The sequence below is a fragment of the Trichomycterus rosablanca genome, chromosome 4 (assembly GCF_030014385.1).
Source record: "Trichomycterus rosablanca isolate fTriRos1 chromosome 4, fTriRos1.hap1, whole genome shotgun sequence".
In the NCBI taxonomy this organism is placed as follows: domain Eukaryota; kingdom Metazoa; phylum Chordata; class Actinopteri; order Siluriformes; family Trichomycteridae; genus Trichomycterus; species Trichomycterus rosablanca.
This window is the reverse complement of record NC_085991.1, coordinates 52,319,025-52,390,516: the sequence shown is the minus strand read 5'-3', so window position 1 is coordinate 52,390,516 and position 71,492 is coordinate 52,319,025. Positions and strand designations below refer to the sequence as shown.

Below are 71,492 nucleotides of genomic sequence, written 5' to 3'. Positions count from 1 at the left end.
GGAAAAATAATTTTGACACTTATCTAATCTTCTTCTTGCATTCATTCTCCATTCATCTGACAGCGCAGCCCCTACATCGCAGTAGATTAGATGGGTTCTACCATCTGAGGGAATTCTTTCCTCCCAAATGTTTAAGTTAGTTGGGCCCACGAGGCGTCTTTTCTGGACCCCAGTTGCAGCCGGTAAAGAGAGATATGGAAATAATTTTGTATTGTCACTGTAAGGCTATTGCGCAACATTTGCAATGTCAACTTAGCGTAGTTTATTTTGTAGAACCCAGTACACATCATTAATCACAAATATCCAGTTTCAAGCTGAAAATAATAAACATAATTTGAAGTGTAATATATTAAATAGCCTAACTCATTATTGTAATGTTTTTGTTCCGACGCTACTGTACTGATGATCCCGAGGAGGCCATGACTACTGAAGGGACAGGTAGAGGATAGTCTAACAGAGTTATTTAAACTAAGATTGTTATTTGTAATGTAAAATATAACGTAGACAATATACATGATATATGTTATATTGTTCAGACATTCAGAAAGATGTCAGCACGATAGCTTAATTTATTTTAACAAATGGAGACAAATAGCCTAAATCACTATCAATTTTACACCGTCATAATATAAGCTAAATTGTTAAAAAAAAACAAAAAAAACAACTTCAAGCATGTTATGTTATTCAGCAAAATAGGCTGACCCTTAATGAAATGTTTTTTTTAGCCTCAGAGCAGCAGATAAGCCATGTCTCATGTCTATAGACAATAACACCGTTATTAATAAAGTTGCAGAAACCAGTGCACTGCTTAGGAGGCTTTTGATGCTGTAGGTAGCCTACTAAATATGTGTGTAGTGAAGCTACTTAAGAGTTTAGTGTAAACCTAACAATAGATCACCTCTCTGTTGGGAAGACAAATGCAATTTTAATTTCAAATTATTTTTATTTCAACTTATTGCTCCTGTACAAATGTAAATACGTTTTCATCTTTATCAAATTTTTTTTACCTTTTAAATCTTTATTTGATTTAAATTTGAAATAAACATGTTTAAGTGAAGTGTTTTCTGTTAACTAACCAACATACAGGTGCTGGTCATAAAATTAAAATATGATAAAAAAGTTGATTTATTTCAGTAATTCCATTCAAAAAGTGAAACTTGTATATTATATTCATTCATTACACACAGACTGATATATTTCAAATGTTTATTTCTTTTAATGTTGATGATTATAACTGACAACTAATGAAAACCCCAAATTCAGTATCTCAGAAAATTAGAATATTACTTAAGACCAATACAAAAAAAGGATTTTTAGAAATGTTGGCCAACTGAAAAGTATGAAGATGAAAAGTATGAGCATGTACAGAACTCAATACTTAGTTGGGGCTCCTTTTGCCTGGATTACTGCAGCAATGCCGCGTGGCATGGAGTACACCAGTCTGTGGCACTGCTCAGGTGTTATGAGAGCCCAGGTTGCTCTGATAGTGGCCTTCAGCTCCTCTGAATTGTTGGGTCTGGCGTATCACATCTTCCTCTTCACAATACCCCATAGATTTTCTATGGGGTTAAGGTCAGGCAAGTTTGCTGGCCAATTAAGAACAGGGATACCATGGTCCTTAAACCAGGTACTGGTAGCTTTGGCACTGTGTGCAGGTGCCAAGTCCTGTTGGAAAATGAAATCTGCATTTCTATAAAGTTGGTCAGCAGCAGGAAGCATGAAGTGCTCTAAAACTTCCTGGTAGACGGCGGCGTTGACCTCGGACCTCAGAAAACACAGTGGACCAACACCAGCAGATGACATGGCACTCCAAACCATCACTGACTGTGGAAACTTTACACTGGACCTCAAGCAACGTGGAATCTGTGCCTCTCCTCTCTTCCTCCAGACTCTGGGACCTTGATTTCCAAAGGTAATGCAAAATTTACTTTCATCAGAGAACATAACTTTGGACCACTCAGCAGTCCTTTTTGTCTTTAGCTCAGGCAAGGCGCTTCTGACGCTGTCTCTTGTTCAAGAGTGGCTTGACACAAGGAATGCGACAGCTGAAACCCATGTCTTGCATACGTCTGTGCGTGGTGGTTCTTGAAGCACTGACTCCAGCTGCAGTCAACTCTTTGTGAATCTCCCCCACATTTTTGAATGGGTTTTGTTTCACAATCCTCTCCAGGGTGTGGTTATCCCTATTGCTTGTACACTTTTTTCTACCACATCTTTTCCTTCCCTTCGCCTCTCTATTAATGTGCTTGGACACAGAGCTCTGTGAACAGCCAGCCTCTTTAGCAATGACCTTTTGTGTCTTGCCCTCCTTGTGCAAGGTGTCAATGGTCGTCTTTTGGACAACTGTCAAGTCAGCAGTCTTGCCCATAATTGTGTAGCCTACAGAACTAGACTGAGAGACCATTTAAAGGCCTTTGCAGGTGTTTTAAGTTAATTAGCTGATTAGAGTGTGGCACCAGGTGTCTTCAATATTGTACCTTGTCACAATATTCTAATTTTCTGAGATACTGAATTTGGGGTTTTCATTAGTTGTCAGTTATAATCATCAACATTAAAAGAAATAAACATTTGAAATATATCAGTCTGTGTGTAATGAATATAATATACAAGTTTCACTTTTTTAATGGAATTACTGAAATAAATCAACTTTTTCATGATATTCTAATTTTATGACCAGCACCTGTATACCTGAACTTATACCCAATAAAAAGGCATTGTAAGAGCTAGCAGCTGTTTCATTTATTCAAATTCCTCCTCCATGGAAAAAGTGGGCCGGGTTTGGGCATGAAACTCCCGAGCTGAAAAAGGGGCCCACTCCGGCCCTGCTTGAGGCTGAGCGGCTATATGAACAACAATTGGCCTGTTGTTCAGTCGGGGGGCGGGACAAAGAGCCGGATGTGGCTCTCTCTGTCAGAAGGGTGCAATTACGACCTCTGCTGGCTGATTAGAGGCACCCACACAGAGATGAGGAAGGAGTGCTCTTAGGGTGTGTCTCTCCACATGCAGTGCTAGGTGGCACAACACTTGTCAGTGTGTGGGTGGCAAAAATGCATCCGGCTTGCTGCTCATATGTGGGTTAGCTTCGATCTCCTCGGTCAGGCCAGGGTTCGGCATGGGCAGAGAGGATGCACGATGCAAATTGGACAATTGGACGCACTAAAGGGGGAGAAAAAGGGGGAGAAAATGCAAAAAAAAAAAAAAAACGTTACACGTGTTTTATTTTGTCTCCATCTCCCGTTTGTGATTGGTTCCTAATTATTGTATACACCTGTTTTTTATATTGTTCTCTTGATTAGTTTGTGTAATAATATTCTTGGTTTGCTGTTGTCCTGGGTGACATAATGTGACCTATGCTGTAAACCATGTCAATGTTTTCTGCATTTGCTCATTTAAAACTTTGCTGATTATGCAAATGTATTTTTCCTCCTCCTGCATGTCCCACAGGACACGACAGAGTTGTTCTAAAACTGGGGATCAAGACTTTACATGGAGTCACCTGAGATTTTTAGGAATTGCTAACAAAAAGGTCTAAGTAAAAAAATATAACTTATGACATTTGATAATAATTATTTACATTTTTGATGACATAATTTGGAACTTTTATCTTGTTCATGATAAATTCAGCTATGTAAAGTGCATCAGGATAACGATACGTGTCCACTTGTGGCTGATGCTGCTGGTCGTGTTTGTGAGGTTTGGCTGGGTTTTGTCATGACGAATGAAAAGTTCCTTTTGTAAAACCCTTGCTATAATTAAATGTGTTGAAGAACCCCTGTGTACTCTTTTTCTTTTTCATGTGAGTTTGTCATGTGAGTATGAATATGATATGTTAATAACAGTAATGAAATACATTTGTAAAAAATATTAATACCAAAAAAAAGAAAATAATTTAGCTAGCATTCTGCTGAATTTGCCCTTCTTTACAATAATGCACTAAAATAAAAAAGCCCACATGGTGCTGAGTGTGGTATTGGTAGTTTAGCAGAAAGTTTGAGCCCTTAACATGTGGTCACTGGCCAAATATTTTAAGGACCTCTAAAATATTGTCTGAAATAATTATTCTTCTTGTCTCTCTCTTCAGTTATGGCTTTCTCCAGTAGTTTCTTGTCTGAAAATCAGCTCCAGTGCTCCATCTGTCTGGATGTGTTCACTGACCCAGTCTCTACTCCATGTGGACACAACTTCTGCATGATCTGTCTCAAAAAATACTGGGACACTAGTTTAATCTGCCAGTCTCCAGTTTGTCAAAAGGAATTCCCTAAAAGACCTGAACTTAATGTAAATACTTTCATCTCTGGTCTGGCTGCTGAGTTTAAGAAATCAGTTCAGGTGAAATCCATTAGCGCTGCAGAACAACTTCCCTCCAAACCTACAAATGTGCTGTGTGATTACTGCACTGAGGAGAAGCTGGAGGCTGTAAAGTCCTGTCTGGATTGTGGAGTTTCTTACTGTAACACTCATCTGATGCTTCATAAAACTACAGCTAAACTGAAGAAGCACAAACTGATCGATCCTGTGCAGAACCTGGAGGATTACAACTGCCAGAAACATGAGAAACCTCTGGAGATGTTCTGTAGAGATGACCAGATGTGTGTATGTCAGTTCTGCATGGAGCGGGACCACAAGAACCACAGAACTGTTCCTATAGAGGAGGAGAGTGGAGTGAAGAAGGTGAGGAGCATTGTGACACAGTGAGTGGAAACAGCTGCTGTTTTAAAGCATCATTGAACTAGATGATTAAATCATTACTGGCCGATTCTGATTATAGATAGATTGAAGTTTGAATGGTAATTGTACATAGTACACCAAAAGTAAGTAGGTCATTTTTTATTTCTGCAATTGTTTGTTTTTTGTTGTTTGAACAAATGTCTTTGTTCAAACAACATTTTCCTTAAATTCAATTCTTTAAAAGTTTATTGTGCAGTTTCAGCTGGGTCATGATTAAACACACAGCAACTTGGTTTTATACTGTCTTTGGTGATTATGATTGGCTGCAGCTGGTGACTACTCTGTGCCCATATCTATAAGGCTAAGTTGACCGCACCCATTAGACTGGGCCACCAGCATTACAATTGACAGGTTTAGTAGGCTCAGTCTTGTAAGTCTGCCACTTGAAGCCATTTAATGCAAATTTAGGTCCCCAAATCATCTCTCCCCTTATGCTGAGAGAAACTTATGCATTCAGATGTATTACAAGAACCATCAAGAAACAGGTCTACCACAAACTACAAGCTGGTTGAATACTAGTGATCTTTTTTGTAATTTCACAGGCATTATTTACATATTAAAATATTAATTATTATTATTATTTCTTATTGTATTTTTCCCATTTGGGTGTTTTATTTTCTCTTTCTGTGATAGAACCAGCTTGGTGAGACTCAAGCAGAAGTTCAGCAGATGATTCAGGAACGACTGAAGAAGATCGATGAAATCAAAACCTCTGTAGAACTCAATAAAGTGAGTCATAATTTAGTCTATAATGTTGAGTAAAATTTTTAACTTAAATAAAAATATATAATTTAATTTCTCTCCTTTTAGAAAAACACAGAGAAGGACAAAGCCGACAGTATGAAGGTGTTCAGATCTCTGATGAGCTGCATTGAGAGAAACCAGGCTGAGCTTATTAAAGTGATGGAAGAGAAGCAGAGAGCAGCAGAGCGTCAGGCTGAAGAGTTCATTAAAGATCTGGAGCAGGAAATCACTGAACTAAAGAGGAGAAACACTGAGCTGGAACAGATCTCCAACATTGAGGATCATCTCCACTTTCTAAAGGTCAGGGTCCATCTGTTCCTCAGAAGTAGTGAAAACTTTACCAGAGAGGTCAGTGGATAAAATATAAATTAAAGTTTTAATGCTAAACAAGGTGGTTCTCTCTTAAAAAAACAGTCCTTTCCTTCAATAAAATGATCCTGTTGCTTTGTAACCAGCAGGCTTGTCATCCTGTGGATAAATCTTGTAGATGTTTTAATTAGGGATCTTTTGACATAATGGTGTTTCATTAATTCAGTCCAGAGACGGGCAGCTTGTGGTGTCGCTACATCTTCATAAGACACTTTATGTTGTACACTTTAGTAATACAGAACCCACCACTCTGGTCTTTAACATTTGCTGCTCATAGGCATTATTAAGCAGTTATAAACATTGATTTAAATCCTCTATTTAAAAAAAATATATTATGAACAATAACAAATAAAGTAAAAAAAAAAAAAAACTGTTGAGGAGAAAAAAACGGTGATTGGCTGCTCAGCAACTTACAGGATCCTATAAAAAAACACCCATTAGCAGCTGCCAGAAAGGGCAAGATATGCTTATAAAATCATTCTATGTAAAAAACCTACCTGTTTGTTAGTGAAGATAATTGAAGCTCAAGCCCACCGTAAACCAAAACATAAATACACACCATTAGGCTATGCATCACTCACAGAGAACAAAATAAGCACAACAGTCTCCTAAAATGGCTGCTGATTGCAACATTCACATCTGTGGCTCTGGCTCTGAAAAGTAGCTGCATTCAGACACTAAAAAAGCATAGTGGCTCGAGATTTTTTTACTTCTAAAACTAAAGCAATTCATTTTTCACACACAGGAGACATATTTGATTAGTCTTGCTGACCACACACACGTGCACATTTAATGTTATCCACTTTAGTCTGAAAAAAACCCTTAAAAATAGTGCCGATCAGTGAATATAAATGACAAAAACAATGACTGCTGTTATAGGACGTGTGTATCTACAAGAGAAGTGTATAGTATAGTATGACAAGTAACACAAGTAAGTCATGAGTTGATTCATTTGAAGCGAATCATAAGTTTCTATTCACAGTTATCTCTCCGTGTTTACTGTAATCAATGAATGTTGCGGTTTTAAATAAACACCAGATACTACAGAACATTCTGTGTGACTCTGTGTGATTCTGCTTACCTAAAAAGCTCAGGCTTGATTAAACTGGCTGTTACCACACTCATTCTGCCTGTGGAGCTAAAAGTTTTCTGTCAGTCAGAGCAGATGATCCTGAACTAGCAAACTTAGTGATTGATGCACTTTTGCCTCTGCTTGGCTCTGTGAAGTAACGTTTTCTGCTCTTATGAAAAGCAAGAACCACTTACGATTTACGAAAGTGAATCACGAATTTATAATGTTTATAAATAATAAATTTATAATGTGCTGATAGAATCGGCTCAGATGAGATCGGACTGTATTATCTTTTTGAAGTAAATATTTAAATAAGCAAAATTGCATTGTATGTATGATGTGCGCAAGTTCGAGTAAGTCAAGTCTGAAGTCTAAGTGTATGCATTGTATGCAACTCGAGGCACCAACTTGAGTGCACATTTCTGCCTCCAGGGGCCAGTGATAGCTCAGTGGTTAAGGTACTGGACTAGTAAACAGAAGGTTGCCGGTTCAAGCCCCGCCACCACCAAGTTGCCACTGTTGGGTCCCTGAGCAAGGCCCTTAACCCTCAATTGCTCATTGTGTAAGTCGCTTTGGATAAAAGCGTCTGCTAAATGCTGAAAATGTAAATGTAAATGCCTCCACGTTTATAGAACTCTCCACATATTAGTACAGTTAAATCTCTGATCATTCTGATCCTCCTCTGTCCTGCTGTACTGTAGATTTACCCGTCCATGTGCAGTCCTCCACCCACCAAGAACTTGACTGATACCAAGATTAACCCTCATCTGAATGTGGAGACTCTGAGGAGAACTTTGTCTCAGCTTCAGGAATCTCTCAACATGGAAATGGAGAAGATTGTTGAGATCGGTAAGTACTGGGAACTACTTGATCTGCAAGAATTTGTGATGAGGTTAAACAGAGGAACTGAACAATATCCTGATACTAGAAATGTATTATTGATGTCTGGTGTCTTAGATGCTTTGTAAAATGTAAAAGAATTATATTGTTCATTATTCTTTTTCTAAACAGAACTGAAGAGAATTCAACAACATGCAGGTATGTGAACACTCATTGATCACATGACTAAATCTAAACACATTCACCATTATTCACTGTTCTCTGTTCAAATGGGTTTAAATTGTGTTTCTTTTTCTCAGTGGACGTGACTCTGGATCCTGATACAGCTCATCATTACCTCATCCTGTCTGATGATGGAAAACAAGTGAAGCATGGAAAGAAACGACAGAATCTCCCTGATAATCCAGAGAGGTTTGATTATTGTGTCTGTGTGCTGGGAAAGCAGGGATTCTCTTCAGGAAGATTTTACTATGAGGTGCAGGTCAGCGGAAAGACAGACTGGGATTTAGGAGTGGCCAAAGAGTCCATTAACAGGAAGGGGAAGATTAAACTCACTCCTGAGAATGGATACTGGTGTATGTGGTTAAGGAATAAAACTGAATATGAGGTTGGTGAACAGGCTTCCCCTGTTGTCCTCACACTGAAACAGGCTCCTCAGAAGGTGGGGGTGTTTGTGGATTATGAGGAGGGTTTGGTCTCCTTCTATGATGTAGATGCCAGCTCTCATATCCACTTTTACATTGGTCAGTCTTTTACTGAGAAACTCTATCCGTACTTCAGTCCCTTTCTTAATAATGAAGGTAAAAATTCAGCACCACTGATCATCAAACCTGTTAAACAATCTGATTGAGATTTATTTTCTACAAAATTTTATAAATTAATAAAAAATTTATAATTTAACACTCTCTGATAATAAAGAACTGGAATTAAGATTAAAGATACAGTGTATATGGTGTAAAAATATATTTTAAAATATCCGTAATTTAGTGTTTCTTAACTGTAATAATTGAATGTTGTCACGTGGGAAGAAAGGACGCAAATGCAGAAGTAAAATAATAACAAAATATTTTATTTATTTATTAAGGATAACAGAAAGATAAACAGCTAACAAAAAACAGAACACAAAAACCCGATCGGAAACTCCGACGGAGCTGCTGACGCAACTAAATGAAAAATAGTCAAAAGAAAACCGAATGAAGAGAGCGGGACGCGAACCCCGATCAGCCGCGTGACAGCCGGGAGCGTTACCACCGCGCTGAAGCGGTGCTGGGAAACGGGAGCGCGAGAACCCCTAAAACGTTTAGGAGCGAGGGGAGAGGAGGGGAACTCCGAGGAGCGCTAGACCCACCACCGCGATTAGCTATAGCAGTGAACGGTCGGCGCGCTCTGGGTCGCGGAGCTGACACACACCGATCTGAAACAAGAAAGAAACAAATAGGCAAAGATAGACTGCGGATTCGAACCGGGGATATCTGGCACTACAACCGCTTGCTCAACGGAGTCGCCACCCAGCGGTTGGAGAATCCAATGTTCAAATTAACTAAAGGCACTGGTGCCAAAATTACCATCAGCGCTAAAACTGCGCTGAGTGAAAACCGCTAATGCTAATGCTAGCGCAAAATGAACTGCAGTACGAGGACTGCGCGGCGTCGCACCACACTATATCTAAGAGACCAAAAGAACATACCAATTACCTCAAACCTTGCGGTTTTACTTACCCGAATGGCATACGCCACCAGGGCTACCAGCTAAGGCTACGAACGTGTGGACGAGCTGCCACCACGGACCGAAAACAAACAAAGGTGCGACACCCGCTGCTGTGTGGAGCTGGCTTAAATAGTCAGCCCCACAGCTGCGGGTGATCAGCACTAATTGGGAGGCCTGGTATAAGAGGCCTTTGTTTTCTGAGCTCTGTAATGTCTGCTTCGCTGGGAACCCGGGGCACGTTCACCAGCTACCACAGACCTCGTTATAAATGTAATAATTTTTATATTTTATATGTCAAATTTCTTGTCGGTTGTTTGGTGTGTGAATAAAATCTATGAATTATTAATAATAAAGCACGGTAAGTCTTACAATGGTAATAAATCATTTATATGAAGGAAATTACATGCTTCTATTTTTGCAGCAGTTCTTTTCTTTTGACTGAATGGGCACAGATTCCCACAGACATGAGTCAAAAACTTGTGAGAAGCTTCTCAGATGAGTAGCTGTTTTTCTAGCTAAAAAGATCACAAATCATTTCACATTTAATATGATTTGGTTTTGAACAGGATTTCCAACAAGCTCATGGTCAGGTGTCTAAATACTTTTGGGCATATAGTGTAGCAACATTAGCTTTGAAAAGTTTTGGATAACTGATGAAGAACAAACTGTGTAAAATACATTTTGGCTGAACTGTTGCTTTAATCATCCATTACCAGGCACCGTTTAGCTCGGGAGAGGAGATGTCGCAGGGAATGCAGGAAGGACTCGTCCAGCTTGTTCTCACTCAGGTCCAGCTCTGTGAGGGAGCGCTATATGGAATTGTCCCACTTTGCACCTATAACAGCCTCCACTCTTTAAAAAGAGCTTTTACAATGTGTCTGTGATAATCTGTGCTCATTCCTCAAAGACGTCCTGTCTCAAAATCAACATTCTAGTTCATCCCAAAGGTGTTTAACAGTGTTAAAGTCAGGGTTAGGGTGCAGGCTTCAAGTTCCTTCACACCACACTTACCAAACCAGGTCTTTATGGAACTGAGACACATTCATGCTAGAACAAAAAAGGCCTTCATCAAACAGTTGTGTCAAAGAGAATGTATATAATTAACTCCACATAGTTCTAGTACACAACAAGTGCAAATGAACCACCTGAAGTCAAGAGTTAGGAAAGATGGTTATGGTACTGTACTAGTAATCAGAAGGTCTCCAGTTCAAACCCCATAACTGCTAAGTTGCCACTGTTGGGTGCCTGAGCAAGGCCCTTAACCCTTGTTTAAATTGTATTCAGATATAATTATCAGTCAATTTTAATAAGATCATTTGCTAAATTCCTCAAATGTAAATGTGTCCACATGGTTTTGATCACAAGATGTGTAACCTTTGGTGCAAATGTGAGAAATGGTTTTTAATGGGCTGGTGCTCATTTCCAGTGTTCTCAACCGGATTCACTTTTCTGAGTGTGGAGGGTATCAGTGTCAGTGTGTTTAAAACTTCATGCATTCATTCATTCTCACTAACTGCTTCATTTTGGTCAGGGTGGTGGTGGGTTTGGAGCCATCAGGAAACAACGGACGCACAAGACACCCAATACAGGTCTCCATTACAGAGCAACACACATTCACTCACTCACTCATTCATTCATTAAGAAACAGAGAAACAGATTGTCAGATAAAAACATTGTCAGACATTGTCAGATAAAACAGAAACAAAAATCTTTGGCATCATAGGATTCCGAGAACACCAAGCTCACTGTGAAATATGGTGGTGGAAGCACTGTACTGGAACATACTTAAATATAAATAGAGTGAATGTACCAGTACATAATGGAGTAATAGTAAGGTATACACTTTCTATTACACACTGCAGGGCAGCAACTACTCACTCACTCACTCACATACAGACAGTGACTTAACAACAGTTTGGGGAAGATTCTTTACTGATTTGACAGGTTTGGTGTGGAGGAACTCCAAATACTTGTACAGAGCTCTGACCTAAACCCCATTATACAGCTTTGGGATGAATTGGAACATGTACCGCAAGCCAGGTATTCTCACACAGCACTCAGTATCAGTGCCTGACCTCACAGATGCTCTTTTTATTAAACAAGCACAAATTCCCACAGATAGTTGAAGTTGTTGTGGCTGTTTAGCTTTACAGCTGTTACACTATACCCCCAGAAGTATGTGGACACCCCTTCTAATAATTAAGTTCAGGCATTTCAGCCACACTGCCTGTAAATAGGCATATAAAAATTACTTAAGATTTTATGCTTTCAGCTTTGTGGCAACAGTTTGAGGAAGGTCCTTTCCTGCTCTAGTTTGACTCAAAGCAAGGTTAATAAGGACCTGGTTTAACAAGTTTGGTATGACGGAACTGATGCTGACCTCAGTGCTAATGAGCACTCTAGGTTAAAATGGGAACATGAATGTTCTGATTTCACAGATGCCAGAACATTGGTACATGGGCACAAATTCCTACAGACACACTTCAAAATGTTGTGGAAAGCCTTTGCAGAATAGAGGCCAACACTGTACTTATACCCATGGTTTTGGAATGGGATGTTCAACAAGGTCATTATTATGTGTCCACATACTTTTGGCCATATAGTGTATATAAGAAATATATTGTGATATGAGTTTTTGCTACATCACACAGTTCTACATTATACTGCACTTGAGCAAATGTCGATATTCTTGAAAATAATGCACTAAGATCTTAATAAAAATCACATTATAAATCTATGTACATTACTACAGAGTCACCAACAATCCCTCCTCTCACTTATAATAATAATAATAATACATTTTATTTATATAGCGCTTTTCAGGACACTCAAAGACACTTTGCAGCTATAACAGTCTTCACTCTTCTGGAAAAGTTGTTTCCACAAGATTTTGAGTGTGTCTGTGGGAAGTTGTGCCCATTGCTTGATGTTAAGGGCTGAATCACAGTTGATGTTTGAATTCATTCCTACTGTGGTCAGTGGGGTTGAGGTCAGGGCTCTGTGCAGGACACCAGAGTTTCTTGTCAAATCATCTTCGTCTTTATGGACCTTGTTTTGTGCACAGGGGTTATAGTCATGCTGGAACAGGAACTGACCTTCCCTAAACTGTTACCACAAGGCTATAAGCATATTAATTAATATAATTGGTTTTATACACCTCTTAGCAACATGTTTGGTTAAAACACATGAACATAATAATTAGGACGGGTGTCCACATATATTTGGTCATATAGTGTATAGTGTATCTTAATCATTTATTTCTTCATACTTTATGAATGATGGGTGTTTTGTGTTGATCATATGGAGAGGTGCATTGTGGTCCATGCTGTAATTTCAGATGGTGAAGGCGCCACCTGGTGACCAAAACCAAGAGAACAAAAATCACCGTTTCGTGACGTCACTCAGCAGAAGCGAAAGTTAAACACGTCACTGTTACACAGACGAAGTTCATTTTCTTTCAGCAGCACATAAAGTTCAAAATCCACCTTGAAGGAAGTAAAATTACTTCAGATAAACTGTACAGCAGCAGAAATAAAGCAGCTCGGAGAGGAAATTTATTCAGCTTTATTACTGAAAGTGTTTGTGGTGAGAGAGCTTCCTGTTTTACACCATTTCTACACCCTGGTAAAGTTACTTATTATTATTGAACTTTCACCTGACCTTCATTATCCTTTAAAATAATCATTTAACATTATTAACTGTACATTTTAAATTTTAATATAATAAATGTTGTAGTAGTTACATAATAGGTTGTACTGCTTACTACAACTAAATTACAGAATAAAAGTCCTACAGTAATTTTGATATAATAAAGGTGGTAGGAGTTGCATAGTGACACCACATACTACACCTAAAGTACAGAATACAAGTCTTACATGATGAGTTATTTATTTATTAGGATTTTAACATCATGTTTTACACTCTTTGGTTACATTTATGACAGACACACGGTAGTTTATCTTCACACAAGGTTTATCACTTCACAAGGTTATGTCGAACACAGTCATGGACAATTTTGTGTCTCCAATTCACCTCACTTGCATGTCTTTGGACTGTGGGAGGAAACCGGAGCACCCGGAGTAAACCCACGCAGGCACGGGGAGAACATGCAAACTCCACACAGAAAGGACCCGGACCGCCCCACCTGGGGATCGAACCCAGGACCTTCTTGCTGTGAGGTGACAGTGCTACCCACCGAGCCACGTGATGAGTACAGCAGCAAATCATACAATGTAAAAATTACTAAAACTTATTACATGTATGTTTTGATATAATGAAGGTTGTAGTAGTTATGTAATGACAGAAGCATTTTACTACACCTGCACTTCAAAATAAAAAATACAGTATGGATACGGTTATAAATCATGTAATGTAAAAGAATTAGTAACAATTCTTGAATGTGAATTTTAATATAATCAGGGTTGTAGTAGTTATCTAGCAACATGCATTATTTACTACATCTGTATTACAAAATAAAGGTGTAGTACTACTGTATAGTAATAAATTATACAGTAATTAATCATAAACTGTAAGTAAAGATTTTAAAAAGCTATCTTGTGGTTTAGACTACTTACTCTGCCTTTATTACAAAATAAAAGTTTTACAGTATGGGTAAAATTATGAATTTTATAATGTGTAAAAGAATAAAATATATTTTAATATAATAAAGCTTATAGTAGTTACCTAGTGATGTGCACTTCTTACTACGCCTTTAATGCTGACAAATGTAGCATGGGTGTAATAAGATGTGTTTTATGGAGAGTTTTTTTCACCACAAAAAGTTGCTAATTCCAAGTTTTAATGAAATAAGTAAAACTTTATAAATATAAAAATAATGATATCTCCTCTATCAGTCATGGCTTCCTCCAGCAGTTTCCTGTCTGAAGATCAGCTCCAGTGCTCCATCTGTCTGGATGTGTTCACTGATCCAGTCTCTACTTCATGTGGACACAACTTCTGCATGATCTGTCTCAAAAAATGCTGGGACACCAGTTCAGTCTGCCAGTGTCCAGTTTGTAAAGAGAATTTTGTAAGGAGGCCTGAGCTTCGTGTAAATACTTTCATCTCTGGTCTGGCTGCTGAGTTTAAGAAATCAGTTCAGGTGAAATCCAGCAGCGCTGCAGAACAACTTCCCTCTAAACCTAAAAGTGTGCTGTGTGATTACTGCACTGAGGAGAAGCTGGAGGCTGTAAAGTCCTGTCTGGATTGTGGAGTTTCTTACTGTAACACTCATCTGATGCTTCACAAAACTGCAGCTAAACTCAAGAAGCACAAACTGATCGATCCTGTGAAGAACCTGGAGGATTACATCTGCCAGAAACATGAGAAACCTCTGGAGATGTTCTGTAAAAACGATCAGACATATGTATGTCAGTTCTGCATGGAGGGGGACCACAAGAACCACAGAACTCTTCCTATAGAGGAGGAGAGTGGAGTGAAGAAGGTGAGGAGCATTGAGACGCAATAAGAGGAAACAGCTGCTGTTTTAAAAGCACTTGTTATTTTTCTGTGGCGATTGGAGCAAATGTCTTTGTTTAAACAATATTTTCTTAAATTTTAATTCTTTATAAAGTTTATTGTAAAGTTTCAGCTGGGTCATGATTAAACACACAGCAACTTGGTTCTATAATGTCATTAGTAATTATGTTTGGTCCAGCTGGTGACCAGTGCTTGGTTGACCACACCTATTAGACTGGGCCACAATAATTACAATGGGCAGGTTTAGTAAGCTCTGTACAAGACTGGACTGTCAGTTGAAGTCATTGTAAAGCTGAAGTTTTGCTTTTGGAATGGCTTTCTCAATACCCTTACCTTAAAATGAGTGGACTAAACTAAAACAACACAAGTAAACTATCTAGTTGTAGAATTATTATAAAACAAAGTCTGCATTCACTCACAAGTGTTTATAAACTTTTGGCTTTAACTCTATACATGCTGCAATGTATAATGAGAGTAAAGGTGTATGTTTGTTCCTAGATTTATTATTTCATTTTCATATTTACCACTGCTTTATCCTGGCTAGATTCACTTGGCTAATTTTATTAAAGGGAGGGACTTCCTATAATAGAACCTCCTTGTTTAGCTTTAATACTCCAATTACTATTTTATCCAGTGACCGCTTTCCCTGGCATCATTGGGCACAACACAGTAACCCCTGAAAAGACACCAATCCATCGCAGGGCATCCCCACTCCATAAATATATCTAATAATGTCTGCATGTAAACTAACACCTCTTGGGAATAAAACCCTGGATCCCAACAGTAGTGGGCTAGCATAATTTATCGCTGCACCACCCGAGCGCCCACCTGTTCCTAATTATTTATTATTATACGTATAATAAATTTTACACCTGAGTGTTTTATTTTTTCTTCCTGTGACAGAATCAGCTTGGTGAGACTCAAACAGAAGTTCAAAAGTTGATCCAGGAACGACTGAGGAAGATTGAGGAAATCAAAACCTCTGTAGAACTTAATAAAGTGAGTCATAATTTGTTCTATAATGGTGAGGACAATTTAAAATTTAAATAAAAATATATAATTTAATTTCTTACTTGTTAGAAAAACACAGAGAAGGAGAAAGCCGACAGTATGAAGGTGTTCAGATCTCTGATGAGCTGCATTGAGAGAAACCAGGCTGAGCTGATTAAAGTGATGGAAGAGAAGCAGAGAGCAGCAGAGCGTCAGGCTGAAGAGTTCATTAAAGATCTGGAGCAGGAAATCACTGAACTAAAGAGGAGAAACACTGAGCTGGAGCAGATCTCCAACACTGAGGATCATCTCCACCTCTTACAGGTCAGGATCCATCTGTTTCTTAGTAGTAGCAGAAACGTTGTCAGAGACACTGATACAGTATAAATTAGAGTTTTAATGATAAACAAGGTGGTTCTATTATAAAAAAGTTGTATTGCTTTGTAACCAGTATAAAACCAGGCTTGATATCATATGGAAAAATCTTGTGGACATGGGCGGTTTGTTCCTTAGGGCGATCGGGTGACGCACCACCAAAGGGCAAAAGAGAAGAAATTAGAGTTGTGTTCTGTACAGTATACCGCCCCTTTTGATTTCAGTCTGATTGAAAATTGCTTGGATTGCTCTCATAGACTCTCATGTTAAGGCACTTTTTTTCGGACTGTAGGCGCTGCAATACAATCTTTATGGGTTCCGGGAGGGCTCACGCTGACGTGCTTGCATCACACGTAACCTGGTGTAGCGATAATTGAAGCAGCTAGCGATCTCGTCAACATGACTACCATTACCTCAGTTCGGAGCAACTCCATCGTGTCATTAAGGGAAATGCCATTCAGTCATTGTAGTAATCAGGATAAATGATTAAAAATCATATAAGTTACAAGTAAATTACAAGTAAGTAATGTACATTTTAAATTGTGAATTGTGATTGCACTTACTTACTGTTTAATTGTACTTCTTTATTCATTGCACATCAGCCCCGATGTTACTCTTCATTCTGGATCTGCTGCACCTAAAATAAAATGCTCTCTGATGAAGACTGAATTAAATTGTTCGTGTGAAGCTTTACTTCATTTTATGATTGATGGTAAAGCTGGTCTCTCTCCATGTTTAAAGTTATTTGTGAGGGCAAACTGACTGATGACTTAAGATGTTTATTATTTAAGCTTTGATTTACTCATTGAACGGGTCACCTTGGCCATTATCGCAACAATTGCCCTCCCTGAGAGATTTGGCAGGAGCCGCCACTGCTTCTGGACATTTTAATTAGGGATATTTTGACACAATGGTGTTCCGTACATTCAGTCCAGAGACGTTTCTGGCAGCTTGTGGTGTTGCTATGTCTAAATAAGACACTTAATGTTGTATTTTTCTTTTATTTTGTCCCTTTTTGTTTTATTTTTGTGTGATTAACTTGTTTTATTTGAGCAAATAGTCACAAAATCCAAAGTCTTTTGTATGAAAAATACAATTTTGTATGAAAAATACAATTAATTGGAATCGCATTTTTGTTTTGTAAAGAAAAAAAACAGATGGCAGTAAGGGGTGTCTGATTACTTTGAACCTGCAGATAAACATGTTAGAGTATAGTAGAGTAGTTAGAATATAGTAACTTTGTCAAACCAGGGTACATTTAGGGTTAGAATTGTATTTTATAGAGCGGAAATGATGGTTAAATAGCTAGCATAAACTAAACAAACCTATCCAGGTGTGTTTTTAGATGCGTTATGAAGTTTGATGTGGTTGATCCAGAGTATTTAGGTTTATAGAACTCTCCACATATTAGTACAGTTAAATCTCTGATCATTCTGATCCTCCTCTGTCCTGCTGTACTGTAGGTTTACCCGTCCCTGTGCAGTCCTCCACCCACCAAGAACTGGACTGATACCAAGATTAACCCTCATCTGAATGTGGAGACTCTGAGGAGAACTCTGTCTCAGCTTCAGGAATCTCTCAACATGGAAATGGAGAAGATTGGTGAGATCAGTAAGTACTGGGAACTACTTGATCTGTAAGAATTTGTGATGAGGTTAAACAGAGGAACTGAACAACATCCTCATACTAGAAATGTTTTCTTGATATTTTAACAAAAATTAAACAAATGTAAAATGTAATAAAACTAGGGCTGTCAAACGATTAAAATTTTTAATCGCGATTAATCTCAGAATTTTATATAGTTAATCGCTAATAATCGCATTTTTAAAAACAAATCTGTAAATGTTATAGAAAATAAAGATTTTTAAGTGAAATGTTACAATTAAAATGGTGAACACATTTTATGCTAAATGTACTTATGTTAAAAACTGCTGGGACAAGAGAAAACTGTGAGGGAGTTTTATTCACTCACATACTAGGCAGTAATACTGAACCTACACAACACAAAATTGGATTTGTAATAGATTAGGGAGCTGTAGTCTCAAATATAAGACATGTAGTCACATACTACTGTGTCTCAGTTCAGATATGTGTAACAAAAGAAAATAAAAACTAAATAAAACTTCAATTGTGCTGGAGTTGTATTCAGTCACAGCCTATAGGACTTCACAGTACTGCGCAAACAAAAATAAATTATGCAAAGTTGAGCCATCTGGCAAACTTTTGAAATGAAACTTCCCATTTAATAAAGCAATAAGCCACGAGAGACGTGCGTTACTGTGATTTTAGCACGGGGAATGACGGAGTGCCTAAAACTTCTTTCCCGTGCTAAAATCATAGCAGTAATGCACGGTCTCGAGTGGCTTATTGCTTTTATAAAACGACGGTCAACATAAAATACAATAAATACAACAATGTTTAATTCATAAATGTATTTATTGTGTATAAACTTACAATAAAGCATTCTTCCGCAACGCAAGGTAGTTCGATTAACAGTGTCACGGCAGGGTATTCCAGACTGGACATAGGGACACCCCTTCCTCCCGCCCCGCCTCCAGAAAAAAAAATGTAAGAAAAAACACGCCAAGAAACAACAATATTTCAAGCCTTAATTCTTTTATTTTCTTAAAAGCAGAAAATGCAGTTCGAGGGTAAGTTAAACCCCAAGAAAAACAACAAACAAAATATTGCTAACTGATATAGAAAACTAAACTACCAAACAAAACAAAATAAAAGACAATGTTTCCCTGTCTCCCTCTCTATACCATAAACAGGAGAAAACATGAAAACAAAATAACAGGGCCTTACCCCCTTACTCTGCTTTTAGGCTTGATGATCTGAATATAAAATGTACATTAATAACTTAACTTTCAATTACACAAAAAAATATACAACATAACAACAACTTTGGCGTTTAATCTGGTTGGCGGCGCAGGAGGGAAAAAGATGCCCCCTGTTCAGGCGCAACAAAGAGTTTTTATAGTGGTGCTTGTTTATCACTCCACCAATCACATGGAGCCACGTCACAACAACAGGTGAATCCTCTTGTCTCTATTATCCAGGCCATCTGCGTTAGCACAGAAGAAGAAGAAAAAGAAAGGAAAGAGCAACACCATACACAATAAAAAATATATTTGTGTCCGTAACAACAGTGTTGCTAGGCAACATGAGGGTGAACATAAAATTCACTTTTACTTTTCAGTGGCGTATTAATATGGACTGATGTGAGGTGGTCATAGGTGTGCGTTTATTGGGGATTTTACAACGGCTCCGAACACGGCTCAGCCAATCAGATTTTAGGACCGGAACTATCCGTTTTATAACGGACCTTTCTCCATCACTTACTTACCCCTCTACTCTTAATGAGAGATGCCGTGCACGGTCAAGTCTCAACATAATCTACGGATGACTCACAGGGCCAAATAGAATTTGCGTTAACGGCACTATTTTTTAAAATCGCGTTAAACTGAGATCGCGTTAATGCGTTATTATCGCGTTAACTTCGACAGCCCTAAATAAAACATAATTTTGTTCATCTTTCTTTTTCTAAACAGAACTGAAGAGAATTCAACAATATGCAGGTATGTGAACTCTCATTGATCACATGACTAAATCTAAACACATTCACCATTATTCACTGTTCTCTGTTTAAATTGGTTTAAATTGTGTTTCTTTCCCTCAGTGGACGTGACTCTGGATCCTGATACAGCTCATCTGTACCTGATCCTGTCTGATGATGGAAAACAAGTGAAGCACGTAAACAAACGACAGAATCTCCCTGATAATCCAGAGAGGTTTGATTATTGTGTTAATGTGCTGGGAAAGCAGGGATTCTCTTCAGGAAGATTTTACTATGAGGTGCAGGTCAGTGGAAAGACAGACTGGGATTTTGGAGTGGCCAGAGAGTCCATTAACAGGAAGGGGAAGATCACACTCAGTCCTCAGAATGGATACTGGTGTATGTGGTTAAGGAATAAAACTGAATATAAGGCTTGTAAATCTTCCCCTCTAACCCTCACACTGAAACAGGCTCCTCAGAAGGTGGGGGTGTTTGTGGATTATGGGGAGGGTTTGGTCTCCTTCTATGATGTAGATGCCAGCTCTCATATCTACACTTTCACTGGTCAGTCTTTCACTGAGAAACTCTATCCGTACTTCAGTCCCTTTCTTAATAATAAAGGTAAAAATTCAGCACCACTGATCATCAAACCTGTTAAACAATCTGATTGAGATTTATTTTCTACAGAATCCAACATTATTGTTTATAAATTAAAACACTTATAATAAAGAACTGGAATTAAGATTAAATATACAGTTTATATGGTGTAAAAATATATTTTAAAATATCCGTAATTCAGTGTTTCTTAGAACTGTAATAATTAAATTTAATAATTTTTAAATTTTATTGTTCAATTTCTTTGTTGGTTGTTTGGTGTGTAAATAAAATCTATGAATGATTAATAATAAAGCACAGTAACTCTTACAGTGGTAATAAATCATTTATATAAAGGAAATTACATGCTTCTGTTTTTGCAGCAGTTCTTTTCTTTTGACTGAATGGGCACAGATTCCCACAGACATGAGTCAAAGTCTTGTGAGAAGCTTCTCAGATGAGTAGCTGTTTTTCTAGCTAAAAAGATCACAAATCATTTTACATTTAATATGATTTGTTTTTGAATGGAATGTCCAACAAGCCCATGGTCAGGTGTCTAATTACTTTTGGGCATATAGTGTAGCAACATTAGCTTTGTAAAGTCTTGGATAAATGATGAAGAACAAACTGTGTAAAATACATTTTGGCTGAACTGTTGCTTTAATCATCCATTACCAGGCACCGTTTAGCTCGGGAGAGGAGATGTCGCAGGGAATGCAGGAAGGACTCGTCCAGCTTGTTCTCACTCAGGTCCAGCTCTGTAAGGAAGCTTTATATGGAATTGCCCCACTTTGCACCTATAACAGGCTCCACTCTTTAAAAAGAGCTTTTACAATGTGTCTGTGATAATCTGTGCTCATTCCTCAAAGACGTCCTGTCTCAAAATCAACATTCTAGTTCATCCCAAAGGTGTTTAACAGTGTTAAAGTCAGGGTTAGGGTGCAGGCTTCAAGTTCCTTCACACCACACTCACCAAACCAGGTCTTTATGGAACTGAGACACATTCATGCTAGAACAAAAAAGAGAATGTATATAATTAACTCCACATACAGTATCTTGTGATTTAGACTACTTACTCTGCCTTTATTACAAAATAAAAGTTTTACTGTATGGGTAAAATTTAAAATTTTATAATGTGTAAAAGAATAAAATATATTTTAATATAATGAAGCTTATACGCCTTTAATGCTGACAAATGTAGCATGGGTGTAATAAGATGTGTTTTATGGAGAGTTTTTTTCACCACAAACAAGTTGCTAATTCCAAGTTTTAATGAAATAAGTAAAACTTTATAAATATAAAAATAATGATTTTTCTTGTCTCTGTCTTCATCTCCTCTATCAGTCATGGCTTCCTCCAGTAGTTTCCTGTCTGAAGATCAGCTCCAGTGCTCCATCTGTCTGGATGTGTTCACCGATCCAGTCTCTACTTCATGTGGACACAACTTCTGCATAATCTGTCTCAAAAAATGCTGGGACACCAGTTCAGTCTGCCAGTGTCCAGTTTGTAAAGAGAATTTTGTAAGGAGGCCTGAGCTTCGTGTAAATACTTTCATCTCTGGTCTGGCAGCTGAGTTTAAGAAATCAGTTCAGGTTAAATCCAGCAGCGCTGCAGAACAACTTCCCTCCAAACCTAAAAATGTGCTGTGTGATTACTGCACTGAGGAGAAGCTGGAGGCTGTAAAGTCCTGTCTGGATTGTGGAGTTTCTTAGATGTTCTGTAGAGACGATCAGACGTATGTATGTCAGTTCTGCATGGAGGGGGACCACAAGAACCACAGAACTGTTTCTATAGAGGAGGAGAGTGGAGTGAAGAAGGTGAGGAGCATTATGACACAGTGAGAGGAAACAGCTGCTGTTTTAAAGGCACTTGTTCTTTTTCTGTGGCGATTAGACCAAATGTCTTTGTTTAAAAATATTTTCTTACATTTTAACTTTTTTTTAAAGTTTATTGTAAAGTTTCAGCTGGATAATGATTAAACACACAGCAACTTGGTTCTATAATTAGTAGTCATTAGTAATTATGTTTGGTCCAGCTGGTGACCAGTGATAGGTTGACCACACCTATTAGACTGGGCCACAATAATTACAGTGGGCAGGTTTAGTAAGCTCTGTACAAGTCTGGACTGTCAGTTGAAGTCATTGTAAAGCTGAAGTTTTGCTTTTAGAACAGCCTTCTCAATACCCCTAACTTAAATTGAGCAAAAATGAGTAAACTAAACTAAAACAATACAAGTAAACTATCTAGTTGTAGAATTATTATAATACAAAGTCCGCATGCACACACACGTGTTTATAAACTTTTGGCTGGAACTCTATACATGCTGCAATGTATAATGAGAGTAAAGGTGTAGATTTATTCCTAGATTTATTATTTCATTTTCATATTTACCACTGCTTTATCCTGGCTAGATTCAATTGGCTAATTTTATTGAAGGGCTGGACTTCCTATAATAGAACCACCTTGTTTAGCTTTAAAACTCTTATTAATATTTTATCCAGTAAACGCTTTCCCTGGCATCATTGGGCACAACACATTTACCCCTGAAAAGACACCAATCCATCGCAGGCCATCCCTACTCCATAAATATATCCAATAATGTCTGCATGTAAACTAACACCTCTTAGGAATCAAACCCTGGATTCCCACTTATTCCTAGTTATTTATTATTATACATATAGTAAATTTTACATCTGAGTGTTTTAATTTCTCTTTCTGTGATAGAATCAGCTTGGTGAGACTCAAGCAGAAGTTCAAAAGTTGATCCAGGAACGACTGATGAAGATTAAGGAAATAAAAACCTCTGTAGAACTCAATAAAGTGAGTCATAATTAATTCTCTAATGGTGAGTACAATTTTAAATTTAATTTTAAATTTCTCACTTGTTAGAAAAACACAGAGAAGGAGAAAGCCGACAGTATGAAGGTGTTCAGATCTCTGATGAGCTGCATTGAGAGAAACCAGGCTGAGCTGATTAAAGTGATGGAAGAGAAGCAGAGAGCAGCAGAGCGTCAGGCTGAAGAGTTCATTAAAGATCTGGAGCAAGAAATCACTGAGCTAAAGAGAAGAAATACTGAGCTGGAGCAGATTTCCAAAACTGAGGATCATCTCCACCTCCTACAGGTCAGGGTCCCTCTGTTTATCATTAGTAGTAGAAACGTTGTCAGAGAAGTCACTGGATAAAAAATAAATTAGAGTTTTAAGGGTAAACAAGTTCTTCCCTTCAACAAAAGGGAACAACTGCTTTGTAACCAGTAGAAAACCAGGCTTGATATCATATGGATCAATCTTGTGGACATGGGCGGTTTGTTTCTTTAGGGCGATCGGGTGACGCACCACAAAAGGGCAAAAAATGTAACCAGTGTTAAACTAGCTGTGACTGTTCTGGACAGTCTGTCTTGCCTCTGAATATCGTAGTCCAATCAGCGTTGAGTTGTGTTCTGTACAGTACCTCTCAGACTCTCATAGACTCTCATGTTAAGGCACTTTTTTTCGAACTGTAGGCGCTGCAATACAATCTGTATGGGTTTGTGGGAGGGCTCGCACTTATGTGCTTGCGTCACATAACCTGGTGTAGCGATAATTGGAGCAGCTAGCGATCTCGTCAACATGACTAGCATTACCTCAGTTCAGAGCAACTCCATTGTGTCATTAAGGGAAATGTCATTCAGTCGTCGTAGTAATCAGGATAAATTAGCACCTAAAGAATTAGGGCCACCCAGACCAAATTTAAACACAGAGCAAGTATCTACAAAGGAGAGAAATCATATACAGTGAGGGAAATAAGCATTTGATCCCCTGCTGATTTTGTAAGTTTACCCCTTTACAAAGACTTGAACAGTCTATAAGTTTTATGGAAGGTTTATTTTAACAGGGAGAGACAGAATATCAACAAAAAATCCAGAAAAAAAACATTAAATAAAAGTTATAAATTAATTTGTATTTAATTAAGGGAAATAAGTATTTGATCCCCTACCAACCAGCAAGAATTCTGACCCCCACAGACCGGTTATGTGCCCATGAGGCACACAAATTAGTCCTGTCCCTGTATAAAAGACTCCTGTCACAGAATCAGTTTCTTCTGTTCAAATCTCTCGACCACCATGGGCAAGACCAAAGAGCTATCAAAGGACGTCAGGGACAAGATTGTAGACCTGCACAAGGCTGGAATGGGCTACAAGACCATCAGCAAGACGCTTGGTGAGAAAGAGACCCCTGTTGGTGCGATCATTCGAAAATGGAAGAAATACAAGATCACAGTCAATCACCCTTACTCTGGAGCTCCATGCAAGATCTTACCTCGTGGAGTAAGAATGATTCTGAGAAAGGTGAGGTCAGTCCAGAATTACACGGGAGGAGCTCGTCAATGATCTCAAGGGAGCTGGGAGCACAGTCACCAAGAAAACCATTAGTAACACACTTCGCCGTAATGGATTGAGATCCTGCAGTGCCCACAAAGTCCCTCTGCTCAAGAAGGCTCAGGTACAGGCCCGTCTGAAGTTTGCCAATGAACACCTGAATGATTCAGAGAAAGCTTGGGAGAATGTGATATGGTCAGATGAGACCAAAATTGAGCTCTTTGGCATCAACTCCACTCGCCGTGCTTGGAGGCAGAGAAATGCCCAGTGGGGATGGTGTTCTTGGGGTCATATCCAGCATTTCTCTGCTCCCAGCTCCCTTGAGATCATTGACAAGCTCCTCCCGTGTAATTCTGGGCTGACCTCACCTTTCTCAGAATCATTCTTACCCCACGAGGTGAGATCTTGCATGGAGCTCCAGAGTGAGGGTGATTGACTGTGATCTTGTATTTCTTCCATTTTCGAATTATCGCACCAACAGTGGTCTCTTTCTCACCAAGCGTCTTGCTGATGGTCTTGTAGCCCATTCCAGCCTTGTGCAGGTCTACAATCTTGTCCCTGACGTCCTCTGATAGCTCTTTGGTCTTGCCCATGGTGGTCGAGAGATTTGAATGGAAGAAACTGATTCTGTGACAGGAGTCTTTTATACAGGGACAGGACTAATTTGTGTGCCTCATGGGCACATAACTGGTCTGTGGGGATCAGAATTCTTGCTGGTTGGTAGGGGATCAAATACTTATTTCCCTTAATTAAATACAAATTAATTTATAACTTTTATTTAATGTTTTTTTTCTGGATTTTTTGTTGATATTCTGTCTCTCTCTGTTAAAATAAACCTTCCATAAAAATTATAGACTGTTCAAGTCTTTGTAAGGGGGTAAACTTACAAAATCAGCAGGGGATCAAATACTTATTTTCCCCACTGTATATGATTTCTCTCCTTTGTAGATACTTGCTCTGTGTTTAAATTTGGTCTGGGTGGCCCTAATTCTTTAGGTGCTAATTTATCCTGATTACTACGACGACTGAATAACATTTCCCTTAATGACACAATGGAGTTGCTCTGAAAATAATTAAATATGTATGTAAAAATAATGATTCTTCTTCTCTTTGTCTTAATCTCCTCTATCAGTCATGGCTTCCTCCAGCAGTTTCCTGTCTGAAGATCAGCTCCAGTGCTCCATCTGTCTGGATGTGTTCACTGATCCAGTTTCTACTCCATGTGGACACAACTTCTGCATGATCTGTCTCAAAAAATACTGGGACACCAGTTCAGTCTGTCAGTGTCCAGTTTGTAAAAAGGAATTCTCTAAAAGACCTGAACTTAATGTAAATACTTTCATCTCTGGTCTGGCTGCTGAGTTTAAGAAATCAGTTCAGGTGAAATCCAGCAGCGCTGCAGAACAACTTCCCTCCAAACCTAAAAGTGTGCTGTGTGACTCCTGCACAGAGGAGAAGCTGGAGGCTGTAAAGTCCTGTCTGGATTGTGGAGTTTCTTACTGTAACTCTCATCTGATGCCTCACAAAACTGCAGCTAAACTCAAGAAGCACAAACTGATCGATCCTGTAAAGAACCTGGAGGATTACATCTGCCAGAAACATGAGAAACCTCTGGAGATGTTCTGTAGAGACGACCAGACGTATGTATGTCCATTCTGTACCCTTGATGACCACAAGAACCACAATACTGTTTCTATAGAGGAGGAGAGTGGAGTGAAGAAGGTGAGAAGCATTGTGACACAGTGAGAGGAAACAGCTGCTGTTGTAAAACATCACTGAACTAAATGGTTAAATTATTAAACTTTCCATGACTGGCCGATTCTGATTATGTAAAATGGTATTAAAAATTATATAATTATATAAAAGCTTTTAAAGATGGCAGAGGAACATGAGGGAATTTCTAATGCACATATTAGAACACTTTAGATCAACAGTTTACATGACAATTCAGTTTTTTTTTCTTGTGGCTGAATGATTAGAACACATCCATCTTGAAGTTTTAGCTGGGTCATACATATTTAAACAAACAGCAACTTAGTTCCAGGTTATTATTGTTTTCTGTGTCCATATATAGGGCTGGGTTGACCACACCCATTAGACTGGGCCACAAGCATTACAATTGTTGGTGGGTATTAAACGCAACTTGTTTTTGGGTGCTCGGGTGTTACAGTGGTAAAACACATTCACACATCGTGAGTTTTAATCTCAACTTTGCTACCAGCAAGCCGGGCGCTTAAACAGACAATGATTGGCTCATCTTTTGGGTTGGATGCAGAAGAGGATTCTTTATCATTTGTTTTTATTAAATTATTATTATTATTATTATTATTATTAAAATCCTAAAACTGCACTCACACAAGTGTATGTAAATTTTTCACCTTAACTCTGGATTTAGATCATTTTATTAATGTATAAAAATCTTTATGTCTGGCTGTTTTAATTTCTCTATCTGTGATAGAATCAGCTTGGTGAGACTCAAGCAAAAGTTCAGCAGATGATCCAGGAACGACTGAAGAAGATTGAGGAAATCAAAACCTTTATAGAACTCAATAAAGTGAGTCATAATTTAGTCTAAATGGTGAGTACCATATTACACTGTAATACAAATATATAACTTAATTTCTCTCCTGTTAGAAAAACACAGAGAAAGAGAAAGCCGACAGTATGAAGGTGTTCAGATCTCTGATGAGCTGCATTGAGAGAAACCAGGCTGAGCTGATTAAAGTGATGGAAGAGATGCAGAGAGCAGCAGAGCGTCAGGCTGAAGAGTTCATTAAAGATCTGAATCAGGAAATCACTGAGCTAAAGAGGAGAAACACTGAGCTGGAGCAGATCTCCAACACTGAGGATCATCTCCACCTCCTACAGGTCAGAAAATGCAACAACAATAACCATGTACTGATGCACACCTTAAGAAGGGTTTACAGGAAGAATAAGACAACATATCATCTGAAACACTTCATCGGTTGGTGCCAAAACATCTTATGAGTGTTGTAAGAAGGTGTTACGTTCCTCTAAAAGATATTATTACTAGGGGTAAGGAGGAGGTAACCATGTGACTGTGTGTTTAAGAAAAAGTAAATAAATAAGTAAATAAATAAATGAGACCATGACCGTGGTAATTGCCAGCAGTAATTGTTCGTGTTTTTACTTAGAAAGTGAATAACATAAGTGAGTTTTTACAGGTTTTTACAAACAAACAAAATCAAATAGTTAAACAATCCAACTTTTATGGCGTACAAATATAGAACTAAAACTCAAAACAACATTTTAGACTCAAAAGTAAAGGTGGACCATAGACTGTGCCAAAAGAAAGAAAAGAACAAAACAACTAAACTGCCTAACCAAAACTAAACTTACTCAAAAGTACATAAGTGGCACCAGCCTGTAACCTAGTGTTTCTAAACAATTCATATATTACTACCATGTGTGTGTGGGTGTAACTTGCCTGTCCACGCTTCACGTTTTCAAAATGAGCCAAAATATACAAATAGCCGTTGGCAGGAGCACGCTGAGAATATAACTTATCTATATTACTACAAGCGGTTTGAATAAATAACAATCGGCAGGAGCACGCTGAGAATATAACTTATCTATATTACTACAAGCGGTTTGAATAAATAACAATCGGCAGGAGCACGCTGAGAATATAACTTATCTATAATACTACACGCGGTTTGCGGTCCAAACAATTCAGCAGTTCACCAACACAGTCTCAGCCTAACTGCAGTGCTCCCCCTCAGCTCTTCTTCTTCTTTTAGGTTAATGGCAGGTGGCAGTCCAACTAAAGGTGCATTACCGCCATCTACTATGTGTGTGGAATGAGACTTCTGGAAGTGACTTTTCTACTCAATGCTACCCTCAAGTGGTTTATAATAATAGTAATAATAATAATAATAATAATAATAATAATAATAATAACAATAATAATACTAATGATACACAAAAAATTTTTTTTTTTAATTATGTTATATTTACCAATATTCCTTAGAAACCAAAACACCTGCTTGTGTACTATACCCATCCCTGCCCCATAAGAAAGTAACCCCTTCATAGTGAAATCTTTGTGTCCCTTTTCCTTTAAAATATCAATGAATAGTGATCTTTGTGCAGAATGTTTTTTACAAATAAGTAATACATGTTCAGCAGTTTCCCTCTGTTGACAGTATTGACAAAGCCCTGTGTCGTGTTTTTTTATTAAGTGAAGAGAGGAATTTAACATTGTATGACCTATCCGGGGCCGAGTTAGTATAACTGCTTGTCTTCGATCATGTCCTCCACCTGTACCCGAACCTACTTTTGGCTGTATTGCAAATAGATGCCTTCCCCTGAATTCCTGTTCCCAGTCACCCTGCCATACCTTTCTCACGAATTGTTTAACAACCACTCTTGCCTCAGCCTTGCTAATTGGGATGTCAAAATCACATCTTGTTCGATTTAGGCATTGTCTTGCAGCTACATCCACAATCTCGTTTCCGATTATTCCTACATGTGCTGGAACCCATAAGAATTTGACTGATATTAATTTCCTATGTAATCTGAACAGTGTCTGATAAATTTCTATAATGAGATCTGGCCTACAAGTAGACTGCCCCGACTGGATGCTTTGTAATGCGGACAAGGAATCTGAACAAATCACTATTCTCATTGGGCATACCTCTTCGGCCCATTGCAATGCCAGCAGAATGGCAACTATTTCAGTGGCAAATACAGAGAGATTACTTGTTAATCGTCTTTTGATAATTACTCGAAAGTCTGGGATATACACTGCTGTTGCTGTGGTTCCTGTAGTAGGATGCTTTGATCCATCCGTATATATCTGCAGAATATTATAGTATTTTTGTGCCAGATGACGTTGCACCAATACTGTAGCAGCTGGAATTTCTGAATTATTATACTGCTTTTCATGCAGTGTCAGGTCTACATTGGGTAATTCGGACATCCAAGGTGGTATCACTGACCTAGGCACTGTACAGCAGAATCTACAAGCCTGTAGTCCCATGTTGTCTGCTTCTTTACTGCTCAGGCACCCAAAGTTTCTAATAGGACTGTGGGGATGGTTACTGCAATCATGTAATGTGGCTAACGCTGGATGACTCTCATTTTGCCCCTTTAGATTTATCCAATACATGGTAGACAGTGCCACTCGTCGCAAATACAGAGGCATTTCCCCTGTTTCTACCTGTATTGAGGCCACTGGAGAGGATCTAACAGCCCCGCAACATATTCTTAACGCTTGTGTTTGTATTACATCTAGTTTTTTCAAGTTTGTCTTAGCAGCTGACCTATAGGCCATACAGCCGTAATCAAACACTGACCTTATTAAAGCATCATATATTCTCAAGAGGGAGGAACGCTCAGCTCCCCAGTCACATCCCGCTAGGCACTTAAGGACATTAAGGCCTTTCTTACATTTATCTGATATCTTCTGAATATGTTGTTTCCAGGTCAACTTCGAGTCCATCCACATTCCGAGGAACCTGATCACCTTGACCTGTTCCAAAACCTGCCCATACATTTTAAGCCCTAGTGCACCTGTTTTAGGTCTATTTGAAAAACAAATAACCTGGGTTTTTGGAACAGACAACTTGAAACCCCAATCTTTTGACCAGTGTTCCACTGCTGCTATTGCCTCCTGCATCTATCTTGTTACAACTGCCAGATTTCTACCTCTCTTCCATAATGCCCCATCATCTGCGTACAAATATTTAGCTATATCTGTTCCAACCACTGAAAAGATATCATTAATCATTATATTAAACAGTAGGGGGCTACAGACGCTGCCTTGTGGAGTACCATTTTCAATTTCATACACTTTAGAATATTTAGTTCCTACCCTGACCTGTATTGATCTATCCTGCAAAAAATCCATTACCCAGTTGTATAGCCTCCCTCCAATTCCTAGCTCGGACATCTTAATCAGCAAACCCTCTTTCCACAGCATATCATATGCTTTTTCTATATCAAAAAACACAGCAACTACAGCTTCTTTATACATTTGTGCCTTCCGAATGTCAGATTCCAGACATAGTACTGAGTCCATAGTCATTCTTCCTTTACGAAATCCACTCTGATATTGAGAAAAACTATTCTGCCATTCCAGGTAATAAGATAGCCTCTCTGTTATCATCCGTTCCATAAGTTTACTTATATGGGAAGTCAATGATATTGGTCTGTAACTACTTGCATGAGACAGGTCCTTCCCTGGCTTCCCTACTGGAACCACTATAGCCAATTTCCAAGCAGAGGGAATCTGCCCTGCTCTCCAAATTTTATTATAAAATTCCAAAACAACACCCAGTGATTTATCAGATAAATGTTTAAACATAGTATAACATATGCCATTTTTACCTGGAGATGTCTGGCCAGATCTTGCTATTGCTTGTTTGAATTCGATTAATGTAAGATCACAATCTAGTACACTATCCAATCCCTTTCTTTTATGTAACACTTCAGGATATTGTGCTACAACTCTTTCTCTGCAAGCCATCATTTCATTACTCAAGTTTGCATATCCATGAATCTTTACAAAAGATTGAGCCAAAACCTCTGCTTTGTCCATATCAGATACCGCCTCCCAGTCTCCCTGTTGTAACACTGGTATTGTCCCAGATTTTCTTATACCCCTTATTTTCCTAATCATATTCCATACCTCATTGACAGGGATGTCAGTTCCAATGCTACTACAGAAAGTCCTCCAATACTCTCTTTTAGCTAATTTTATAAGTTTTCTAACTCTAGCTTGGGCTTGTTTATATTTGATTAAATCTATTGGTGAAAGTGTTTTCCGCACCACGTGCAGGGCTTTATTACGCTGCCTGACTGCTACAGAACACTCTGATGTCCACCATGGCACTGCTGCCTTTTTACCATAATGTTTCTTTTCTGGAATGGTTTCTTCAGCAGACCTACAGTATATATCATATCACATAATTCTTTGTTACATTTCTCTACATCTGTTGACATTGACCAGTCCTGCAACCTCATCTCACATAGATCAGAGAATTTCGTCCAGTCCGCTTTATTAAAATTCCATCTGTATAAATATCCTCTCTGTTCTCTGATTACCTCAATTCCCAGTACACAAAATATAGGATAATGATCACTGCCTAAAGTGGTCCCCTGTAATGCCAAGTTCACACTACACGACTTTCCAAGTCGTCAGGTCGCTGTACAGTTCACACTACACGACTGAATCTCCTGTACTCGGGAGTCCTTCAGTCGGTGTATATTTCAGACTACACGACTGATCGGCGATAGGGGGTTTCACACTACACCATCTATCACCAACTGGAATCGCAGGCGAGCTTCTCTGGTCTCCCTTTTTTTCTTCTTTACAAAAACACACGTGAGAAGTGACGAGGGGTTTAATGACACCACGTCCAAAAATGCATGTCAACAAGTAGCGAGAGATCAAAGGGTTTGTGGTCTGATGTGCAGCGTAAAATCAAAGAGGAAAAATTAATGAATCTGAGTGGATTTGGCAACACGAACAGTATGGCTTGTTCTATAGTAAGTTTGAGGTTAATTAATAATTTTGTAATGTATCCTGTGTTCTCATTGGCTGTTCGACATGTCACTCATTCCCAGTCGCACATCTGAGATCAGATATCTGACGTGCTAGAAAACTCGATCCGGTCGCCGAGCGGTCGGCGAGCTGGTCGGGTCGAGTTGTTGGATAGTTCACACTTAGCGACTGAGAGCCGAGTTTTGATCGCCGATCGAACGCTGAGTTGCTCCCGACCCGGAAAATGAAGCGCCGACCAGCCGCCGAGCGAAAATCAGGCCAAAAATCGTGCAGTGTGAACTAGGCATAATACACCCAAAGCACCCTCTCCAGCCAAGTCAGGGGCAGGTAACGTGGAGCCCTCGACCAGGCTGCTTCATCAGCTCCCCTTTAAAATGGTCTCTGATTAGGACCAGCTGAGGAGTGAGGCATGGCAGGAGTGTGTGCGTGCTCACGGAGAGGGGGGCGTGGCACACAGGATAACCAAGAGAACACGACCTCAAAGTCACCCAGCGTATGTACCACAGTGACACAGGAATTGGATTGGTCCAGACACTCTGACTTACTTAATTTTTTTTAGTAAATAAACTATAGGAGTAGACCAAATGCTTTTTTACTGGCAAAGGGAGGTTGTATTAAATGCAGGGGTGTCAATACTTGTGGCACATGAGGTTTTGTTAAAAATTATTTATATTCATATTATTTTATATTTATATTATTGTTTATTGATAAAAAATGTCTTTATTCAGAATAAATTTACTCCAGTTAAAAGTTGGATTTTTTTCAGTGTGAGATTAATTAATTAATGATCAAAAGTGGATTTTCTTATAACCTATCATCTGTACTAGGGACGCCAATAATCATGGAGGAGACTGTGTTTAAAAGCTGCTTACATCTGTGAGCACATTTATTGAAGTTAAAACCATTTATTTCCACAAAGTTTGAATTATGGGTGTTTTGTTTTGTTCATATCAGAAGGTGCATTGTGGTCTGTGCTGTAATTTAGATGGCGAAGGCGCCACCTGGTGACCAGAACCGTCGTGAATTCACCCTACAGACCTGTTGGTGCAGATGAAGTCTGTTTTCGACGAAGTGCAAATCTACATTGAAGGAAGTAAAATTACTTCAGATAAACTGAACAGCAGCAGAAATAAAGCAGCTCGGAGAGGAAATTTATTCAGCTTTATTACTGAAAGTGTTTGTGGTGAGAGAGCTTCCTGTTTTACACCATTTCTACACCGTGGTAAAGTTAGTTCTTAAAATAACCATTGGGTAACTAACCACCTGTAATGCACTTAATCAGTTGTGCTGTTCATGCACTTTTTAGACGCTCCCTTCTTAAAACTCAGCTGAACATTTAATACATTTCGTTAACTACAAATAAATAGAGAAACTTTTTAAGCTTTTTTAATTGTAGTTTGTTCTTGTTTACTGCAGACGAGGTTACAGCCGTGTGATTTATTTTTGGATGTTTATTGACCCCATACAAAACTCGAATGTCAGGGTAATGTCTAAAAATAAACTAAAATGTACTTTACCACGGTCATTTACCACCATCACTTATTGTTTATATTTGGTTTATGTTTGGTCTTTTATTTTGTTAAAACTCTTGAACATGTAGCATGTGTGTAATCAGATATGAGAATATTTTCATTACATACAAAAGTTTTTTTTTTTTACCACATTAAACAAGTGGATTATTGATCTGATCAGTCAGATAAATGTGACCGGCTTTGTTAAATATGCAGTAATTACAACTAAATACATTTTTTATGGTTTTTATTTTATTATTAAATATTATTATGAAGGCAGCTTAGGTGGCGCAGTGGTAAAGAGTAGTGGTGTGCGATACTGCAAAATTTGGTATCGATCCGATACCGATACTTTTTAATAAATAAGATAGATGCATCATCAAATTACGACCTCTGCTGGCTGATTAGAGGCGCCTACACAGAGATGAGGATGGAGTGCTCTTAGCGTGTGTCTCTCCACATGCAACACTAGGTGGCGCAACACTTGTCGGTGTGTGGGTGGCAAAAATGCATCCGGCTTGCTGCTCATATGTGGGTTAGCTTCGATCTCCTCGGTCAGGCCAGGGTTCGGCATGGGCAGAGAGGAAGCAAGATGCAAATTGGACAATTTGACGCGCTAAAGGGGGAGAAAATGCAAAAAAAAAATGATAATAAATATTATTATTATTTATTTGAGCTATTTCATCTGACAGTATTTAACAACTTCCCCATTCTCTTAAATGTCAATGTTACACATGTTTTATTTTGTCTCCATCTCCCGTTTGTGATTGGTTCCTAATTATTGTATACATGTTTCATATTGTTCTCTTGATTAGTTTGTGTATTAATTTGTGCTGTAAACCATGTCAATGTTTTCTGCATTTGCTCCTTTAAAACTTTGCTGATTATATGCAAATGTGTTTTTCCTCCTCCTGCATGTCCCACAGGACAGGACACAGTTGTTCTAAAACTGCGGATCAAGACTTGGGGTCACCTGAGATTTAGATAAGATTCACATGAGATTTAAAAAAAAATTGCTAACAAAAAGGACTAAGTAAAAAAAATATAACTTATGACATTTGAAAATAATTATTTACATTTTTAATGACATAATTTGGAACTTTTATCATGTTCATGATAAATTCAGCTATGTAAAGTGCATCAGGATAACAATACGTGTCCACTTGTGGCTGATGCTGCTGGTCGTGTTTGTGAGGTTTGGCTGGGTTTTGTCATGACGAATGAAAAGTTCCTTTTGTGAAACCCTTGCTATAATTAAATGTGTTAAAGAACCCCTGTGTACTCTTTTTCTCTTTAATGTGAGTTTGTCATGTGAGTATGAATATGATAATAACAGTAATGAAATACATTTGTAAAAAATAATAATACAAAAAAAAGAAAATAATTTAGCTAGCATTCTGCTGAATTTGCCCTTCTTTACAATAATGCACTAGAAAAGCCCACATGGTGTTGAGTGGGGTATTGGTGGGGTAGCAGAAATTTTGAGCCCTTAACATGTGGTCACTGGCCAAATATTTTAAGGACCTCTGAAATATTGTCTGAAATAATGATTCTTCTTGTCTCTCTCTTCAGTCATGGCTTTCTCCAGTAGCTTCTTGTCTGAAAATCAGCTCCAGTGCTCCATCTGTCTGGATGTGTTCACTGATCCAGTCTCTACTCCATGTGGACACAACTTCTGCATGATCTGTCTCAAAAAATGCTGGGACACTACTTTAATCTGCCAGTGTCCAGTTTGTAAAAAGGAATTCCCTAAAAGACCTGAATTTAATGTAAATACTGGCTGCTGAGTTTAAGAAATCAGTTCAGGTGAAATCCAGCAGCGCTGCAGAACAACTTCCCTCCGGACCTACACATGTGCTGTGTGATTACTGCACTGAGGAGAAGCTGGAGGCTGTAAAGTCCTGTCTGGATTGTGGAGATTCTTACTGTAACACTCATCTGATGCTTCACAAAACTACAGCTAAACTTAAGAAACACAAACTGATCAATCCTGTGAAGAACCTGGAGGATTACAACTGCCAGAAACATGAGAAACCTCTGGAGATGTTTTGTAGAGACGACCAGATGTGTGTATGTCAGTTCTGCATTGAGGGAGACCACAAGAACCACAGAACTGTTCCTATAGAGGAGGAGATTGGAGTGAAGAAGGTGAGGAGCATTGCTGTTTTAAAGCATCATTGAACTGGATGATTAAATCATTACTGGCCGATTCTGATTATAGATAGATTGAAGTTTGAATGGTAATTGTACATAGTACAGTAAGTAGGTAATTTGTTATTTCTGCAATTGTTTGTCTTTTGTTGTTTGAACAAATGTCTTTGTTCAAACAACATTTTCTTTAAATTCAATTCTTTAAAAGTTGATTGTGCAGTTTCAGCTGGGTCATGATTAAACACACAGCAACTTGGTTTTATAATGTCTTTGGTGATTATGATTGGCTGCAGCTGGTGACTACTCTGTGCCCATATCTATAAGGCTAGGTTGACCGCACCCATTAGACTGGGTCACAAGCATTACAATTGACAGGTTTAGTAGGCTCAGTCCTGTAAGTCTGCCACTTGAAGCCATTTAATGCAAATTTAGGTCCCCAAATCATCTGTACAAACTATTGACTGAAAGTTAAAAGTGCATGGAACAGTGGTCTCTTCAACAATGTTAGGAGGAAACCCAAAACTCTCCCCTTATGCTGAGAGAAACTTATGCATTCAGATGTAATACAAGAACCATCAAGAAACAGGTCTACCACAAACTAGAAGCTGCTTGAATACTAGTGATCTTTTTTGTAATTTCACAGGCATTATTTACATATTAAAATATTAATTATTATTATTATTTCTTATTGTATTTTTCCCATTTGGGTGTTTTATTTTCTCTTTCTGTGATAGAACCAGCTTGGTGAGACTCAAGCAGAAGTTCAACAGATGATTCAGGAACGACTGGGGAAGATCGATGAAATCAAAACCTCTGTAGAACTCAATAAAGTGAGTCATAATTTAGTCTGTAATGTTGAGTAAAATTTATAACTTAAATAAAAATATATAATTTAATTTATCTCCTCTTAGAAAAACACAGAGAAGGAGAAAGCCGACAGTATGAAGGTGTTCAGATCTCTGATGAGCTGCATTGAAAGAAACCAGGCTGAGCTGATTAAAGTGATGGAAGAGAAGCAGAGAGCAGCAGAGCGTCAGGCTGAAGAGTTCATTAAAGATCTGGAGCAGGAAATCACTGAACTAAAGAGGAGAAACACTGAGCTGGAACAGATCTCCAACACTGAGGATCATCTCCACCTCCTACAGGTCAGGGTCCATCTGTTTATCATTAGTAGCAAAAAACTTTATCAGAGAGGTCACTGGATAAAATATAATTTAGAGTTTTAATGCTAAACAAGGTGGTTCTCTCTTAAAAAAAAGTCCTTTCCTTCAATAAAATGATCCTGTTGCTTTGTAATCAGCGGGCTTGTCATCCTGTGGATAAATCTTTTAGATGTTTTAATTAGGGATCTTTTGACATAATGGTGTTTCATTAATTCAGTCCAGAGACGTTTCTGGCAGCTTGTGGTGTCGAGATTTTTTTACTTCAAAAACTAAAGCAATTCATTTTTCACACACAGGAAACATATTTGATTAGTCTTGCTGACCACACACACGTGCATGTTTAATGTTATCCACTTTAGTCTGAAAAAAACCCTTAAAAATAGTGCCGATCAGTGAAGATAAATGACAAAAACAATGACTGCTGTTATAGGACATGTATGTGTCTACAAGAGAAGTGTATAGTATAGTATGACAAGTAACGCAAGTAAGTCATGAGTCGATTCATTTGAAGCGAATCATAAGTTTCTATTCACAGTTATCTCTCAGTGTTTACTGTAATTAATGAATGTTGCGGTTTTAAATAAACACCAGATACTACAGAACATTGTGTGACTCGCTTACCTAAAAAGCTCAGGCTTGATTAAACTGGCTATTAAGTCAAGTCAAGTCAACTTTATTTATATAGCGCTTTTTACAATAGACATTGTCTCAAAGCAACTTTACAGAATCCAGGACCAACAGATACAAAAAACCCCCCTGTTGAGCAAGCCGAGGGCGACTGTGGCAAGGAAAAACTCCCTGAAAATTACAGGAAGAAACCTTGAGAGGAACCAGACTCAGCAGGGCCCATCCTTCTTGGGTGGCCTGGAGAAAACTTTAAATAAATACACGATTCACACAAATCATACGAACACAGAATTAAATGATCTAAAAGTTATAACTGGTAATAAATAGATAAATAGATAAATAATAATAGAGTTGTTCTTCGCTGTAGTCTTCAATAATGTCTGTAGTGATTTCTTGTCATTCTTGGTGCAATTACTCCAGACCCGTCACATCCGGCAGGAGCAGCATAGTTGTCACGGCAGTCTCGACTTTAATCCTTAACCTCGGCGGGTAAACAGGTTTCCATCAGAATGCCTTTGGAGTAAAACAACAAAGAATGTAGTTAATAATGTACAATGCTATTACCACAGAGCGGAAGCCGAGTCAGACTCGTTCTGCCTGTGGAGCTAAAAGTTTTCTGTCAGTCAGAGCAGATGATCCTGAACTAGCAAACTTAGTGATTGATGCACTTTTGCCTCTGCTTGGCTCTGTGAAGTAACGTTTTCTGCTCTTATGAAAAGCAAGAACTGCTTACGATTTACGAAAGTGAACCACGAATTTATATAATGTTCTGATAGAATCAGCTCAGATGGGATCGGACTGTTTTATCTTTTTGAAGTAAATATTTAAATCAGCAAAATTGCATCGTATGTGTGATGTGCGCAAGTTCGAGTAAGTCAAGTCTGAAGTCTAAGTGTATGCATTGTATGCAACTCGAGGCACCAACTTGAGCGCCCATTTCTGCCTCCACGTTTATAGAACTCTCCACATATTAGTACAGTTAAATCTCTGATCATTCTGATCCTCCTCTGTCCTGCTGTACTGTAGGTTTACCCGTCACTGTGCAGTCCTCCACCCACCAAGAACTGGACTGATACCAAGATTAACCCTCATCTGAATGTGGAGGCTCTAAGGAGAACTTTGTCTCAGCTTCAGGAATCTCTCAACATGGAAATGGAGAAGATTGGTGAGATCGGTAAGTACTGGGAACTACTTGATCTGTAAGAATTTGTGATGAGGTTAAACAGAGGAACTGAACAACATCCTGATACTAGAAATGTATTCTTGATGTCTGGTGTCTTAGATGCTTTGTAAAATGTAAAAAAAAAATAATTTGGTCATTATTCTTTTCCAAACAGAACTGAAGAGAATTCAACAATATGCAGGTAAGTGAACTCTCATTGATCACATGACTAAATCTAAACACATTCACCATTATTCACTGTTCTCTGTTCAAATGGGTTTAAATTGTGTTTCTTTTTCTCAGTGGATGTGACTCTGGATCCTGATACAGCTCATCGTTACCTCATCCTGTCTGATGATGGAAAACAAGTGAAGTACGGAAAGAAACGACAGAATCTCCCTGATAATCCAGAGAGGTTTGATTATTGTGTCTGTGTGCTGGGAAAGCAGGGATTCTCTTCAGGAAGATTTTACTATGAGGTGCAGATCAGCGGAAAGACAGACTGGGATTTAGGAGTGGCCAAAGAGTCCATTAACAGGACGGGGAAGATTAAACTCACTCCTGAGAATGGATACTGGTGTATGTGGTTAAGGAATAAAACTGAATATGAGGCTGGTGAACAGGCTTCCCCTGTTGTCCTCACACTGAAACAGGCTCCTCAGAAGGTGGGGGTGTTTGTGGATTATGAGGAGGGTTTGGTCTCCTTCTATGATGTAGATGCCAGCTCTCATATCCACTTTTACATTGGTCAGTCTTTTACTGAGAAACTCTATCCGTACTTCAGTCCCTTTCTTAATAATGAAGGTAAAAATTCAGCACCACTGATCATCAAACCTTTTAAACAATCTGATTGAGATTTATTTTCTACAGATTTAATTTAGTGTTTCTTAGGACTGTAATAATTGAATGTAATAATTTTTATATTTTATTGTCAAATTTCTTCATTGGTTGTTTGGTGTGTAAATAAAATCTATGAATTATTATAAATAAAGCACAGTAGCTCTTACAATGGTAATAAATCATTTATATAAAGGAAATTACATGCTTCTATTTTTGCAGCAGTTCTTTTCTTTTGACTGAATGGGCACAGATTCCCACAGACAAAGTCTTGTGAGAAGCTTCTCAGATGAGTAGCTGTTTTTCTAGCTAAAAAGATCACAAATCATTTCACATTTAATATGATTTGTTTTTGAATGGGATGTCCAACAAGCTCATGGTCAGGTGTCTAAATACTTTTGGGCATATAGTGTAGCAACATTAGCTTTGTAAAGTTTTGGATAACTGATGAAAAACAAACTGTGTAAAATACATTTTGTCTGAACTGTTGCTTTAATCATCCATTGCCAGGCACCGTTTAGCTCGGGAGAGGAGATGTCGCAGGGAATGCAGGGAGGACTCGTCCAGCTTGTTCTAACTCTTATATGGAATTGTCCCACTTTGCACCTATAACAGCCTCCACTCTTTAAAAAAAAAAAAAGCTTTTACAATGTGTCTGTGATAATCTGTGATCATTCTTCAAAGACGTCCTGTCTCAAAATCAACATTCTAGTTCATCCCAAAGGTGTTTAACAGTGTTAAAGTCAGGGTTAGGGTGCAGGCTTCAAGTTCCTTCACACCACACTCACCAAACCAGGTCTTTATGTAACTGAGACACATTCATGCTAGAACAAAAAAGGCTTTCATCAAACAGTTGTGTCAAAAAGAATGCATATAATTAACTCCACATAGTTATAGTACACAACTAGTGCAAATCCTGGTCCTTGGTGGGTTTGGAGCCATCAGGAAACAACAGACGCACAAGACACCCTATACAGGTCTCCATTACAGAGCAACACACATTCACTCACTCACTCACTCACTCACTCACTCACTCATTAGGAAACAAAGAGACAGATCCAAACATTGTCAGATAAAATGCAAATAAAAATCTTTGGCATCATAGGATTTCGAGAACACCAAGCTCACAGTGAAGTATGGTGGTGGAAGCACTGTTATGGAACAGTACTTGAATATAAATAGAGTGAACGTACCAGTACATAATAGAGGAATAGAAAGGTATACACTCTCTATTACACACTGCAGGGCAGCACCTACTCACTCACTCACTCACTCACTCACTCACTCACTCACATACAGACATACTGACCATTTAATCCACCTTTTGCACATTTCTGAGAGGGGTAACAAAACTGGAGTAGCTGAAGAAAACCCAATCTGACACTAACTAGCTGAACTCAAGAAACCCCTAACAGACAGTGACTTAACGACAGTTTGGGGAAGATTCTTTCCTGTATTCACAAAATCCAAGAATAACTGGTTTGACAGGTTTGGTGTGTAGGAACTCCAAATACTTGTACAGAGCTCTGACCTAAACCCCATTATACAGCTTTGGGATGAATTGGAACATGTACCGCAAGCCAGGTATTCTCACACAGCACTCAGCATCAGTGCCTGACCTGACAAATGCTCTTTTGATTGAACAACCACAAATCTCCACAGATAATTTTGTTCAGAGCCTTTCAAGAAGTGTTGAAGTGTTTGTGGCTGTTTAGTTTCACAGCCCTCATAATTATTAAGTTCAGGCATTTCAGCCACACTGCATGTTAATAGGCATATAAAAATTACTGAAGGAAGATGTGTTTTATGCTTTCACCTTTGTGGTAACAGTTTAAGGAAGGCCCTTTCCTGATCCAGTTTGACCCAAAGCAAGGTCAAAGTTTAACAAGTTTGGTATGAAGAAACTTTGGTGGCTTCCACAAAGTCTTGACCATAATGATAATAAGCACTCTATGATGAAATCAGAACATCAACAGAACATTTGTACATGGGCACAATTTTCAACAAACACACTTCAAAATGTTGTGGAAAGCCTTTGCAGAATAGAGTAGGCAGTGACATCAGCACAGTGGGGGCCAACACTATTTATACCCATGGTTTCGGATGTCCAACAAGATCATGATTATGTGTCCACATACTTTTGGCCATATAATGTTTATAAGAAATATATTGTGATATGAGTTTTTGCTACATCACACAGTCCTACATTATACTGCACTTGGGCAAATGTTGATATTCTTTAAAAAAAATAATAGTACTAACATCTTAATAAAAATCACATTATAAATCAATGTACATTAAGACAGTCACCAACAATCCCTCCTCTCATTTAGCAGCTACACTATATTGCCTTCACATGCATATGAACTTGAGTGACTCTCGTTCTTAATCCATAGGGTATAATAAAATGTCTGCCCACCCTTTGCAGCTATAACAGCTTTAACTCTTCTGGGAAGGCTTCCCACAAGGATTATGGGATTATTTTTGACCATTATCCAGAAGCACATTTGTGAGGTCAGACACAGATGTTGGACGGGAAGGCCTGGCTCGCAGTCTTCACTCTAATTCATCCCAAAGGTGTTCTATCAGGTCGAGGTCAGGACTCTGTGCAGGCCAGTCAAGTTCTTCCACACCAAACTCGCTTCCACGCTGAGCAAGGAGATGGTGCGGAACTGCTAGTAACATCTCACAGTTCCGCACCATCTCCTTGCTCAGCGTGGATGGCATTATCTTTTTCAAGATTCTTGCTAACCGGCTAACTGAGTACCTCCTGAGGAATTCCTATATTGACACATCAGTGCAGAAGAGAGGAGTCCCAGGCATGCCAGGCTGTTTAGAACACACAGGAGTGGTCACGCAGTTGATACGGGAGGCAAGGGGAAACCGAGGGGACCTGGCAGTCATTTAGCTTGACCTTGCCAATGCCTATGGATCCATTCCTCACAAGCTTGTGTCAACAGCTTTGACAACATACCACGTACCAGAGAAGATCAATGAACTCATTTGGGACTATTACAGCGGTTTTAGTCTGAGATTTACCTCTGGGACAATAACATCAGCATGGCATCGATTAGAGAAGGGCATCATCACTGGTTGCACCATATTAGTGGTGTTGTTTGCCCTAGCGATGAACATGATGGTCAAAGCAGCAGAAGTGGAATGTAGGTTCCCCCTGTCCAGATCGGCCATTCGCCAACCTCCGATTCGAACCTTCATGGACGACCTGACAGTCACAGCAACAACAGTGACAGGATGCCGCTGGCTTCTGTGGGGACTAGAAAGGATCATCACATTGGCGAGAATGATGTTCAAGCCAGCCAAATCCAGGTCTCTGGTCCTGAGGAAAGGAGTCCTCATTCCATCAGTGTCGGAGAAGCCTGTCAAAAGCCTGGGAAAGACCTTCGACAGCACTCTGAGGGACAAGACAGCAGTCCAGTCAACACAAGCGGAGATGAAAAACTGACTATCAGCAGTGGATAAGTCAGGTCTCCCAGGAAAGTTCAAGGCATGGATATATCAACATGGTATCCTGCCGAGACTCCTGTGGCCACTGTTGATATACGAAGTCCCAATAACCATCGTGGAGGGCCTCGTGCGCAACATTAGCCAGTACTTGCGCAGGTGGCTGGGCCTGCCAAAGAGCCTAAGCAGCATTGCCCTGTATGGGCACACCAACAAGCTGCAGCTTCCTTTTACTAGTCTGACAGAGGAGTTCAAAGTCACCAGAGCCAGGGAGGTGCTGCTCTACAGAGACTCAGCTGACAATAGGGTCTCCTCCGCAGGCATCACCGTTAGAACCAGAAGGCAGTGGAAGGCCCATCCAACCTGCAGTGCTGGGGGCTAGCAGAAACACCAGTATGTCCCCTGTGCATGGGTCAAGGCTCCCTAGAGCACATCTTAAGCTGCTGCCCTAAAGCCCTGGGAGAGGGGAGGTACACCTGGTGCCATGACCAGGCGCTGAAGGCAGTAGCTGACGCCATCTGTACTGGAATCCAGCAGAGGAAACATCAGCTCCCAGCAAGGCACAACATCACCTTTATCAGGGCAGGGGAGAAACCTCAGGCAGCAGCAGGCCAAGCCCAACTCCTGAAAAACAACCCCACACCATAATCCCCCCTCCACCAAACTTTACACTTGGCACAATACAGTCAGACAAGTACCGTTCTCCTGGCAACCGCCAAACCCAGACTCGTCCTTCGAATTGCCAGATGGAGAAGCGTGATTCGGCACTCCAGAGAACACGTCTCTACTGCTCTTGCATTGTGTTTGGTGATGTAAGGCTTGGATGCAGCTGCTTGGCCATGGAAACTCATTCCATGAAGCTCTACACACTGTTCTTGAGCTAATCTGAAGGCCACATGAAGTTTGGAGGTCTGTAGCGATCGACTCTGCAGAAAGTTGGTGACCTCTGCGCACTATGTTCCTCAGCATCCGCTGCCCCGCCCTGTCATTTGACGTGGTACCACTTGGTGGCTGAGTTGCTGTCGTTCCCAATCGCTTCCACTTTGTTATAATAACACTGACAGTCGACTGTGGAATATTTAGTAGTGAGGAAATTTCACGACTGGACTTGCTGCACAGGTGGCATCACGGTACCATGCTGGAATTCACTGAGCTCCTGAGAGCGACCCATTCTTTCACTAATGTTTGTAGAAGCAGTCTGCATGCCGAGGTGCTTGGTTTTATACACCTGCGGCCATGGAAGTGATTGGAACACCTGAATTCAATGAATTGGGTGGGTGAGTGAATACTTTTGGCAATATAGTGTATAACAGTCTTCACTTTTCTAGAGAGTGTTTTCCACAAGATTTTGAGTGTGTCTGTGGGAAGTTGTACCCATTGCTTGACGTTAAGGCCTGAATCACAGTTGATGTTTGAATTCATTCTTACTGTGGTCAGTGGGGTTGAGGTCAGGGCTCTGTGCAGGACACCAGAGTTTCTTGTCAAATCATGTCTTCATGGACCTTGTTTTGTGCACAGGGGTTATAGTCATGCTGGAACAGGAACTAGCCTTCCCTAAACTGTTGCCACAAGGCTATAAGCGTATTAATTATTATAATTGGTTTTATACACCTCTTAGCAATATGTTTGGTTAAAACACATGAACATAATAATTAGGAAGGGTGTCCACATATATTTGGTCATATAGTGTATAGTGTATCTTAATCATTTATTTCTTCATACTTATGAATTATGGGTTTTTTGTTTTGATCATATCGAGAGGTGCATTGTGGTCCATGCTGTAATTTCAGATGGTGAAGGCGCCACCTGGTGACCAAAACCAAGAACACAAAAATCATCGTTTCATGACGTCACTCAGCAGAAGCGAAAGTGAAACACGTCACTGTTACACAGACGAAGTTCATTTTCTTTCAGCAGCACATAAAGTTCAAAATCCACATTGAAGGAAGTAAAATTACTTCAGATAAACTGAACAGCAGCAGAAATAAAGCAGCTCGGAGAGGAAATTTATTCAGCTTTATTACTGAAAGTGTTTGTGGTGAGAGAACTTCCTGTTTTACACCATTTCTACACCGTTCTACACCGTTTCTACAAGTTACTTATTATTATTATTGAACATTCACCTGACCTTCATTATCATTTACAATAATCATTTAACATTATTACATGTATGATTTGATATAATGAAGGTTGTAGTAGTTACCTAGTAACATGTACCACTCACTACACCTGTATTACAGTCCTACAGTATGAGTACTAGGGTTGGGCGGTATGACGGTATTACGTTATACCGCGGTATTTAAAAATGGTGACGGTATTCAAAAATGGTGACGGTATTTTTTAAATGTGAAGCGCCAAATTTCTGCTTCAGGTTTACCTTGAAAACTGAGACTTTAGGACATGCGCGCAGCCACACTAAGGGAGGGGTGGGAGGAGTAGGCGATTGGAGCTCGCTGATTGGCTGTAAGGTGTGTAAGGTGATAACACAGAGAGACAAGTGAAAAGCCACACTGGCTAGCGTTAGCTGTGAGCTAACAAGCAGAAACTGAAAAACGGCTCGTCTTTTAATTTTTCAAAATCAACATTTTTTATCAGTTCAACCGGAAATGAACACAAGCGCGTGCATGCGCGGACATGTACTTATTTACTAAATATATCTTCAGTGTAAATCGAGCACAAGTGTGGAGAAATAACGTTACGCCCAATCCGCTGTTCTGACTCGTCTGCCATAGATTTTCCTGCCTATGTAAGAACTATTTTTTCCTAAATAAAAGCGCTATATTAAGAAAAAAGAATGTCTCACCTGTCGTGTAATGTGAATTATAAAATATATTGTCTGGCCATTTAAGAATGTTAAGTGCACTATAGGGCGTAGGGAGCGAGTGTGTAGGGAAGAGATCGGATTTGTACCGTTTCCGTGTTCGTGTTTTGCAAAGATAAGCAATGTTTGACGTTCAGATTGTTAAATCTTTTTATAATAAAACATTGAAATATTGTAATTACACTCAAGTGTGTACACTGTAAAGTTTGTCCGCGACGCCCCCCCCCCCCCCCCCCCCGTAATGAGTACAGTAATAAATTATATGTAAAACTGCTAAGAATGAAAAAAAAAGATATGTAGTAATTTGTATGATTTACTACATCTGTATTACAGAATAAAGGTCCTACAGTAATGCAATTTTATATATTTTTAAATATTTATTAACTGAAAACAAGGAATCTCAATTATCAGATGAATGTCTAATAATATTATAAAACTTTACCGCAGTCATTTACCACCATCACTTATTGTTTATGTTTGGTCTTTTATTTTATAATGTTGAAAATGTAGCATGGCTGTACTATGATGTATTTTATGGTTCAGAGATGAAGAGAACATTTTACCACAAACAAAAGGTTTTTACTACAGTAAACAAGTGGATTATTGATCTGATCAGTCAGATAAATGTGACCGACTGGCAGTGTTTAACAACTTCCCCATTCTCCTCAATGTCAATGCTACACATGTTTTATTCTGTCTCCATCTCCTGTTTGTGATTGGTGCATGATTATTGCATACATCAGTTTCCACTTGTTCTCCTGATGAGTTTTAGTGTCTCATATTATGGAGAGTTTGTTTAAGTGTTTATCTTGTTGCCTGTACTTGAGTCCTGTTCCTGGTTCCCATAGATGACTGACTGTAAACTGACCTGTGCTGTGAACCATGAGAATGTTTTCTGGATTTGCTCCATGAACATTTGCTGATTATATCCAAATTTATTTTGCATCCTCCTACATGTCTTACAGGACCTACACAGTGGTTCTAAAGCTGGGGGTCAAGACTTGGGTTCACAGGAGATTTTTCAAAACGGCTAATAGAAAGTAATAATTAAATAAGTATAACTTTATACATGTAAAAATAATGATTCTTCTTCTCTCTCTTCATCTCCTCTATCAGTCATGGCTTCCTCCAGCAGTTTCCTGTCTGAAGATCAGCTCCAGTGCTCCATCTGTCTGGATGTGTTCACTGATCCAGTCTCTACACCATGTGGACACAACTTCTGCATGATCTGTCTCAAAAAATGCTGGGACACCAGGTCAATCTGCCAGTGTCCAGTTTGTAAAAAGGAATTCCCTAAAAGACCTGAACTTAATGTAAATACTTTCATCTCTGGTCTGGCTGCTGAGTTTAAAAAATCAGTTCAGGTGAAATCCAGCAGCGCTGCAGAACAACTTCCCTCCAAACCTAAGAGTGTGCTGTGTGATTACTGCACTGAAGAAAAGCTGGAGGCTGTAAAGTCCTGTCTGGATTGTGGAGTTTCTTACTGTAACACTCATCTGATGCCTCACAAAACTGCAGCTAAACTCAAGAAGCACAAACTGATTGATCCTGTGAAGAACCTGGAGGATTACATCTGCCAGAAACATGAGAAACCTTTGGAGATGTTCTGTAAAGACGACCAGATGTGTGTATGTCAGTTCTGCATGGAGGGGGACCACAAGAACCACATAACTGTTCCTATAGAGGAGGAGAGTGGAGTGAAGAAGGTGAGGAGCATTGTGACACAGTGAGCATCACTGAACTAAACGGTTAAACTATGAAACTCCCCATGACTGGATGATTCTGATTATAAATTGTTTGTTTATTAGGATTTTAACACTTTGGTTACATTCATGACAGCAACGGTAGTTAGTCATTACACAAGACTCATTAGTTCACAAGTTTATATCAAACACAGTCATGGACAATTTAGTGTCTCCAATTCACCTCACTTGCACGTCTTTGGACTGTGGGAGGAAACCGGAGCACCCGGAGGAAACCAACGTGGACACTGGGAGAACATGCAAACTCCACACAGAAAGGACCTGGACCACCCCACCTGGGGATCAAACGCAGGACTTTCTTGCTGTGAGGTGACAGTGCTACCCACTTAGCCACCGTGCCACCTTGATTATAAATAGATTGATGTTTTATGGTCTTTGAACACCAAATTAAGTAGGTTTTTTTCTGCGCTTGTTAAACAGACAGCAACTTGGTTCTATAATGTCATTAGTGATTATGTTTGGTCTAGGTGGTGACTTCTCTGTGCCCATATATATAAGGCTAGGCTTTCCTATTTATTATTATACATATAGTACATTTTACACCTGAGCGTTTAAATTTTTCTTTATGTGACAGAATCAGCTTGGTGAGACTCAAGCAGAAGTTCAAAAGTTGATCCAGGAACGACTGAGAAAGATTAAGGAAATCAAAACCTCTGTAGAACTCAATAACGTGAGTCATAATTAATTCTATAGTGGTGAGTACAATTTTAAATTTTAATAAAAATATATAATTTGATTTCTCACTTTTTAGAAAAATACAGAGAAGGAGAAAGCCGACAGTATGAAGGTGTTCAGATCTCTGATGAGCTGCATTGAGAGAAACCAGGCTGAGCTGATTAAAGTGATGGAAGAGAAGCAGAGAGCAGCAGAGCGTCAGGCTGAAGAGTTCATTAAAGATCTGGAGCAGGAAATCACTGAACTAAAGAGGAGAAACACTGAGCTGGAACAGATCTCCAACACTGAGGATCATCTCCACCTCCTACAGGTCAGGGTCCATCTGTTTATCATTAGTAGCAGAAACTTTGTTAGAGAGGTCACTGGATACAATATAAGTTTTAAGGATAAACAAGGTGGTTCTATTTCCTTCATCATGTTGCTTTGTAATCAGTAGAAAACCAGGCTTGTCATCATATGAATCAATCTTGTAAACATTTTAATTAGGGATATTTTTTTATTTTTATGAGATTATTTTGTTTTATTGGAGCGAAACAATTTACACATTTTATACACTGATTTTTCCAGACATCTTGACTATCATTTCCAGGCAGATAGAACTTGCTTGCAGACTTAACAGCAGTAAGGGGTGTCTGATTTCTATAAACCTGCAGATAAACATGTTTTAGTATAGTAAAGTAGTTAGAGTATAGTAACTTTGTCAAACCAGGGTACATTTAGTGTTAGAATTGTATTTTATAGAGTGGAAATGATGGTTAAATGGCTAGCGTAAACTAAACAAACCTATCCTGGTGTGTTTTTAGATGTGTTATGAAGTTTGATGTGGTTGATCCAGAGTATTTAGGTTTATAGAACTCTCCACATATTAGTACAGTTATATCTCGGATCATTCTGATCCTCCTCTGTCCTGCTATACTGTAGATTTACCCGTCCCTGTGCAGTCCTCCACCCACCAAGAACTGGACTGATACCAAGATTAACCCTCATCTGAATGTGGAGACTCTGAGGAGAACTCTGTTGCAGCTTCAGGAATCTCTCAACATGGAAATAAAGAAAATTGGTGAGATCAGTAAGTACTGGGAACTACTTGATCTGTAAGAATTTGTGATGAGGTTAAACAGAGGAACTGAACAACATCCTGATACTAGAAATGTTTTCTTGATGTTTTAACAAAAATGAAACAAATGTAAAATGTAATAAAACATAATATTGTTCATCATTCTTTTTCTAAACAGAACTAAAGAGAATTCAACAATATGCAGGTATGTGAACTCTCATTGATCACATGACTAAATCTAAACACATTCACCATTATTCACTGTTCTCTGTTCAAATGTATTTAAATTGTGTTTCTTTCTCTCAGTGGACGTGACTCTGGATCCTGACACAGCTCATCCTAAACTCATTTTGTCTGAGGATGGAAAACAAGTGAAGCATGGAGACAAACGACAGAATCTCCCTGATAATCCAGAGAGGTTTGATTCTTGTGTTAATGTGCTGGGAAAGCAGGGATTCTCTTCAGGAAGATTTTACTATGAGGTGCAGGTCAGCGGGAATACTGAATGGGATTTAGGAGTGGCCAAAGAGTCCATTAACAGGAAGGGGGAGATTAAACTCACTCCTCAGAATGGATACTGGTGTATGTGGTTAAGAAATAAGACTGAATATAAGGCTTGTGAATCTTCTCTTCTCCCCCTCACACTGAAACAGGCTCCTCAGAAGGTGGGGGTGTTTGTGGATTATGAGGAGGGTTTGGTCTCCTTCTATGATGTAGATGACAGCTCTCACATCTACACTTTTACTGGTCAGTCTTTCATTGAGAAACTCTATCCATACTTCAGTCCCTGTCTTAATTATAAAGGTAAAAATTCAGCACCACTGATCATCAAACCTGTTAAACAATCTGATTGAGATTTATTCTCTACAGAATCCAACATTATTGGTCATAAATTAAAACTCTCTGATAATAAAGAACTGGAATTAAGATTAAAGATCTAGTTTATATGGTGTAAAAATATATTTTAAACTATCTGTAATTTAGTGTTTCTTAGGACTGTAATAATTAAATGTAATAATTTTTACATTTTATTGTCAAATTTCTTCGTTGGTTGTTTGGTGTGTAAATAAAATCTTTTTAGCTTTGTAAAGTTTTGGATAACTGATGAAGAACAAACTGTGTAAAATACATTTTGGCTGAACTGTTGCTTCAATCATCCATTGCCAGGCACCGTTTAGCTCGGGAGAGGAGATGTCGCAGGGAATGCAGGGAGAACTCGTCCAGCTTGTTCTCACTCAGGTCCAGCTCTGTGAGGGAGCTTTATATGGAATTGTCCCACTTTGCACCTATAACAGCCTCCACTCTTTAAAAAGAGCTTTTACAATGTGTCTGTGATAATCTGTGCTCATTCCTCAAAGACGTCCTGTCTCAAAATCAACATTCTAGTTCATCCCAAAGGTGTTTAACAGTGTTAAAGTCAGGGTTAGGGTGCAGGCTTCAAGTTCCTTCACACCACACTCACCAAACCAGGTCTTTATGGGACTGAGACACATTCATGCTAGAACAAAAAAGGCCTTCATCAAACAATTGTGTCAAAGAGAATGCATATAATTAACTCCACATAGTTCTAGTACACAACGAGTGCAAATGAACCACCTGAAGTCAAGAGTTAGGAAAGATGGTTATGGTAATGGACTAGTAATCAGATGGTCTCCAGTTCAAGCCCTATTACTGCTAAGTAGCCACTGTTGGGTGCCTGAGCAAGGCCCTTAACCCTTGTTTAAATTGTATTCAAATATAATTGTCAGTCAATTGTAGTATTGATTGGATTAAAATAATGATCGATTAATTAATTATATAATTAATTAATAGCCTTTATTACGGAGCACCACCAGCGATTTTAGATTTAAAGGTTGACCGCTGGAAACCTCGGTTTAATATATCATACGTAAACAAGTCTCTTTTCTCTGATTGTAAGTTCTTTAAAATGAACTGTTTCTCGCGTCAAAGCAATTAAAAACACAGTGTCAAGTTGCATAAAATGATAATGTTTATTAAACGAACAATAACACTACGAATACAATGCTTACTACCTTAATACCTAACGATTCATGCATACATTGTTAGATGGACTACTATATAAAATTAGGTTGAGATTTACGATGGAATGATGGAAGGAAACCCTTCTAAGATCTAATTAAAGAGTATACGAGAATAGTGAAACGAATAAAACATTTGTAGTGAAACCCAACTTTTTAACAAGAGCACATAAACCGTGTTACCTGGAGCCGTAAGCCGTAGGAGGTAGAAGCGGAATACCCCAGTTTAGATCACCTCGCCGCCGGTCGTCTTGGTTGATTCTATTTCGGCCTTGGATCCGTAGAACACTTGCGGTCCTAACGTCTCTGCACCGACGAATCTCGAACACACACGCGTGCAGAAGGTGTCCGTTGGGGCCAAATGATGTACCTTTCCTCGCTTGGTCTCTCAACAGGTTCGGATCCTACGGTTACCACGTGCTACTTCCTTAAAAAGTTGGATTCCTACACGCAGTCAAATAAGGACCTTGTTTGTCCAAACGCGAACTTTGTTTAACCCAAACTTGTGAATGCTAATGGTTAGCAGGCATGCTACCATGTGTTCCCTTTTGTTCAATGGCCTTTGTGGCCTTCCGGAACAGCCTGAACTCACTCCATCCTACTCTTTGTTCTTGGAAAACTTACTTCTTACTTAAAGCCCGCCTCGAGTTTTAAACCTCTCCAAGAAGGGCGGAGTTACCTAAGGCAGAGCCAATAAGTTTAAATTTCTCTTTGAGGTCATGTGGCGACAGGGCTCCTCCCACCATGTACTTTTAACTACTGACAGCCAGCAGGTGGCGCTAAGATACAACAATACATGAGTTGATTAAGTTTACAAATTAAGTTTGTGAAAGTTAGATCTTTGTGGAAGTTTTCTAAATCAACTCTTACTAGTACCTAAAATTATACAAGAAAATCTTAAGTCATTCATGGATTATACCGGTACCACATACAAAAATTACACATATTAAATCAAAGCATACAGTTCGGATCTTCACATCTTTAACACTTGTATGAGGTCCATGAAGAGTAAATAAAACAAATAAAACCACACGTCACTTGTATCATAACACATACAAATTTGTAAAAGCAATTGTTAAAAGGTCCTTTGGTTAGAATGAACTTATTTTAGTTCATTTTCCATATTGTCCCAGTCTCTGAATTCTAGTATGTGTGTGTGTGTGTGTGTGTGTGTGTGTGTGTGTGTGTGGACGCACACACAGTCTCTGGGGGTCGTAAAAGTGGATTAGGTGTGTGGGGTTGAAAGCCTCTTCTACCCTTTACAATGTCTGTCTCGGAATGGAATACACACTTTCCAGGTCTCTAGCATCCTTAAAGGTAAACAATGGTGGGTCTGGCCAGACTTGCCGGCTCCAAAAACTCAACTTAAAGTCCAGATTTGGTGGGGCCCACAAATTACCTTGGCAATTTTAGAGCTATTGACCAGTCGTTAAGATCCCCTGGGGATTAACATGTCTCTGTCAAAGGTTTTAGGGTTCCCCTCTGTGGGGTTGTAAACTTGGAGACATTCCACCGGGAGAACATCATAAACAGTCTTTGGAGATAAACCGTCGCTGGAGATCTCAATATGAAGAGAAATTGAAGATAACGTCCAGTTTTAATCCAGTAATAAGTCTTTCAATCACGTTTCCGCTACACAATTTTAATACGATCATTTGCTAAATGCCTTAAATGTTAATGTGTCCACATAGTTTTGACCACAAGATGTGTAACCTTTGGTGCAAATGTGAGAAATGTTTTTTAATGCGCTGGTGCTCATTTCCAGTGTTCTCATCAGGATTCACTTTTCTGAGTGTGGAGGGTATCAGTGTCAGTGTGTTTAAAACTTCATGCAGGGTGGTGGTGGGTTTGGAGCCATCAGGAAACAACGGACGCATAAGACACCCTATACAGGTCTCCATTACAGAGCAACACACATTCATTCACTCACTCACTCACTCATTCACTCTCACTCACTCACTCACTCACTCACTTACTCACTCATTTATTAAGAAGCAGAGAAACAGATCCAAACATTGTCAGATAAAACAGAAATAAAAATCTTTGGCATCATAGGATTCCGAGAACACCAAGCTCACTGTGAAGTATGGTGGTGGAAGCACTGTACTGGAACAGTACTTGAATATAAATAGAGTGAATGTACCAGTACATAAAGGAGGAATAGAAAGGTATACACTTTCTATAACACATTGCAGGGCAGCACCTACTTACTCACTCACTCACTCACTCACTCACTCACATACAGACATACTGACCATTTAAGGCTGCAAATCCACCTTTTGCACATTTGTGAGAGGGGGAAGAAAACTGGAGTACCTGAAGGAAACCCATTCTGACACTAACTAGCTGAACTCAAGAAACCCCTAACAGACAGTGACTTAACAACAGTTTGGGGAAGATTCTTTCCTGTATTCACAAAATCCAAGAAGAACTGATTTGACAGGTTTGGTGTGGAGGAACTCCAAATACTTGTACAGAGCTCTGACCTAAACCCCATTATACAGCTTTGGGATGAATTGGAACATGTACCGCAAGCCAGATATTCTCACACAGCACTCAGCATCAGTGCCTTACCTGACAAATGCTCTTTTGATTGAACAAGCACAAATTCCCACAGATAATTTTGTTCAAAACCTTTCAAGAAGTGTTGAAGTTGTTGTGGCTGTTTAGCTTTACAGCAGTTACACTATACACCCAGAAGTATGTGGACACCATTCCTAATTATTAAGTTCAGGCATTTCAGCCACACTGCCTGTTAATAGGCAGATAAAAATTACTGAAGAAAAATGTGTTTTATGCTTTCAGCTTTGTAGCAACAGTTTGAGGAAGGTCCTTTCCTGATCCAGTTTGACTCAAAGCAAGGTTAATTGCTTGGTTTAACAAGTTTGGTATGACGGAACTGATGCTGACCTCAGTGCTAATAAGCACTCTAGGTTAAAATGGGAACATGAATCTTCTTATTTCACAGATGCCAGAACTTTGGTACATGAGCACAAATTCCTATAGACACACTCCAGAATGTTGTGGAAAGCCTTTGCAGAATAGAGTAGGCGGGGACATCCACAAAGTGGGGGCCAACACTGTACTTATACCCATGGTTTTGGAATGGGATGTCCAACAAGGTCATTATTACGTGTCCACATACTTTTGGCCATATAGTGTAAATGAGAAATATATTGTGATATGAGTTTTTGCTACATTACACAGTCCTACATTATACTGCACTTGAGCAAATGTTGATATTCTTGAAAATAATGTACTAAGATCTTAATAAAAATCACATTATAAATCTATGTACAGAGTCACCAACAATCCCTCCTCTCACTTTGCAGCTGTAACAGTCTTCACTCTTCTGGAGAGTTTTTTCCACAAGATTTTGAATGTGTCTGTGGGAAGTTGTGCCCATTGCTTGACGTTAAGGCCATGGCTGGATTACTGACCGGGCCAGTGGGGCCAGCGCCCAGGGGCCCTTGAGGTCATGGGGCCCCGGGGGGGCCCTGGCCCAAAACATTTTGCGATGCCTATCAACATTTATGATACAATATATTTTTATTTCTGAGGGCCCTTCATTTTAAGGATCCTCTGACTATTAGGGACTTTGACCCCAGGGCCTCTTGGGGGCCCTAGCCATGCTTTTGGGGCCCCTAGCCATGCTTTTGGGGCCCCTAGCCATGCTTTTGGGCCCTAGCCATGCTTTTGGGGGCCCTAGCCATGCTTTTGAGCCCCTTATGAAAATGGATGAGGCGTTGTGGCACTGCTCTGACTTCGACTTCTGGCTATCAGGGGTCCTAGGAAAGAGGGGGGCATATTTTTAGAGGGCCCTGGTTATGAGAGCCCCTACCAGGGGGCCCTAGAGAAGAGCAGGGCATACCATTAGAGGGCCCTTGATCACGAGGCCCTTGATGACTTCCATAGAAGTCATTTACCATTGCTCCTTGACTTTCTAGGGACCTACAAATTGCCAGGCAAGCTACCATATTTCATAACAGACGTTTTGTTGCAAATATGCGATTCAGGCCCTTACTTAATGTTTCTGAATTTGTATTGTTTCAAAATTATTATGTTCAATTTCATTTAAGCGCAGAGACACAAATTAATTTAGCAATTATTTAAATTTAAGACAAGCAATTTCAAGCAGTTTGAAATTTGCCCGGGGGGGGGGGGGGCCCAGACTTTCCTTAATCCATCCTTGGTTAAGGCCTGAATCACAGTTGATGTTTGAATTCATTCCTACTGTGGTCAGTGGGGTTGAGGTCAGGGCTTTGTGCTGGACACCAGAGTTTCTTGTTAAATCATGTCTTTATGGACCTTGTTTTGTGCACAGGGGTTATAGTCATGCTGGACAGAAACTGGCCTTCCCTAAACTGTTGCCACAAGGCTATATGCGTATTAATTAATATAATTGGTTTTTATACACCTTAATACAGGTATATGTTTGGTTAAAACACATGAACATAATCATTAAGAAGGGTGTCCACATATATTTGGTCATATAGTGTAGCTTAATCATTGATTTTTTTCAGACTTGTTTTGTTTTGATCATATGAAGAGGTGCATTGTGGTCCATGCTGTATTTCAGATGGTGAAGGCGCCACCTGGTGACCAAAACCAAGAACACAAAAATCCTCGTTTCATGACGTCACTCAGCAGAAGCGAAAGTGAAACACGTCACTGTTACACAGACGAAGTTCATTTTCTTTCAGCAGCACATAAAGTTCAAAATCCACATTGAAGGAAGTAAAATTACTTCAGATAAACTGAACAGCAGCAGAAATAAAGCAGCTCGGAGAGGAAATTTATTCAGCTTTATTACTGAAAGTGTTTGTGGTGAGAGAACTTCCTGTTTTACACCATTTCTACACCGTGGTAAAGTTACTTATTATTATTATTATTAACTTTCACCTGACCTTCATTATCATTTAAAATAATCATTTAACATTATTAACTGTACATTTTAATATAATAAGTGTTGTAATAGTTACATGGTGACACGGACTACTCACTACACCTGTATTACAGACTAACGATCATACAGTATGTACACTCACTCACTCACTTCCTCAACTGTTTATTACACACATACACACACACACACACACACACACACACACACACACACACACACACACACACACACACACACAGGGCAGGTCAGTGACTTCAAATAACCTGACTGCACGTTTTTAGACTGTGGGAGGAAACCGGCGCAGACACGACCCAGCTAACAATTTTTGGTTCCCAGAACGTTCCGGGAACGTTAGTTTTTGGTTCCCAGAACGTTCTGGGAACGGATCATTTTGGTTGCCCTTTGGTTCCCCAGGAAAGTTTTCTTTACGGAAATAGAACGTTCCCGTTTGGTTGTGCATTATAGTTCTGGGAACGTTCCCCTAACGTTCCCGTAACCTTAAAATTATTGAAACTGTTAAGTTTTCAGTTTCCTCGCGATCCATGTTTATATTCAAGATATTAGTATCGTCCATACATGTGGATAATAAAATTCACTCAAGAAACTTGAAGTCGTATTTATTGTTTTCATATTCCATAAAACTGAAGCGCATCTACATCCGTGGCGGCATAAAACCTTTCCCGCTATACAGCTCAGCTCAACACAGTCACATGTAATAACATAGTGAACAACGAAAAAATAATTCCAGCTAATACAGAGCAAAGTAAAAGTCCCACAGAGATATGTCACTTTACTAAGGACAAAAATAATAAGAGGAATTATAATACAAACAGTATGATAGATGAGAACATATAACTCAACACCCCCACTTGTTCTCATCATCTTTAATCATGTACAATAACAATATAAACATTTAATTTCCAAACAGAAAATTTTTGAACTTGACCATTCTAACTTTTGATACAGCTTTTGTCATTATGTCTGCAATCATGTCTTCTGTTGGACAGTATTCAATGTGTATTTTTCCCTCGCTGACTGCATCACGAATAAAATGATACTTTACATCAATGTGTTTGGATCTTGATCTACTCACTGGATTTTTACTCAGTGCAATTGCCCCCTGATTGTCTCCATAAATTCTGGTATAACAGTAAACACTATTATCCATCCCATTTAGCAGCTGAGTTAGGTACATGCTTTCCTGAGTAGTGTTTGCTAGGCTAATGTATTCAGCTTCGCAGGTGGATAGGGCCACTGTAGGTTGTTTCTTGGACTTCCAGGAAATAGCAGGACCTTGTTTTGTCAAGCTAAAACAGTACCCTGTAGTGCTGCGTCTGTCCTCTACAGAAGATGCCCAGTCAGAATCACTGAATGCTATTAGGCTCAAAGCCTCATCTGTTTTCTTGAAAGACAATTCATAATCTACTGTACCTTTTAGGTATCTCATGACATGTTTAGCCGCCACTAAATCCTGTGCTTTTGGCTTTGCTAGTGTTTGTGAAAGTTTACTAACTATCCAGCTTATGTCTGGTCTGGTACAGGTCATTGCGTAGATCAGGCTACCAACAATTTCACGATATTCCTTGGGGTTTTCAATCTCGTTGTTTTCTTCCTCATTTCTATTCCACTCCATTTTTAGATCACTCGGTGTAGCTCTGGATTTACAGTTTGACATTCCGAACTTTTCAAGCATTTTTAGGATGTATCTTTTCTGGTTCATTTTAATTTCTCCCTCTTTCTGCTCAAATTGAATGCCCAAAAAATATGATATCTTCCCTAGATCCTTCATGTTAAATTTGGATTTCATGGTTTCTTTAAACTGGTTAAGCTGATCATCACTACTTGCTGCAATGATTAAATCATCTACCCAGATGATCACTATTATTGTCTGATTTTCACGCTGCTTTCTATACACACAGTGGTCAACCAAATTTATTTCAAAATTGTTTTGTTCCAAATAATCATTTAGAAGTTTGTACCAGTTCCTTCCAGATTGTTTGAGACCATAAAGGGATTTCTTTAACTTCCACACCAATGTATCTCCTGTTTCTGATTTCTTTTCAAAACCCTCTGGTTGTTCTAAGTATATGTCTTCTTCAATTGGAGCGTGCAAATATGCTGTTTTTACATCCATCTGATGAACCAAGAAGTTTTTCTGAGCAGCTATTTGCATCAGTGCTTGTACTGAGGTGAGATTTGCTGTGGGAGCAAATGTTTCATGGTAGTCAATGCCTTCTGTCTGGTTATATCCCTTTGCAACATACCTTGCCTTGAATATTTTTCCTGATTCTGTATTTTCTTTGAGGGCATATACCCATCTTCCCCCCACTGTCTTTCTGCCTTCAGGTAAAGTTGCAAGTTCAAATGCATTGTTTTCTTTAAGCGAGTCAATCTCATCCTCCATAGCACGCTCCCATCTGGGTGCTGCAGGTGACATTAGAGCTTCTCTATAGGTTTGGGGAACACCGCATACTGCCCTGTAACAGTAATCAACACTCATATTGGTTTCATTATCTTTGGAGTATGTTAGGTAATCCTCTAAATACTTTGAAGCTCTCTCTTCTCTTTTTGAATGGTAATGTTTTTGACTACCGTTAGCCTTTGGATCTGTACTGTTTTTGTTGTCTTCCATAACTGTGTTTTCCACAGTTTCAGTATGTTCTGATACTTCTGTATCATCTGTGTCTACATTCTCCTGGTTTTCATCTAAGACTTGTGGTACATTATCATTGTTCTTACCACCAGGTTTTCCCTCTCTGTACCTTTGGATTTCTGAGTCATCTTCATCAGTTTGTGTCTGCTGTTCAGTACTGTCCTTTCTAATGAATTTCACCAGTCTGTGTTTTGAAACTCTTTGTGTCTGTGGGTTGTAAACGAGGTAAGCTGGGCTGTTCTTACTATAACCCACAAATATTCCCTTCTCACATCTAGAATCAAGTTTATTTTGATCATGTTTGTACGTGTAACATTCTGTTCCAAAAATCCACATTTTTGATAGATCCGGTTTTCTTTTTGTCAACATGAAATAAGGAGTATTCTCAATCCTATTATTGTAACACCTGTTTCGAATGTGAGCAGCAGTTTGAACAGCATAAGGCCACAGAGTCTTTGATAATATTTTCTCTATTAACAAACATCTCCCCATTTCAAAGATGGTTCGCCATTGTCTCTCGGCTGTGCCATTTTGATGAGGAGAGTAAGGGGATGAGGTCTCGTGCCTTATACCTTTTTCTCGTAAGAGTGACTGAAATGCATTGCTTGTATATTCAGTGCCATTGTCTGATCTTATGCATTTGACTCTACCATATGGTGCACTGTCTGCAAGGAATTTTTTTGTTGCTAGGGTTGTGTCACTTTTATTTTTCAGAAAGTAAACAGATACTGCCCCTGAAAAATCGTCTGTAAATGAAATTGCATATCTATAGCCATCTTGAGAAGTTGGGTCAATGGGACCTGCTAAGTCAGTATGTACTAACTCTAGGGCTTCACTAGCTTTTGTGCCAGCTTTTCTATTTTTAAGGTTGACAAACTTTCCCTCAGTACAAACTTTGCAGTCTAGTTGGGCATTACCTGTAATCTTCATACCCTCTACCACTTTCGGTAATTTCAACACATCATCAACATTACAGTGTCCCATTATTTCATGCCATGTTTTGACATCACAACTTAAACACACTTTATCCCTGGACATCATGTCATTAAGTGATGCATTAATGCATTGTTCATATTTAATTACCGTTTTCAAGTAGTACAGTCTCTCATATTCCTCAATGTGGAAAATGGTGCCATCTTTGGTTATCAGTTCATTCTGTCCTTTTTGGAAGATCACAGTGGCTCCGTCTGTTGTTGCTGCTTGTACTGAAATGATGCTCTGTGGATATGATGGTATGAACAAGGCCTTCTTTAGAGTGACTCTGATGTCTTTCCCCCCCGGGTCCAGCAGTAACACCTCTGCATCACCTCGTTTTAATGCCACATTGTTCATCTTAGTTCCATCTGCCAGCTCCATGTAATGTGACTCTGGGTTGAAACTCTCATCAAATTTTGTGAATTTGTCTTTCTCTGTTATGATGTGAGATGTTGCTCCACAATCTACCATTAGTCCGTTTTCCTTAATGTTGTCTGGTAGAAACTGTTGGCTGATCTTGAACACAAATGTCCGTTCTTCTTCGTGTTTTTCTTGTCTTTCCGCAGTTTGTTTTGCTTCATCTTTGTATCTAGTTTTTCTTTTGCATGTTTCATCACTGTGTGTTGAGCTCCTATGATAGCTGCACCATTTTGACACTGCTTTTTGGCGACAGTCTCTGGCCATATGCCCTCGATTTCCACATCCGTAGCAGATTAGTGAAGAAATGTCCACTTTCATTACATTGTCTGACTTTGTTTTTGTACTGAATTTTTCTGTTTCTTCAAAACTTCTTAATTTAATTTTGAATTGGGTAAAAGTCAGTTCTTCATCGCTCTGTGTTGTATGAATTGCAAAGGGTTTGTAGGATTCTGGTAAGCCTTTAAGAACCATTGCTATCATCAACCCATCACTTATAACTTCCTTTGCATTTCTTAATGATGTTACCGCTTTTTCTGCTCGGATAATGTACTCCGTTACTGTCTCGTCAGGCTCTTTCTTTAACGAGGTGAGTTCGATAATTCTGGGCTTACCCTGACTGGCGTAGTGATTTCGGAGTATTTTTAGAGCTTTCCTGCCATCATCCGCAGCGTCTCTCATCACCAACGACAAGCTTTTATCATCAAGAAACTGGATCAGCTCAGCATAACACTCCTCATTCTTTTCATTATCGATATCGTCGCTGGACAGTATCGTTTCTTTTAAACCCAATATTCTCAGGTGTCCAAGAAATTTTACTTCCCATAGTTCGTAGTTGTTTTCGTCTCCGTTAAAGACTAACCTGTGCCACCTTGCCGCCGTAGCATTAGCTCTCCTGGGCCCATAACCTGTTAAGTTTTCAGTTTCCTCGCGATCCATGTTTATATTCAAGATATTAGTATCGTCCATACATGTGGATAATAAAATTCACTCAAGAAACTTGAAGTCGTATTTATTGTTTTCATATTCCATAAAACTGAAGCGCATCTACATCCGTGGCGGCATAAAACCTTTCCCGCTATACAGCTCAGCTCAACACAGTCACATGTAATAACATAGTGAACAACGAAAAAATAATTCCAGCTAATACAGAGCAAAGTAAAAGTCCCACAGAGATATGTCACTTTACTAAGGACAAAAATAATAAGAGGAATTATAATACAAACAGTATGATAGATGAGAACATATAACTCAACAGAAACCTTTAAGGGAACCTTGTACTAACCTTTAAATTATTGAAAACTTTAGACAAGAAAACCTCACTTTCTAGTTGTGCTAATGGAGAGTTCTGCTTGCTATATACGTACACTGCAAAAAATGTGGAGTAAGATTTACTTAAAAAAAACTTAGGAAGGTTTTTCCACATACAAACTGCTAGTACATTTAACAGACCATATATTCAAGTAAAAGTTACTCACAATTTTATGTGGATTTTACTAGAAATTCTTCAGTAAAAGTTACTTTGCTACACACTGCTTCAAGTATATTTTAATAAATGTATCTTAGTAGATTTTACTTAAACATTGCAGCACTAAAAGCATTAAAACATGGCTTATAAAATGCTATATTATATATTATTAAAATGCTATATATTATTAAAATGCTATATATTATTAAAATGCTATATTATAAAATGCAAAATAATTTTACATTATTCAATTCAACATCAATGATTACCATATACAAAAACCACTATAACAAGGTTTCGTAGTTTTATAGTTGGTACTTGTGAGTAAAGGTTGATCTACATGGACCGTCTCAAGCAAAAGGCTGTTTTTTTGGTAAGTTCCTACTAAAAAACTTTAAAGATTATAAGAAAACCTTCCGGGAACGTTACTGGAACGTTACTTTAAACACATAAAAAAGAAAACCTTAAGGCAACTTTTAGATAACGTTCTCTGTTAGTTTTCATAAAACCATGAGAGAACGTTAGGTTTCATAGTTCCCGGAACGTTCCGGGAACAGCGCTGATTTTTTTAACGAAAATAGAACGTTACCATAACGTTATGGGATGGTTCCCTAAAAATAACCATAGGGGAACCAAAATCTAACGTTACGGGAACGTTCTGTGTTAGCTGGGGAGGAGAACATGCAAACTCCACACAGAAAGGACCCGGACCGCCCCGCCTTGGGATCGAACCCAGGACCTTCTTGCTGTGAGGCGACAGTGCTACCCACCGAGCCACCGTGCCGTATGAGTACAGTAGTACATTATATTTTGCCGGCGCCGGCAAGTAGGGAGGGGCGTTAGGCCGCCAGACGGTTATTTTAAGACAACCACTCATACCCATAGACATTCACACAACAGACAGACAAACAAAGAGCTGCCTATCCAGCCCTTACCGTAGCCACCCCATCCCCAACTCTGGGCTACACGGCTATGGCATGCCTGGACACCACGGCCGCAAGGCTTTCTGGGTAAAGCCCGTGACGGCCCCCCAGTGGCGACGCTACACAGCCCCCTCCCCAAAGGTCAACCCGGTGACCTACTCACCAGCATTCACTGGGTGGCTCCACGTCCGCACCGCACCCCATTACACTGCCGAGCCGGCCTACCATGCCCCTGCAGCAACCCCAGGGCCAGCGCACTCGGACAGACCGGGCATATTGGCCCACCGAACCACCAGAGCCACCCAAACGCCACAATCCCACTTCTGACACCAATGTGGTGCCGGCAAGTAGGGAGGGAGGGGCGTCAGGGCCGCCAGACGGTTATTTTAAGACATCCATTCATACACATACACATTCACACAACAGACAGACAAACAAAGAGCTGTTTATCCAGCCCTTATCGTAGCCAACCCATCCCCAACACTGGGCTACACGGCTACGGTAAGCCTGGACACCACAGCCGCAAGGCTTTCTGGGTATGTTTAAACAATCACTAAAATGAATGAACAAAATTTGAATATAATAAATGTTGTAGTAGTTACATAGTGGGTTACACTACTTACCACAACTAAATTACAGAATAAAAGACCTACAGTAATTGTTCTATAATAAAGGTGAGTACTCATAATTATCTATCACAGGTGGTAGGAGTTACTTGGTGGCATCTACCACATACTACACCTAAAGTACAGAAAACAAGTCTTACATGATGAGTACAGCAGTAAATCATATAATGTAAAAATTACTCAAACTTATTATGTGTATGTTTTGATATAATGAAGGTTGTAGTTGTTACCTAGTAACATGTACCACTCACTACACCTGTATTACAGAAAAGTCCTACAGTATGAGTACAGTAATAAATTATATGTAAAACTGCTAAAAATAAAAAAAAGATAAGTAGTAATTTGCATGATTTACTACATTTGTATTACAAAATAAAGGTCCTACAGTAACGCAATTTTATATATCTTTAAATATTTATTGACTGAAAACAAGGAATCTCAAGTATTAGATGAATGTCTAACAATAATATAAAACTTAACCGCAGTCATTTACCACCATCACTTATTGTTTATGTTTGGTCTTTTATTTTAATAATGGTGAAAATGTAGCAAAGGTGTAATATGATGTATTTTATGGTTCAGAGATGAAGAGAACATTTTCACCACAAAAAGGTTTTTACTACAGTAAACACATGGATTATTGATCTGATCAGTCAGATAAATGTGACCGACTTTGTTAAATATGCAGTAATTACAACAAAATTCAGTTCTATAGTTTTTTTATTTTATTATTAAATATTATTATGAATTATTTTCATAACACTTACGTACACTGCCTGGCCAAAAAAAGGTCACACACACTTATATTTGGTTGTAGCGCCTTTAGCTTTTATTATGGCACGCATTCACTGTGGCATCGTTTCCACAAGCTTCTGCAACGTCACAACATTTATTTCTGTCCAGAGTTGCATTTATTTTCCCCCAAGATCTTGTATTGATGATGGTAGAATAACAGTCCAGTAAAATATTCTGCTCCTGATAGTTAGTCTGTGTACAGCTTATTTTATACTTTATAAACTCAGCAAACTCTAAAGACTCTCGGTTACATCAGCAACAAAATTGACCAAGATGTTGAAGTCTAAGGCAGCCAAAACACTACTGCTGTGCTGTGTATTGTAGCTTCCATTTATTATATCATTTTATTTATGAAATATGTTGCTCTTTTCTTTTGATTTTTGAAAAACTAGGTCAGTGAAATTAAGCACATTTTCTTGTGAGTTTAGTAGGGCCCTACCTATCACTCATGTAACAGGGAGACGTGCGTTGGCTAGCGGACATTTATTAAACTATTGGTCTCGATACGCTTCTCACAGGAATTTTAAACAGTCGGACCATATACAGTATTAGGTTTCAGATTTTGTCCATTAAATTCAAAATCTGGTAAATGGAGGTCAGTTAAATTGAGACTTTACTGTATAAATAACAGTAATGGAAATATTTTTTTAATTACTGTAACTATTTAAATAAAAATAATTTAACAAATTGTTGAAATTGCTCTTCTGTAATGCTTTCAGGAAAAAAAATCTCATGTGATGGTGATTGGTGTTTTGGTTGGAAAGCAAAAGTTTTGAGCCCTTAACATGTGGTCACTGGCCAAAACATTTTAATTCTCTGAAATTTTGTTCAAAATTATATTTCTTCATGTCTCTTCAAGTCTTCATTTTCTTTTTCAGTCATGGCTTCCTCCAGCAGTTTCCTGTCTGAAGATCAGCTCCAGTGCTCCATCTGTCTGGATGTGTTCACTGATCCAGTCTCTACTGCATGTGGACACAACTTCTGCATGATCTGTCTCAAAAAATGCTGGGACACCAGGTCAATCTGTCAGTGTCCAGTTTGTAAAGAGAATTTTGTAAGGAGGCCTGAGCTTCGTGTAAATACTTTCATCTCTGGTCTGGCTGCTGAGTTTAAGAAATCAGTTCAGGTGAAATCCAGCAGCGCTGCAGAACAACTTCCCTCCAAACCTAAAAGTGTGCTGTGTGACTCTTGCACTGAGGAGAAGCTGGAGGCTGTAAAGTCCTGTCTGGATTGTGGAGTTTCTTACTGTAACTCTCATCTGATGCCTCACAAAAATGCAACTAAACTCAAGAAGCACAAACTGATCGATCCTGTAGAGAACCTGGAGGATTACATCTGCCAGAAACATGAGAAACCTCTGGAGATGTTCTGTAGAGACGACCAGAAGTGTGTATGTTCATTCTGTACCTTAGATGAACACAAGAACCACAATACTGTTCCTATAGAGGAGGAGAGTGGAGTGAAGAAGGTGAGGAGCATTGTGACACAGTGAGAGGAAACAGCTGCTGTTTTAAAGCATCACTGAACTAGATGATTAAATTATGAACTCTTCATGTCTGGATGATTCTGATTATAGACAGATTGAGGTTTTGATGGTGATTGTACAGCACAGTACAGTACAACAAAATAAAGTCTTTAGTTATTTCTGCAATTGTTTTTTTCCTTAAATTCAATTTAAAAGTTTATTTTGCAGTTTCAGCTGGGTCATGATTAAACACACAGCAACTTGGTTTTATACTGTCATTGGTGATTATGATTGCAGCTGGTGACTTCTCTGTGCCCATATCTACAGTATAAGGCTAGGTTGACCACACCCATTAGACTGGGCCACAAGCATTACAATTGACAGGTTTAGTAAGCTCTGTACAAGTTAGGACTGTCACTTAAAGCCATTTAATACAATTTAGGTCCCCAAATCATCTGTACAAACTATTGACTGTAAGTTAAAAGTGCATGGAACAGTGGTCTCTTTAACAATGTTAGGAGGAAACCCAAAACTTTCGCTAGGAGGAAATTTGTCTGTGCATTCAGATGTAATACAAGAACTATCAATAACAGGTCTACCACAAACTAGAAGCTGCTTGAATACTATTGATCCTTTTTGTAATTTCACAGGCATTATATACATATTAAAATATTAATTATTATAATTATTACATATTGTATTTTTCCCATTTGGGTGTTTTATTTTCTCTTTCTGTGACAGAACCAGCTTGGTGAGACTCAATCAGAAGTTCAACAGATGATCCAAGAACGACTGAAAAAGATTGAGGAAATCAAAACCTCTGTAGAACTCAATAAAGTGAGTCATAATTTTATAATGTTAAGTAAAATTTCTAACTTAAATAAAAATATATAATTTAATTTCTCACTTAGAAAAACACAGAGAAGGAGAAAGTCGACAGTATGAAGGTGTTCAGATCTCTGGTGACCTGCATTGAGAGAAACCAGGCTGAGCTGATTAAAGTGATGGAAGAGAAGCAGAGAGCAGCAGAGCGTCAGGCTAAAGAATTCATTAAAGATCTGAATCAGGAAATCACTGAACTAAAGAGGAGAAATACTGAGCTGGAGCAGATCTCCAACACTGAGGATCATCTCCAGCTCCTACAGGTCAGGATTCATCTGTTTATTATTAGTAGCAAAAGCTTTGCTAAGAAAGGTGGTTCTCTTTTAAAAAAGTCCTTTCCTTCAATAAAATGATCCTGTTGCTTTGTAACCAGCAGGCTTGTCATCCTGTGGATAAATCTTGTAGACTTTTTAATTAGGGATCTTTTGACATAATGGTGTTTCATTAATTCAGTCCAGAGACGTTTCTGGCAGCTTGTGGTGTCGCTACATCTTAATAAGACACTTTATGTTGTACACTTTAGTAATACAGACCTCAACACTCTGGTCTTCAACATTTGCTGCATTATTAAGCAATCATAAACACTGATTTAAATCCTCTATTTAAAAAAAATGTATTATAAACAATAACAAAGTAAAAAAAAACTACAAAAACAGCTGAGGAAAAAAAAATGGTGACCAAAAAGGGCAAGTTATGCTAATAAAATAATTCCATTCCTGTTTGTTAGTGAAGATAATAGGTTGCTCGGAAAGCACTTGTCCTGAAGCCCACCTTAAACCAAAACATCAAAAGGTGAGTATTTACAGGTTAAAGCGCACCATTAGGCTATGCGTCACTCACAAAGAACAAAATAAGCACATTAGTCTCCTAAAATGGCTGCTGATAGCAACATTTACATCTGTGACTCTGGCTGTGAAAAGTAGCTGCATTCAGACACTAAAAAAGCAGAAAAGTTACTAGTGAAAACGCTTAATTAACAAGTAAGCATCAGCTTCTATTAAACTGCTGCAATTTTCAGGCAGGGAGTGTAAAAGATACAGAAAACTTATGTAAATATAAATCATATAAATATAAATCAAGACTCGTAATGTTCACGAATTAATCATTCAGAGGGATTAGAAACGAGTTGCAAGTCTAAGTGTATGCATCTTAACTGCAACTTAAACTCGAAGCACAAACTTGTACGTAGAGTAGTTAGATTATAGTAACTTTGTCAAACCAGGGTACATTTAGGGTTAGATTTGTATTTTATAGAGCAGAAATGATGGTTAAATGGCTAGCGTGAACTAAACAGACCTATCTAGATGTGTTTTTTAAATGCGTTATGAAGTTTGATGTGGTTGATCCAGAGTATTTAGGTTTATAGAACTCTCCACATATTAGTACAGTTAAATCTCTGATCATTCTGATCCTCCTCTGTCCTGCTGTACTGTAGATTTACCCGTCACTGTGCAGTCCTCCACCCACCAAGAACTGGACTGATACCAAGATTAACCCTCATCTGAATGTGGAGACTCTGAGGAGAGCTCTGACTCAGCTTCAGGAATCTCTCAACATGGAAATGGAGAAGATTGGTGAGATCAGTAAGTACTGGGAACTACTTGATCTGTAAGAATTTGTGATGAGGTTAAACAGAGGAACTGAACAACATCCTGATACTAGAAATGTTTTCTTGATGTTTTAACAAAAATAAAACAAATGTAAAATGTAATAAAACATTAATTTTGTTCATCATTCTTTTCCAAACAGAACTGAAGAGATTTCAACAATATGCAGGTATGTGAACTCTCATTGATCACATGACTAAATCTAAACACATTCACCATTATTCACTGTTTTCTGTTTAAAAGTATTTAAATTAGTTTTTCTTTCTCTCAGTGGACGTGACTCTGGATCCTGATACAGCTCAGCCTAAACTCATCCTGTCTGATGATGGAAAACAAGTGAAGTACGGAGACAAACGACAGAATCTCCCTGATAACCCAGAGAGGTTTAATACTTGTGTCTGTGTGCTGGGAAAGCAGGGATTCTCTTCAGGAAGATTTTACTATGAGGTGCAGATCAGTGGAAAGACAGACTGGGATTTAGGAGTGTCCAAAGAGTCGATTAACAGGAAGGGAAAGATTACACTCACTCCTCAGAATGGATACTGGTGTATGTGGTTAAGAAATAAGACTGAATATATGGCTTGTGATTATCCCCGGGTTCTCCTTAGACTGAAACGGGCTCCTCAGAAGGTGGGGGTGTTTGTGGATTATGAGGAGGGTTTGGTCTCCTTCTATGATGTTGAAAATGAGTCTCATATTTACTCTTACACTGGTCAGTCTTTTAGTGAGAAACTCTATCCATTCTATAGTCCCTTCCTTAATAATGAAGGTAAAAATTCAGCACCACTGATCATCCAACCAGTTAAACAATCTGATTGAGATTTATTTTCTACAGAATCCAACATCACTGTTTATAAATTAAAACACTGATATTAAATAACTGGATTTGTGATTAAAAAACCAGTTTATATGGTTTAAAATAATAAAATATCTGTAATTTAGTGTTTCTGTAATAATTAAATGTAATAATTTTTACATTTAATTGTCAAATTTCATTGTCAGTTGTTTGGTGTGTAAATAAAATCTATGAATTATTAATAATAAAGCACAGTAACTCTTACAATGGTAATAAATCATTTATATTAAGGAAATTACATGCTTCTATTTTTGCAGCAGTTCTTTTCTTTTGACTGAATGGGCACAGATTCCCACAGACATGAGTCAAAGTCTTGTGAGAAGCTTCTCAGATGAGTAGCTGTTTTTCTAGCTGAAAAGATCACAAATCATTTCACATTTAATATGATTTGTTTTTGAATGGGACGTCCAACAAACAAATAGTCACATGTCCAATTACTTTTGGGCATATAGTGTAGCAACATTAGCTTTGAAAAATTTTGGATAACTGATGAAGAACAAACTGTGTAAAATACATTTTGGCTGAACTGTTGCTTTAATCATCCATTACCAGGCACCGTTTAGCTCGGGAGAGGAGATGTCGCAGGGAATGCAGGGAGGACTCGTCCAGCTTGTTCTCACTCAGGTCCAGTTCTGTGAGGGAGCTTTATATGGAATTGCCCTACATTGCACCTATAACAGCCTCTGCTCTTTAAAAAAAGCTTTTACAATGTATCTCTGATAATCTGTGCTCATTCCTCAAAGATGTCCTGTCTCAAAATCAACATTCTAGTTCATCCCAAAGGTGTTTAACAGTGTTAAAGTCAGGGTTAGGGTGCAGGCTTCAAGTTCCTTCACACCACACTCACCAAACCAGGTCTTTATGGAACTGAGACACATTCATGCTAGAACATAAAGGACCTTCATCAAACAGTTGTGTCAAAGAGAATGTATATAATTAACTCCACGTAGTTCTAGTACACAACGAGTGCAAATGAACCACCTGAAGTCAAGAGTTAGGAAAGATGGTTATGGTACTGGACTAGTAATCAGAAGGTCTCCAGTTCAAGCCCTATTACTGCTAAGTAGCCACTGTTGGGCGTCTGAGCAAGGCCCTTAACCCTTGTTTAAATTGTATTCAAATATAATTGTTAGTCAATTTTAATAAGATCATTTGCTAAATGCCTCAAATGTAAATGTGTCCACATAGTTTTGACCACAAGATGTGTAACCTTTGGTGCAAATGTGAGAAATGGTTTTTAATGCGCTGGTGCTCATTTTCAGTGTTCTCATCAGGATTCACTTTTCTGAGTGTGGAGGGTATCAGTGTCAGTGTGTTTAAAACTTCATGCATTCATTCATTCTCACTAACTGCTTCATCCTGGTCAGGGTGTTGGTGGGTTTGGAGCCATCAGGAAACAACGGACGCACAAGACACCCTAAACAGGTCTCCATTACAGAGCAACACACATTCACTCACTCACTCACCCACTCATTCACTCACTCATTAAGAAACAGAGAAACAGATCCAAACATTGTCAGATAAAACATTAATAAAAATCTTTGGCATCATAGGATTCCGAGAACACCAAGCTCACTGTGAAGTATGGTGGTGGAAGCGTTGTACTGGAACAGTACTTGAATATAAATTGAGTGAATGTACCAGTACATAATGGAGTAATAGTAAGGTATACACTCTCTATTACACACTGCAGGGCAGCACCTACTCACTCACTCACATACAGACATACTGACCATTTAAGGCTGCAAATCCACCTTTTGCACATTTTTGAGAGGGGGAAGAAAACTGGAGTACCTGAAGGAAACACAGTCTGACACTAACTAGCTGAACTCAAGACACTCCTAACAGACAGTGACTTAACAACAGTTTGGGGAAGATTCTTTCCTGTATTTACAAAATTCAAGAAGAACTGATTTGACAGGTTTGGTGTGGAGGAACTCCAAATACTTGTACAGAGCTCTGACCTAAACCCCATTATACAGCTTTGGGATGAATTGGAACATGTACCGCGAGCCAGGTATTCTCACACAGCACTCAGCATCAGTGCCTGACCTCACAAATGCTCTTTTGATTGAACAAGCACAAATTCCCACAGATAATTTTGTTCAAAACTTTTCAAGAAGTGTTGAAGTTGTTGTGGCTGTTTAGCTTTACAGGTGTTACACTGTACACCCAGAAGTTTGTGGACACCCCTCCTAATTATTAAGTTCAAGCATTTCAGCCACACTGCATGTTAATAGGCAGATAAAAATTACTGAAGAAAAATGTGTTTTATGCTTTCAGCTTTGTAGCAACAGTTTGAGGAAGGT

General features: G+C 38.9%; 6 protein-coding genes and 1 pseudogene across 8 annotated transcripts in view; all 7 read left to right on the top strand.

Moving 5' to 3' along the window:
* Positions 1 to 9,831, top strand: part of LOC134312508 (nuclear factor 7, brain-like) — a 10,657-nt gene extending 826 nt beyond the window's left edge. For 2 of the 3 annotated variants that reach the window (XM_062994498.1, XM_062994499.1), the window contains exons 2-7: positions 3,445 to 4,671; positions 5,362 to 5,457; positions 5,539 to 5,772; positions 7,615 to 7,762; positions 7,925 to 7,951; positions 8,053 to 9,831. In XM_062994498.1, coding sequence (XP_062850568.1) covers positions 4,084 to 4,671; positions 5,362 to 5,457; positions 5,539 to 5,772; positions 7,615 to 7,762; positions 7,925 to 7,951; positions 8,053 to 8,603 — 1,644 coding nt within the window. In that variant the 5' untranslated portion in view covers positions 3,445 to 4,083 and the 3' untranslated portion in view covers positions 8,604 to 9,831. The remainder of the gene's footprint in view (positions 1 to 3,444; positions 4,672 to 5,361; positions 5,458 to 5,538; positions 5,773 to 7,614; positions 7,763 to 7,924; positions 7,952 to 8,052) is intronic. The other variant, XM_062994500.1, reaches the window with a different exon arrangement.
* Positions 9,832 to 14,294: 4,463 nt separating this feature from the next.
* On the top strand, positions 14,295 to 20,607 carry LOC134312506 (zinc-binding protein A33-like). Its single transcript, XM_062994494.1, has 6 exons — positions 14,295 to 14,903; positions 15,842 to 15,937; positions 16,019 to 16,252; positions 17,767 to 17,914; positions 19,858 to 19,884; positions 19,986 to 20,607. Exons 1-6 carry the CDS (start codon positions 14,295 to 14,297, stop codon positions 20,531 to 20,533), a joined length of 1,662 nt encoding a protein of 553 aa, XP_062850564.1. The 3' UTR covers positions 20,534 to 20,607.
* Positions 20,608 to 22,192: 1,585 nt separating this feature from the next.
* Positions 22,193 to 23,639, top strand: LOC134312008 (tripartite motif-containing protein 29-like). The gene is made up of 3 exons (XM_062993656.1): positions 22,193 to 22,273; positions 23,181 to 23,276; positions 23,346 to 23,639. Exons 1-3 carry the CDS (start codon positions 22,211 to 22,213, stop codon positions 23,637 to 23,639), a joined length of 453 nt encoding a protein of 150 aa, XP_062849726.1. The 5' UTR covers positions 22,193 to 22,210.
* A 2,309-nt stretch (positions 23,640 to 25,948) lies between these two features.
* On the top strand, positions 25,949 to 39,935 carry LOC134312007 (nuclear factor 7, brain-like; annotated as a pseudogene).
* Positions 39,936 to 41,361: 1,426 nt separating this feature from the next.
* LOC134312006 (uncharacterized) lies at positions 41,362 to 43,637 on the top strand. The gene is given in 2 exon segments (XM_062993655.1): positions 41,362 to 41,377; positions 42,448 to 43,637. Coding segments are annotated over 2 exon segments (1,206 nt in total).
* A 1,444-nt stretch (positions 43,638 to 45,081) lies between these two features.
* Positions 45,082 to 50,514, top strand: LOC134312509 (zinc-binding protein A33-like). Its single transcript, XM_062994501.1, has 7 exons — positions 45,082 to 45,293; positions 47,193 to 47,782; positions 48,414 to 48,509; positions 48,591 to 48,824; positions 49,436 to 49,583; positions 49,750 to 49,776; positions 49,878 to 50,514. Exons 2-7 carry the CDS (start codon positions 47,195 to 47,197, stop codon positions 50,423 to 50,425), a joined length of 1,641 nt encoding a protein of 546 aa, XP_062850571.1. The 5' UTR covers positions 45,082 to 45,293; positions 47,193 to 47,194; the 3' UTR covers positions 50,426 to 50,514.
* Positions 50,515 to 65,253: 14,739 nt separating this feature from the next.
* On the top strand, positions 65,254 to 69,164 carry LOC134312510 (E3 ubiquitin-protein ligase TRIM39-like). The gene is made up of 6 exons (XM_062994502.1): positions 65,254 to 65,841; positions 66,580 to 66,675; positions 66,750 to 66,983; positions 68,156 to 68,303; positions 68,470 to 68,496; positions 68,599 to 69,164. Exons 1-6 carry the CDS (start codon positions 65,254 to 65,256, stop codon positions 69,144 to 69,146), a joined length of 1,641 nt encoding a protein of 546 aa, XP_062850572.1. The 3' UTR covers positions 69,147 to 69,164.
* The last annotated feature ends 2,328 nt before the right edge of the window (positions 69,165 to 71,492 follow it).

Coding starts and splice junctions, on each gene's coding strand:
- LOC134312008 (XM_062993656.1), top strand. CDS start 22,211: ATGGAGGGGGACCACAAGAACCACAGAACTGTTTCTATAGAGGAGGAG. Junction 22,274..23,180: donor AGGAGAGTGGAGTGAAGAAG/GTGAGGAGCATT, acceptor TTTCTGTGATAG/AATCAGCTTGGTGAGACTCA. Junction 23,277..23,345: donor CCTCTGTAGAACTCAATAAA/GTGAGTCATAAT, acceptor CTCACTTGTTAG/AAAAACACAGAGAAGGAGAA.
- LOC134312506 (XM_062994494.1), top strand. CDS start 14,295: ATGATATCTCCTCTATCAGTCATGGCTTCCTCCAGCAGTTTCCTGTCT. Junction 14,904..15,841: donor AGGAGAGTGGAGTGAAGAAG/GTGAGGAGCATT, acceptor TTCCTGTGACAG/AATCAGCTTGGTGAGACTCA. Junction 17,915..19,857: donor GGAGAAGATTGGTGAGATCA/GTAAGTACTGGG, acceptor TTTTCTAAACAG/AACTGAAGAGAATTCAACAA.
- LOC134312510 (XM_062994502.1), top strand. CDS start 65,254: ATGGCTTCCTCCAGCAGTTTCCTGTCTGAAGATCAGCTCCAGTGCTCC. Junction 66,676..66,749: donor CCTCTGTAGAACTCAATAAA/GTGAGTCATAAT, acceptor TTTCTCACTTAG/AAAAACACAGAGAAGGAGAA. Junction 68,497..68,598: donor GAGATTTCAACAATATGCAG/GTATGTGAACTC, acceptor TCTTTCTCTCAG/TGGACGTGACTCTGGATCCT.
- LOC134312509 (XM_062994501.1), top strand. CDS start 47,195: ATGGCTTCCTCCAGCAGTTTCCTGTCTGAAGATCAGCTCCAGTGCTCC. Junction 47,783..48,413: donor AGGAGAGTGGAGTGAAGAAG/GTGAGGAGCATT, acceptor TTTATGTGACAG/AATCAGCTTGGTGAGACTCA. Junction 49,777..49,877: donor GAGAATTCAACAATATGCAG/GTATGTGAACTC, acceptor TCTTTCTCTCAG/TGGACGTGACTCTGGATCCT.